The sequence below is a fragment of the Myotis nattereri genome (genome assembly GCF_964212035.1).
Source record: "Myotis nattereri genome assembly, contig: HAP1_SCAFFOLD_164, whole genome shotgun sequence".
In the NCBI taxonomy this organism is placed as follows: Eukaryota; Metazoa; Chordata; class Mammalia; order Chiroptera; family Vespertilionidae; genus Myotis; species Myotis nattereri.
In genome coordinates this window covers 12,866-83,996 of record NW_027669626.1, presented here as the reverse complement: position 1 = coordinate 83,996, position 71,131 = coordinate 12,866, and the positions used below count along the sequence as shown (strand labels likewise).

At 49.9% G+C, this 71,131-nt stretch overlaps 1 protein-coding gene and 1 long non-coding RNA gene across 4 annotated transcripts; one reads left to right on the top strand and one right to left on the bottom strand.

Annotated features, from left to right (window-relative positions):
- Window positions 1–13,420: 13,420 nt before the first annotated feature.
- On the bottom strand, window positions 13,421–41,128 carry LOC308512570 (uncharacterized protein). Of its 3 annotated transcripts, none has more exons than XM_081115499.1 (10): window positions 40,918–41,128; window positions 38,224–38,489; window positions 37,019–37,177; window positions 28,811–28,950; window positions 27,853–28,029; window positions 26,592–26,683; window positions 21,839–21,912; window positions 21,457–21,561; window positions 14,887–14,968; window positions 13,750–14,063 (listed from the first exon to the last, which is right to left on the bottom strand). In XM_081115499.1, the coding sequence occupies exons 6-10, from the start codon at window positions 26,671–26,673 to the stop codon at window positions 14,056–14,058; spliced, it is 351 nt and encodes a 116-aa protein (XP_080971625.1). In that variant the 5' UTR covers window positions 26,674–26,683; window positions 27,853–28,029; window positions 28,811–28,950; window positions 37,019–37,177; window positions 38,224–38,489; window positions 40,918–41,128; the 3' UTR covers window positions 13,750–14,055. The 3 variants fall into 3 exon arrangements, 2 of the variants coding, with proteins under 2 accessions (XP_080971624.1, XP_080971625.1); XR_013995477.1 differs by lacking the exon at window positions 13,750–14,063 and adding an exon at window positions 24,324–24,448 and having other exon boundaries at window positions 14,601–14,968; XM_081115498.1 differs by lacking the exons at window positions 27,853–28,029; window positions 28,811–28,950 and adding an exon at window positions 24,324–24,448 and having other exon boundaries at window positions 13,421–14,063; window positions 40,918–41,123.
- Window positions 41,129–42,216: 1,088 nt separating this feature from the next.
- LOC308512569 lies at window positions 42,217–44,864 on the top strand. The gene is made up of 3 exons (XR_013995476.1): window positions 42,217–43,155; window positions 43,786–44,066; window positions 44,164–44,864. It is a non-coding gene; the product is annotated as an uncharacterized lncRNA (long non-coding RNA).
- Window positions 44,865–71,131: the final 26,267 nt, after the last annotated feature.

Sequence of the window (71,131 nt, the reverse complement as noted above, 5' to 3'; positions counted from 1 at the left end):
GTGGCTAGGTTACCTCTATGACCTGTCTTACCATTCTGACCTCTGTTACTATTGTGACCTACTGACGGTGATATACCATAGGGCTAGATGGGGGCTCCTGAGCAAAGTGACTCCCCAGAAGGCTTAGGAAAGGGCTCCCCAACATATTTAAACTGAGACATGGCTGTTGAGACAGAGCTGGCCCCATGGAGACCTGGGGAAGCCACCCCAAAAGGAGAGGCAGTGCCCCAGGGCAAGGACAGCCAGGCTGGCTGGGAACAGCAGAGGGGGGGGGGCATAGAGGGCCCTAGTGTGGGTTGAAAATGCTGTCACAGCAGGAAGGCTTTTAGGCACGAGAATAGGGGGATCTGATTTATATTTTTTAAAGATCACTCGGTGATTTGACATTTGAAATGATATTTGACATGTGTCCTGAGAGCCCGGGAGGATTTGGGCAGATGAAGACGGTGAGATGTGCTTCAGGTGCAGACAGTGGACACGGCCTGGAGGCAGGACAGATGGACACTGGGGACCAGAGCACATGCCTCTCAGAGCCTGTGAGTAATGGGACAGGGCAGGGAACCAGAAGATCCTGCATGGATGGGGCAGGGCAGGGGGAAGGGGTCCTTCCATGGAGAGGACAGGGTAGGGGAGGCAGTAAACCCTCCATGGAGGGGGCAGGGCAGGGAGGACAGGGGACCCTCCATGGAGGGGAGAGGGGAGGGAGGAGAGGGGACCCTCCATGGAGGGGAGCGGGCAGGGAGGAGGAGGGACCCTCCATGGAGGGGACAGGTAGGAAGGAGTGGGGGCCCTCCATGGAGGGGTGGGCAGGGAGGAGAGGGGACTCTCCATGGAGGGTACAGGTCAGGGACAAAAGGGCACCCTCCATGAAGGGTGCAGGGCAGTGGGGACAGGGCACCCTCCTTTGAGGGAACATGCAGGGAGGAAAAGGACCCTCCATTGAGGGGACAGGCAGGGAGGAGAGGGGACCCTCCATGGAGGGGAGAAGGCAAGGAGGAGAGCAGACACTCTATGGAGGGGAGAAGGCAGGGAGGAGAGGGGACCCTCCATGGGGGGACAGCCAGGGAGGAGAGCGGACCCTCAATGGTGGGGACAGGCAGTGAGGAGATAGGACCCTCCATGGAGGGGAGAAGGCAAGGAGGAGAGCAGGCACTCCATGGAGGGGAGAAGGCAGGGAGGAGAGGGGACCCTCAATGGAGGGGACAGGCAGGGAGGAGTGGGACCCTCCATGGAGGGGTGGGCCGGGAGGAGAAGGGACTCTCCATGGAGGGTACAGGGCAGGGAAAAAAGGGGACCCTCCATGAAGGGTGCAGGGCAGTGGTGACAGGGCACCCTCCTTTGAGGGAACATGCAGGGAGGAAAGGGACCCTCCATGGAGGGGTGGGCCGGGAGGAGAAGGGACTCTCCATGGAGGGTACAGGGCAAGGACAAAAGGGGACCCTCCATGGAGGGTGCAGGGCAATGGTGACAGGGAACCCTCCATGGAAGGGACAGTTATGGAGGAGATAGGACCCTCCATGGAGGAGAAGGGCAGGGAGCAGAGGGGACCCTCCATGGAGGGGAACGGCAGGGAAGAGATGGGACCCTCCGTGGAGGGGGCAGGGTAGGGAGCAGATGGGACCCTCCATGGAGGGGAAGGGAAGGGAGGAGAGGGGACCCTCCATGGAGGGGAGAAGGCAGGGAGGAGAGGGGACCCTCCATGGGGGGACAGCCAGGGAGGAGAGCGGACCCTCAATGGAGGGGACAGGCTGGGAGGAGATAGGACCCTCCATGGAGGGGAGAAGGCAGGGAGGAGAGCAGACACACCATGGAGGGGAGAAAGCAGGGAGGAGAGGGGACCCTCAATGGAGGGGACAGGCAGGGAGGAATGGGACCCTCCATGGAGGGGTGGGCCGGGAGGAGAAGGGACTCTCCATGGAGGGTACAGGGCAGGGACAAAAGGGGACCCTCCATGGAGGGTGCAGGGCAGTGGTTACAGGGAACCCTCCATGGAAGGGACAGTTATGGAGGAGATGGGACCCTTCATGGAGGGGAAGGGCAGGGAGGAGAGGGGACTCTCCATGGAGCGGAAGGGCAGGAAGGAAGGGTGACCCTTTATGGAGGGGAAGGGCAGGGAAGAGATGGGACCCTCCATAGAGGGGGCAGGGTAGGGAGCAGATGGGACCCTCCATGGAGTGGAAGCGAAGGGAGTAGAGGGGACCCTCCATGGAGGGGCAGGACAGGGAGGAGATTGTACCTTCCATGGAGGGGGTAGGGCAGGGAGCAGAGGGGACCCTCCATGGAGGGGAAGGGCAGGGAGGAGAGTGGACCCTCCATGGAGGGGCAGGACAGAGAGGAGATTGTACCCTCCATGGAGGGGTCAGGGTAGGGAGCAGAGGGGACCCTCAGTGGAGGGGAAGGGCAGGGAGGAGAGGCGACCATCCATGGAGGGAGCAGGGTAGGGAGCAGATGGGACCCCCCATGGAGGGGAAGGGCAGGGAGGAGGTGGGATCCTTCATGGGAGGAAAGGGCAGGGATTAGATGGGACCCTCCAAGGAGGGGGCAGGGTAGGGAGCAGAGGGGACCCTCCATGCATGGGAAGGGCAGGGAGGACGTGGGAACCCTTCATGGAGGGGACCCTTCATGGAGGTAAGGGCAGGGAGGAGATGGGACCCTTCCTGGAGGGGACAAGACAGGGAGGAGATCGGAACATCCATGGAGGAGATGGGTCATGGAGGAGAAGGTACCCTCCATGGAGGGGGGAGTGTAGGGTTATTGGAACCCTCCATGGAGGGGACAGGTAAGGAGGAGTCAGGACCCTCCACGGAGGCCACAGTTCAGGGAGGAGAAGGATCCCTCAGTGGAGGGTACAGGCCAGGGAGGAGAGGGCAGGGACGGGGACAGAGAACCCTACAGGGATGGGCTAGACAGGGAGGAGAGGGGACCCTCAATAAAGGGGACAGATCAGGGAGGAGAAGGATATTTCCAGGGAGAGGAAGGGCAGGGAAGAGATGGGAACCTCCATGGAGGCGATGGGTCAAGAAGGAGAAGGTATCCTCCATGGAGGGGGGAGTGTAGGGGACAGGGAAGGGAGAAGAGGGGACCCTCAATTTAAGTGGCTCTGCGGGAAGGACAAGGGAACCTCCATGGAGTGGGAAGGGAGAGGAGGAGAGGGGACCCTCCATGGAGGGGGCAGGGCAGTGGGGACGGGAAACAGGGAACCCCAAACAATGGGCTGGGCAGGGAGGAGAGGGGACACTGCATGAAGGAGGGAGGGCAGAGGAAGTGGGGACCCTCCGTGGAGGAGACAGGGCAGTGGGCAAGGAACCCTCCATTGAGGCTACAGGACAGGTGGGGCAGGGGACCCTCCATGGAGGGGTAGGGCAGGGAGGAGAGGAGACACTCCATTGAGGGAAGAAGACTGAGAGGAGAGGTGACCCTCCATGGAGGGGGCTGGGCAGGGAGGACAAGGGACCCTCCATGGAGGGGAGACGACAGGGAGGAGAAGGGACCTTCCATGGAGGGAGAGAATAAAGAGTAGAGGGGACAATGCATGGATGTTTCAGGTAAAGAGGAGAGGAGACTTACCATGGAGGTAACACGGCAGGGAGGAGAGGACCCTCCATGGAAGGCAAGGATAGTGGGAATGGGAACTCTATGTGGAGGGGGAAGTGAAGGGGGTATAGGGAACAGGGAACTCTCCATTGATAGGGTAGGGCAGTGCGGACTTGGAACACGGGACCCTCTATGATTGGCCAGTCAGAGAGTAGAGGGGAATCTTCATGGAGGGGGGAGGGCTGGGAAAGTGGGGATCCTCCATGGAGTTGACTGGGCAGGGAGGAGAGGGGACACTCCAGGGAGAGGGCAGGGCAGTGGGGACAGGGAAACCTCCATGGAGGCTTCAGGACAGGTGAGGGAGGGAACCCTCCATGGATGGGGCATGCCAGGGGTGTAGAGAACCTCACTTTGAGGAGGATGGGCAGGGAGGATAAGGTTTCCTTCATGGAAGGGGCAGGGCAGGGTGACAGAGAACCTCACTTTGAGGGGGCAAGCAGTGGGGAAAGGTAACCCCGGTTTGAGGGAGAAGGGCAGGGAGGAGACAGAATCCTACATAGAGGGACAGGTCATGCAGGAGAGGGAACAGGGATATCTCCATGGAGGGGAGAGGCTGGGGGCATAGAGAACCCTACTTTGAGACAGCAAGGATTTCAGCACAGGTCCTTAGATAGATGGCAGGGCAGGGGAGAGAGGACATCCTCTCGCGAGGTAGCAGGGCAGGGAGGACAAAGGACCCCACATAGTCTGAGCAGGATAGTGAGGTTAGGGCACCATCCATGGAGGGGCCAGGGAAGGGAGGACAGGGGAGTAGAGATAGGTAACAGGGGAAACACACCCCTCCATGGAGAGTCCCCTGTTCCCCCATGGTGGGGCCCTTGTCCCCCAGCCCTGCCCCTTCACAGCATTCCCTGTCCTCCCTGTCCATTGGTCCCTCCCCTGGTCCCCTGCCCCCACTGCCCTGCCTTCCCATGGAGGGCCTGCTGTCTCCGCTGCTCTGACCACTCTGTGGTTGGTCACCTTATCCCTCTGCCTTCTCCTTCCATGCCAGAGTCTTCTGTTTCCCTGCCCTGACCCCTCACTCACAGGCATCTGAGGGGCATATGCTCTGGCCTCTCCAGTGTTCATCTCTCCTGCCTTTAGGCTGAGTGTCCACTCTCTGTACCTGAAGTACATTCTCACCTTCTTCATCTGTCTAAGTCCTACCTGTGCTCTCAAGACACATCTCAAATATCATTTCAAATGTCAAATCACAAACAGGGGAAGGGGGGTGGGGGTGGGAGGTTAGGAGTGGGAAGTGGGGGATGGGAGTGGGAGTTGGGGGTGGGGAGTTGGGGGGTGGGTATGGTAGGTGGGGGTGGTGGGAGGGGAGTGGGGGCTAGGGCGTGTGGACTGGGGAATGGGGGGTCAAGAATCAGGGGGGTGGTGTGCGGTGTGAGGTGTGGGTTGTGGGGTGTGGGTAGGGGTGTGGGTAAGAGTTTGAGGTAGGGGTGAGCGGTAGTGGTGGGGGATGGGAGCTGGCAGGTGGGTGGTATGGGGTCGCAGGAGGGGGCTGTGGGTTGGGGGTGTGGTGAGTCCGGTGGGGGCTGGGTGTGGTTGTCGGGTGGCAGGTGGTGGTGGCCTGTGCGGAGTAGGGGGTAGGGTTGGTGGGTGACAGGTGGGGGAGGGAGAAGAGGGAATAGGGGGGATAAATGGTGATGGAAGGAGACTTGACTTGAAGGCAGTGAACACACAATGCAATCTACTGATGATGCAATATAGAATTGCACACCTGACCTATGCAATTTCATTAATGAATGTCACCCAAATACGGTTGATTAAAAGTAAATGAAAGGTGGGTCTTTTGAGGTTGATTAGGTTATGAGGGTGGAGCCCTCATGAATACGATTAATACCCTTTTCAAAGATATCCCATGCTAGACTTATCAGGAGATGACTTTATATGTTATATAAATGTCTAACCACTATTTTGTACACTTGAAACTAATATTGAATGTCATCCCTAATTGAAACTAAATTAAAGTAGTAAAACAATTTTGAATAAAAATGAAAATGCGAATCAGAGTGATCTTTAAAAAATGTAAATCAGATCATTATACTCTGTGCCTAAAAGCCTTAAGCGCTCCAACAGTGGTCAGCTCTACAGACAGCATCATGCCTGTGAGGGTGTTACACTCCTGGGAGAGGAATGCCCTGTTTTCTTCCTCCAGTAGCTCCCTTCATGGCTCTGGTGATGTGTGGCACTGGTGCAGGGCAGAACTGTGCTTCCTTGAGAGTGAGCTAAGCATCACTTTGGCTGCTTATTTGTAGTGTGGGAGCCAACACAGAAAAAATAAATTTAAGCCTTAAAGGTTCTCACAGCATTTCAACCCACCAAATGGACCTCTATCCTCCCTTCCCTACACTCCAGCCAGCCTGGCTCACCCAGCCTGGAGGAAAGAAGGCAGGGACAGTGCTGCCTGGGAAGCCAGTGAGCATGCATGTGGTCAGAAGTCTGGAGAGAGCTTCAGTTCTCTTAGGACAGAAATGGAGGGATGAATCTGCTGAAATCAGCCACCCATAAGGGGACTCAACTTTTCACTACATGATGACTGGATTACACCTGCATGATCCCACCATGCTCTCGCTCCCCTGTGGCATCCCAGGGGATCCATGGATCATCTACAACAGAAAGCAGCTCTCTGGCCTTTGAAAATCCACAGACCCTCTGCAAAGCCCTTAAGCTCACACGGCTGATCTCAGACTACAGATTCCAGACATCTTCAATCCTGGGAAGCAGCCTCTTTTGATTTTTCATTCTCCTCCTACAAACAATGCCAGGTCTGTGTCTTCTGTACACTGCTCAAAGATGTGTGAGGACCCAGCGGGTGGCAGCTGGACGTGGTATACCCTGGGACATTTGCTGAGTGGCCTCAGACCCAACACTGACACTGAGCTTGAACCTGCATCCATCTGGTGAACACCACTCACCTCTACCTGGGGACTCCCTGAGAACCTACCTCATGCAACTTGAGTGCTTCCAGAGACTCTTTCATTAGCGGAGAATAACAGGCACTCGGCACATGGAAGCAGACAGGGAGGCAGAACATGGTGTGCTCTGGGACTTTTGCTGACCTGTCCCCGGGATCAGTGCTAGTAAAAGCCAGCTTTGGTGCCCTGCCAGGGCCTTCCTGAGCTTACTGGGCCTCAGGAGTGCCTGTCACAAATTGTGAATTGCTTTGTAGATGCAAATAGATTGCCCTGGGCCAGTCACATCAAGCATCTGACATTGTTCAGCAACAGAGTCGCTCCCAGGAAGCCTCAGGACCAACAAGCCCAGTGGCCAGCTTCAGAGCACATCAGAGAAGGATACAATTAGCCTCAGAAGTGGCAGATCCAAAGAGAGATCTAGGCAGGCACCAGACCCCGCTGAGATGAATTGCACTCCACGTGGTCAACACCTGTCAGCAGCTTATACACTATACTATAGGCAGGGTACACTGTGGTCGCAGCCAACTAGCCTGAGCATCGACTTAGTACATGCATGGGCCAACAGCCATCAAGAACCAACTGCCACAGGAAGGTTCACATAACACACACGGGACATCCCTGGAGCACTCAACTCAGATGATCAAGAAGAAATCGCCACTGGGTTCCACAGGACTCCTACTACACGAAGCCACACTATCAAGACCTGGATTTTAATACAAAGAAAGAAACACACAGAGGCAGCCAAAATGCAAAGAAACATGCCCCAAATTTAAGAACAGGGGACACATCCAGAAAAAATGCTAAACAAAGTGAGGCAAGCAATATTCCAGATACCGCATATATATATACATAAAATGGTTGTAAGGATGTTAATTGAAGTTAGGTGAAAAATGGATGAAATCAGTAGGAACTTGAAAACTGATAGTAGGCATGAAAAAGTATATTTAAGCCATATAAAAGATCCAGTCAGAAATAAAGAGTAAAATCTTTGAAATGAAGAATACACTAGAGAAAATAAGTAATTTGATTAAGGAGAGAATCAAATGAGTGATTTGGAAGACAAAGTCACAGAAGACAAAACAGCAAAAAGAAAAAAGAACTTTTAAAAATGAGGACTGTTTAGGGGACTTTTGGGACAACATGAAACATTAACAACGTCCACATTATAGGCGTACAAGGAGAAAAGAAAGATTAAGGGACTACACCATATTAAAAGAAACAATGACCGAACAGTTCCCTCACCTGGTGAAGGAAGAGACACACAAGTCCAGGAAGCAGAGAGTCCCAAACAAGATGAACCCAAAAAGGCTTGACACCAGGACACATCATCATGAAAATGACAAAGATTAAAGACAGGACATCTTAAAAGCAACCAAAGAAAGACGGTCAGTTACCTCCAAGGGAGCTCCCATAAGATTGTCAGCTTATTTCTCTACAGAAACATACCAGGCCAGTAGGGATTGGCACAAACTATTCAAAATAATGACAAGCTAGGACCTTCAACCAAGACTACTTTACCCAGCAAGGCTGTCATTTAAAATTGATGGAGAAATAAAGAGCTTCCTAGACAAGAAACAGCAAAACAAGTGTGTTACCACCAAACCATTAGTATCAGAACTATCAAGAAGGAATAAAAGGGAAACAGAGTTAAAAGAATAAAACATATCTACGAATAATCACTTTAAATGTAAGTGGCTTGACTGCTGCAGTTAAAAGACATGGTAGCTGAATTGATAAGAAATTAATAACCATATATACGCAGTCAACAAGAGATCTATCTCAGAATGAAAGATATACAGACAAAAAGCAAGGGGATGGCAAAAGGTATTTCATGCAAAAACAAATGAAAAATAAGCCGGGGAGGTAAACCTATAGCTGACAAAACAGACTTTAAAACAAAGGCTATATTGAGCAATAAGAATGGACACCACAGAATGATAAAGAGAGCAATCCAACAAGAGGATATAACCCTTGCAAACATGTATTTCCTCAACATAAGAGCAAGTAAATGTGTAAATCAAATCCTGATGTACATAAATGGAGAGTTCAACAATAATACAGACGCAGTAGGGGATGTTTACATCCCATTGGAATCAATGGCTGGATCTTCCGCACAGAAAATCAAGAAGCAAAGAGTGGCCTGGTGCTGGACTCTGCAGCAGCAGCAGGAGCACATACCCTAAAGCTGGAATGATACAGATGAGATTAGGCTGGCCCCTGCGCAAGGGTGACACTCAAATCAGTGAAGCATTCCCTTCCCCCTAGCGTGGGACATGCTCTCCTGGCTCCCCTAGGCTCCCCTGGCTCCCCTGGGCTGGGGCCCCTGCGGGTGGGGGTGGACGGAGATGGGCGGGGGCTGGGGGGGGAGGGAGACGGGCGGGGGCTGGGGGGGGAGGGAGAGGTGGGGGGGAGACTTGGGCACCTTCTCACCCTTGTGCAGGGCGGCCTCACACCTAGTCTTTAAATTAAAAAAAAAAAGAGTGGAAAGAAATAACACAATAGATCAAATGGATTTAATTGGTATCTTCAGAGCATTTCACCCTGAAGCAGTAGAATATACATTCATTTTAAGTGGACGTGCAACATTATCTGGATAGACCACATGTTAGGGCACAAAAACAGTCTCAGTAAATTTAAGAAGATTGAAATCATATCAAGAATCTTTTCTGGTCATAACTGTATAAAACTAGAAGTCAATTAGACAAAACTGATGTACAAGTGATCTATTACTGAATTGTACACACCTAAAACCACCCTGCCCCAATAAATTTATTAACAGAGAAATAAAAACAATGACAAGCAAAAATAAATAAATAAATACATAAAAATTTGGGGATACATGGTGGTGAGAATTGCATGTCAATATACTTGATGTATACTTAAATGTGGTTAAAACTCTAAATGTTATATTTATTTTACCACAATAAAAATTAGTAATTATAGGATTAAAAAGAAAACAGAAAAAGAAAAAGAAAAACCTGTAAAACACAGAAAGTCTTGGAGGCTAATTGACATGTTACTAAACAATGAATAGATAACAATGAGATCAAGGAAATAATGAAATAATACCTTGAAACACATGCAAATGAGAGCACAACAATCCTCACTCTATGGAGCACAGCATAAGCAGTCCTAAGAGGGAAATTCCTAACATTACAGGTCTACCTCAAGAAACAAGAAAAATCTGAAATACATCATCTAACTTGACACTTAGAGGAACTAGTGCAAAAGAAAAACAAAGACACCATAAAGTGAGAAGAATAAAGAAAATAATAAAGATCAGAGCAGAAATAAACAAAGCAGCAAAAAACAAATGCAGGTGCTGGACTGGATGGTTTCACAGTGCATTTCATCAAACAGTCAGAGAAGAACTAGCACCTGTTCTCCTCAAACTCATCCAAAACACTCAAGACAAGGGAAGACTCCCAAGCTCATTTTATGAGTTCAGCATTCTCCTAATCCCAAACCAGAATAAGACTTTACAAAGAAAAAAATTATAGGCCAATATCCCTGATGAATATAGATGCTAAAATCCTCAACAAAATATTGGCAAACTGGATCCAGTAATACATTAAAAAGATTACACACCATAATGAAGTGGGATTTATTCCAGGGATGCAAGCTTTGTACAGTATCTACACATAAAAAACATGATACATCGTAAACAAAATAAATAAAAATCACATGGTTATAACAATAGATGCAGAAAGAGCATCAAAACACAACACCTATTCATTATAACAACTCTCAGCGAAATGTGAATAGAGGGAATTCCCCTGAACATAATAAAGATTATGAAGAAGAAAGAAAGAAAAAAAGAAAGAAGAAAGTGAAAGAAAGGAAGGAAGACAGGAAGAAGTTGAAGAAGATACAAATTAATAAAAGCATATATGGTGTTCAAAGATAGGAAGAATTAACAACATTCAAATGTCCAGTGACGTATTCCAGAGAGCTACAACAAATATCACAAAAATCTATATGGAAGTACAAAAACAACAACAACAACAACAACAACAAAAAACCCAACACACACACACACACACAAAAAAAAAAAAAAAAAACAACAAAAAACACACACACAAAATAAAACCAAACCAATAGCCAGAGTAATCTTGAGAAAGAAGAACAAAGTGGGAGGAATCATGCTACCTGATAACAAACTATACTACGAGGCCATAGTAATAAATATAGTATGGTACTGGCATAAAACGCACATAAAGATCATCGGAACAGAATAAAAAGTCCAGAAATAAACCCATACACTTATGGTCAATTACTATTTGACAAAGGACACAAGACTATACAATGTGGTAAAGATAGTCCACTCAATAAATGCAATTGGGAAAATTGGACACATAAGTAGAAAAATAAATGAATGCTGACTACCTTCTTACACCATATTGAAGAAAAAATGCAGAATGGATTAAGACTTGAAAGTGAGATTTGAAACCGTAAAAATTCTAGAAGAAAATAAAGGCAATAAGTTTTCATAGAAATATTTTTTATTCTGATATATCTATTTGGGCACCAGAAGCATAAGAAAAACTAAACAAATGGGACTACATCAATCTAAAAAGTTGTTGCACAGCAAAGGAAACCATCAACCCACTGAATGGGAGAACATATTTGCCAATGATACATCTGATAAGGGTTTAATATCCAAAATTTATGAAGAACTTAAAAAACTCAGCATCATCACAAAATAAAACAATCCAATTTAAAAATGAGCAAATAACCTAAACAGACACTTCTCCAGCGAAGATCTGTAGATGATTATTACACAAATAAAAAGATGCTGAGCATCACTAATCATTACAGAAATGGAAATTAAAATCATAGCGAGGTATCACCTCACCTCTGTCAGAATGGCTATCACCAATAAATCAATAAACATCAAGTGCTGGTGAATATGTGGAGAAAAGAGAACTCTCGTGTATTCTTGGTGGGAATGCAGATTGGTGCAACCACTGTGGAAAGCAGTATGAAGTTCCTTCAAAAATTAAAAATAGAACTGCTTTATGACCTAACATTTCCATTTCTGAGAATATCTCTGCAGAAACCTGAAACACAGATCGGAAAGGATATATGCAATGCTATGTTCACGGCAGCATTATTGACAATAGCGAAGATTTCATAGCAGCCCAAGTGCCCAGCAGCAGATAAATGGAGAAAACGCTATGGTACATTAACACAATGGAATACTACTCACCTACACACACACAATAGAAAATGAAGGAAATTTTACCTTTTGCAACAGCATGGATGGAACCGGTGAGTATTATGCTAAGTGAAGTGAAGTAAGCCAGTCAGAGAAATACAGGTTCCTTATAGTTTCACTTATATGTGGAATCTAATGAACAAAATAAACTACAATCAAAATAGAAAAAGGCTCATAGATACAGAAAACTGACTGAATACTGTCAGAGGGGAGGAGGTTGGGGGACTAGGGGAAAAGTGAAGGGATTAAGCAAAGAAAAGACCTATAGACACAGACAACAGTTTGGTGATTATCAGAGAGAGAGGGGTGTGTGTAGAAGAGGGTTTAGGAAGGATAAATTGTGATTGAAGGAGACCTGACTTGGGTCGGGGGGAGGGCGGTGAGACACATAATTCAACATACAGATGATGTATTACCGAACTGTATACCTGAAAGCTACATGATTTCATTACCAATCTCACCCCAATATATTCAATTTAGAAAAATAGGCCATTGTGGCACATGCTACAACCTGGATGGACCCTGAAGACATGATGCTCAATGAAATAAGCCAGTCACAAAAGGACAAATAGTGTGTGATCCCACTCACATGAGGTCCCTAGAGCCATCAGAGTCATAGAGGTAAGATGGAGGGCACCAGTAATGGGGGAGTGGATGCAGAGTTGCTGTTTAGTGGGGACAGAGCTTCAGTTGGAGAAGATGAGAACAGTGATGGAGCCAATGGTGGTAAGGGCAGCACAACAATATGATTGTTAAGTTGTGTTAAGGACCACTTACCACCACTGGACTGTGCCCTGAAAAATACTTAAAATGGTAAATTTCATTGTGTATATATTACTGTGATAACAATATACCAAAAAAAAAATAAAAATAGAAGGCACTGTCCTGGGTGTGGGAGAATCGGGTAGAGCTGTTTTCTATGGGCTCTACATGGCTGGTTGGGTCACTGTCAATATCCTGGTTGTGAGATTTTAATAAGATATTATTGAGGGAAACCGGGTCAGATTACATGGGCCACCTCTGTCTTATCTCTTATAAATAATGGGAATCTACAATTGTAATTTTAAAAGGTTAAAAAATAAAAGGGGCGACAACCAGATTTGGTTGTCTTGCCCCAGAGAATCTGGTCCAGCAGGTCCCATTGGGGTCAGGGCTGAGTATAAGGAATTGCCCACAGGAACTGGTGGTCAGTGGGATTGAGGGCCACCATCCAGACCAGTCACCTACACAGCTAAGTTCTCATCCCATCATGAAGCTTCCACAGCTTTTAATACAGCTGCTGTGTCTCAGCCACCTCTAATGCAATCACTGGGGGGAACAGCTCCTTCACTGTGCCACCTGGTTTCTTAAAGGAGCTTCAAACCTTTTAACCATCTCACAAAACACAACGCAGGTAGTGCAATCCTCCCACAGTGACCCTCTGCTTCATTAAACCACATCCACCAAGTGACAAGGATGGGCCTTTTGTGCCATTCCAGGAACACTGGGCCAGGGTCCTGTCGACAGAGCAGATTCACTTCTCGGTGTCAAGGTTGGGACCAGGGTACAGGGCCCAGGGTGACACTTCCCAAGGACAAGGATGAAGGAAGGCAGCATTGTCGTTGGAAGCACGTGCCTTTTAATCATCTGCAGATCTCAACTGTAGAAAAGATACCTATGCTCTGTTAAAGGTCTGGAAAGATAAATAATTTTTTTCTTTGTACTCAACAGAGTGGTGCTCAAAATTAAGGTAAAAATAATACCCTGTCTTCATATGCTCTCTCCTTCCATAGATGGCTCCAATTTTCCTGTCAACTTGAATGCAAGATGGAAGAAGTAATGCTGGTGGATGAAATCAACACATCCCTATTTTAAGGGGTGAAATGAAGATGAGAGACGGAGTGTCACTCATTAAGGTTTCATACTTTACTCTATGGTCAAGTAGGGAGTTTGTAATTGTCCATCCAAACCTGTATCATTAGGGTAATAATGTAGGGCTGTCATGAAGGCCTTTTCAGTGTCTGTACCCCATAAAATCTTGCTCTTTTTGGTCCATGATGTGGGCCAGGGAGCCACCAATGCTCATCCTCTCCCACAGTGACTGAGGGCTCCAGGGCTCCCCTGGCTTGTGGATTTAGCTGGCAATGAGCACAGCTCAATCGTGTGGAGGTGGGACAGACGAGTGGAGTCAGGATGGACTTGGAGCAGCCACTCATGGCTGTCCTTGCCTCTGGCCAGAGCTGATTCACATGGTGAGAGAGGCTCAGAAATGCAGAACAGCACAAACTCCTTGCTACTTGGCACCCAGGGCAGCACACTCACCCTCTTGTTCCTTTACCTGTGCAGCCAGCCAACTCAGTCACCTTCAGGGAGAACATCCAGAAAGAATAATAAAACAAAAGTACCTCATGCCAATCCACATAGCACTTCAAAGTACTAAGAGTAAAAAACTCACTGTCCATGCATTTCTACAGAAAGGCTACTTTCTGTCCAGACCCATACTCTTGCTCTTTTTTCTTCTTCTCCAAAGAAGAAAACACATCATTCTGGAGCCACCGAGATGGAGCAGACCAATGGCCAGCTGTCCACCCAATGATGACAACCGTGGTCTCAGAGAGAATACTATCTGCAGACTCCAGAGAGAGCAGCAGTGGGCTGAGTGGGGAGCGAACTGAGAACTTGACCAGTGACCAGCACGGTGGTGAGCTGATTTGTCTTGAAGACAGTGAGTCTTAGCACTGCTCTGTGCGCAGGACGGGAATGACTCAGAGAGGACTGGACCAGGGGCCTGTTGGAGCCAGAGTGGCGGCTGCCCTGGACCCTTCCCCCTTCTCTCCTGGCCAGGCCCTGGACTCCAAAGCATTGTGGCGACTCCTGATTATTTTTCTTCTTTTTCTCTTGCCAGTTTTCCCTGATAACCATCCTGTTATATGAAGCTGCCACACAGCTCATGGGTGGAGAGGAGTGTAAGGTTCTGAGAGAACCAGAGCTTCTAGCAGAAGGACCAGGAAGGTGGCTGAAATCCAGGGAGAGAGGAGCTGTGGGTGAGCTGGACCCGCACAGAGCACACCCTGGAGGCCAGCATAGGCTCTGCGCATGCTGATGCTGAGGTCACCCCCAGAGCTGCTGAGACACAAGTGACTCTGAACTTCATATGCTCCACAGCCTTACACAGGGGCCTCTCACCTCTGACACTCCGTGGTGGGAAGACAGACTGTGGAACCCGTCCAGCAGGGGCAGCACATCCATCACCAGCCTCATGTGAAGTCTGGAAGGAGAAAGGATCTGCATGTGAATAGGCACAGGGCTCAAGTGCAAGGGGCCAGGGAAGTAGAGCCCCAGCCTGCAGACCCACCACACCCTGCACTTTAGTTCCAAGTACAAGCTCTTTTTTGCAATAGTAACAATTGTAGATTTGACTTTGAAGAAAAAATAACCCAAATTACATTAGAGATTTCAATTTTGGTTTGTCACATCTTCAGTACATGTTAGCTGAACTCACTGTGGTAGTCATTTCACAATGTAGGCAAATCAAACCATCCTTTTGTCTGCCTTCAACTTATACAGTGGTGTATATTGATTATTTCTCAATAAAGCTGGGAAAAATAAACAGTGCCTTCATAAACGGGGAAAAAGTGGTTATAGATGCAGTGGAATGAAAACACCATAACTAAGAGAAAACAAATCAGGATACACACATAACAAATAGTATCATCTTGCCCTGGTGGCGTGCTCACTGGTTGAGCCTTGATCTATGAACCAGGAGGTCATACATGGAGTCCCTGTCAGAGTACGTGGGGCTCCATCCTTAGTAGGGGGCATGTAGGATGCAGGTGATGAATGATTCGTTCTCATCATTCATATTACTACTACCTCTCTCTCTCCCTCTCCTTTCCTCTCTGAAGTCAATACAACATATATTAATATAAATGAATTAATAGTATCACCTCAAAAAGGTATCTAGATATATAAATGTACGAAAGACAAAAGGAAATACTTTGAAATGTTGACAGTGGTTAACCTTGGATAGTGGAAAGAAGTGATTTCCTTTACTTTATACTATTCTTTTTAAAATTCTAATGATCCTATATTATTTTGATAATGAAAAAAATCTTCTAAAACACATTTAAGTAACTTTTTTTGGTGTAAAATGCATTTTGCATCCATGTTCAGTGACCATCCACTTATCTTTGAGAAGCTTAAAAAGTGCTTTGCGTTGTGAAATATCCTTTAAAATGCATTCTTGCACTCCAACAGCTCCTGAATGAGAACACTGGGCTTTGGAGATGCTGGGTCTGCTTGGAAAAAATAATGGGCAGGGGTTGGAGGCACGGTAGGGGATGGGGCGGGTCAGCAACCCTGAAGAGAGGCTCCTAGGTAGGATGCCTCAGGGTCCACAGCTCAGGCTGTATTTGAAGAATTCCTCATTGGAAGGCTGATATCTACAGTAAAGTTTCAGATTTGATAAACTTCAGACATGAGCCACAGTAACTTTTTTAAAAACGGTTTTTGCCGTTCTTATTGCAAATCCATATATATAAAAGGCTAATGTGCTAAGGATTCCACCACCTGACCACTCGCTATGAAGAGCACTGACCACCAGGGGCAGACGTTCAATACTGGAGCTGCTGTGACCTGAACTGGCCCTTTACAGAGGCAGGGCACTGCGCACCCAGAGTCCACAAGCAACACTCCGCTTTTCCCAAGTGGGACACAGGCCCGGCCACGAACCCATGGCACAAAGCCCACAGGCCAGCCCAGCACAGAAATGGTGGCTGTGGGCACCAGGTAATGATGTCACATAGTAATGCCAGGCTTCCTCTCCCTAGCGACTAGCCTCCTTGGAGTTTCTTCACCCACTTGCTTTATAGCCAGGTGCAAACATTTTACACTTTAACCAAATGTCTTTGAAGTGTTTTCATGTGCCTCATCTCATTTGATCCTCACTGAAGTCCCGGAATAGGTAGAGAGGAGACTCGGTAGAATCCTGTTTTCATTTCATTAGCCAGAAAATGAAGATTTAGAATGTTTTAAAAATTGACCCAACTGAAAAGAAGCAAGAAATGGTAGAGCCTGAACATGACTTCAGGTTTTCTCACTGCAGGGAATATAGTCAAACGGGGTTATAGTTAAATATTTCTCCCTTTGTTATCTCTGCATGATGCACAATAATAATCTGCTTTCATTTTGGTATTTATGCTGTTTTGCTGTCAATATCCTGAAAAAGAAATTGGGGCACTTCACCAAGCTGGAAAAAGTTTACCTAATCAGAAAGCAGGTCTAAGTAAGCAAATATCTATATATCTATATCTATAACTATATCTATATCTATATCTATATCTATATCTATATCTACATCTATATCTATCTATCTATCTATCTATCTATCTATCTATCTATCTATCTCTCTGGCGCCAGTTGCATGTGTTTCCATCTGTCATTGTTGATCGTGAATTTGGTATACACTTCTATTATTGAGAAAGGGCAAATAGTGATCTTACAATATTTCTTCTAATTAATTTCCTTTCAATGTGCACCAATTCATGCACTGGGACTCTAGTAATTAAATAATACTATCAAGACGCCTAAGAGAAACATATGTATACAGAAAAGATTTTTAAAGAATTCAGATCTCCTAAGTCACAGCTCTATGGTTCTAACCTCAACTGGGTCTACAGAGGCTGACAGGAAAAATAGAATGAGCACTTGCCCTGGGTTCTCATTTGATCTCTGCTATTAATAGCTTGTGGTCTTGGGGATTTCACTTACCCTTTCTGGGTCTCCTAGCTGCATCTATAGGATGAGGGTAAAATTAGACCTCTTAAATAAGGTTTCTACAAACGCTTCAAAAAATAATTGTAGGTTCAGATTTCTACAATGTTCCTAAATATCTCAGCAATAATAAACTTTTCCTTGTTTTAAACTTTGTGGTACAAAACTTCACAAAAATGTAAACACAGTTTTATAATACTACTCATTTTAAAAATATACAACCTCTATAAACCTTATCCTATAACATTTTGGTAGATACTATTAAACATTTCTTAGTAACTGTACTATAACCCAAATTAGTAAATTTAGCATTATCTTTTTAAAACATCAATTGCATATTCTTTGTATTGGTGTGAAAAGGCTCAGAAAATACAGATGTGTTGAGCACCATATGTCACTTTTATTAAAATTCAACAAGTAACTTCCCAGGTATGGAAAACTTCAGCTGAAGCCAATTTTGGGGGTGTAAAAATCAACTCCTGTAAACATCAAATTAAAATGTGGCTGTATTTTCTGCCTTAAAAATTAAAAAAACATAAGAATTGTTATTTAACTCACTCAAATGGTTTGTGAAGCTGAAATACTTCCATGTAGGGTCTGCCCCAACCTGACATTAGTTTAGTGCAAGGACTGAGAGCCACATGTCACCTATTCTCCCCAGTGAGGAAGGGAGCTGTGTGTGAATCATTCCTACCACTAAGCCCCTCGGACAGCCAGCTGCTAGGCAGCAAGGAAACCAGCCTCAGCTCACAGGTGGGAGAAGTGCTGCCATCTCTCTCAGAATACTTCCAAATTCATCCTGAGAAGGACAGGCCCTACCAGCCAAGACCCAGTCAGGCCACTGCTGGGCTCTAAGTAAAGACTGACAATTGTCTCTACCTCTTATTTCTTCTGAGACCAAACCAACCAACCTCCCACCCACCCACCCAACCACCCACCCAACCAACCAACCACAATTTAATCATAATCCTTGCACTGAAGCCACTGCTAAATAAACACCAAGTTGTATATGGGCTCACGTGGTGACTACCCTCCTAGACACATATTCCTAGGCCTGGAATAAGCTCTGCCCATGCCCATTCCCTTCCCTCAGCTCGATTCTCCAACCTCCCCTGCTCACACCCCCCCACACATACACCCTATTTGACCAGGTAGTTAACTTTCTGGGGACTACAGATCCGTCTTGTCCCCTGGCTTGAGACACAAGCCCCAGAGAAGCAGGACCCCTCACTGCCTGGCTTAATAGACAGGGGGCCCTGCTGGGGTCTGGCGGGAACTCTGTCCCCAGCTGCCTCCTGTCAGCTCAGCAGCCAACACTCCTCCAGGTCCAGGGAGCACATGCAACCTGCCCCACAATGACAGGGGACCAGCCCCGCACAGGGAAGGAGCCCACACGGGGGCTACTGGTCTCTCACTGGGGCTCTTGGTCCCAGGTGGCGACTTGATCGAGCCTCTCCACTCTCCTGGTTTCTCCCAGGAACCAGGGGCTGGCCAAGTCCCACCCTTTGGGAAAGTGACTCCTTGGCTGCCCCCACAGAGCAAGGCCCAGGGGAACCCCAATCCTCCAAGCGTTTTAAATACCTGACAAGCCCAAGTTCACCCTTGGAATGAGCCCTTCCCGACCACAACAGCCACTACCCCATGGGACACTCCAAGTCCCAGCACCTGGGACAGCCATGGGAAAACTATGGCCCGCGGGCTGGATTTGGCCCTTTCGAAATAATAAAACTAAAAAAAAAAAAAAAAAAGACCGCACCCTATTATTTAATGATGTTTACTTTGAATTTACATTAGTTCACACAAACACTCTATCCATGCTTATCTTACAGCCTGCCAACAACCCATTGTGGCCCTCAAGTCAAAAAGTTTACCCATGCCTCTTCTAGAGACAACTTCCTTTCCAGCTCACTTGAGTGGAGAAGGTCAGGAGACCAGGATGTCTCTCTGTTGCTTCCCGTTCTTCCGACACTCTGCGAAGAAGAAAGTCCAGGGCAAGAGATGTTTCTGTTGCTGGGGAAACAGGCGCAAGCGCCACCACTGATACCCCTCGCCCTCTGGCACGAGGCACACACAGGTAACCAAGGGCAGGCCCTTTCAGCTCACACTTGTGCGCCAACTGGGGGTCATACCTGGGGAGCCCACACCTCTTACCCCTCATCCCAGGTGTGTGTGTGTGTGTGTGTTTGTGTGTGTGTGTGTGTGTGTCCGGGATGGTGAGGTGAAGAAAGCGGGGGATGAGGGATGCTCAACCTGGGCTAAGGAGCAGGTTGGTAAGTGTCAGAAGCCTGGAGGGTGTTGGAGGGTGTGTCATGTTCACTGCCCAGGTCATGGCTCACAGGAAGGGAAGCCGAGTGCTGGGGTCAGAGCTCTGCTACCCACTTATTAAATCGCAGGGGTGCTCAAGGGGTCATCAACTTCACTCCCTGCCTGGAGGTCTTTGCAGATGCCCTTCTCTGCCTGATCTGGGGAGCAGAATGGGTGGTGGGCATCTTCCCCACTGGTAATGCCCGGGCCCCTCATGCCTCCTGGCCCGGTAGCGGGCTCTGTCTTTGCAGAGCTCCAACAAGGGCACGTCGAGGAGCTGGCTGACAGGTTCACTTATGCCCTCAACGGGTACAAAGGACAAGTGCGTCAGGACAGGAAAACCATCCAGTGCCAAACTGAGGTGAGAGCTGGCCCACACCTAGGACTCTGAGGTGACTGGGGTGGGACCAGAAGTCAGACTCAAATCTGGGGCCTCAAGTTCTCACAGGCCCACTCCCAAAGTGATCTGCACCTTCAATCCTCCTGACCAGCTCCCTGGTAGGGGAGAAAAGCAGTCTTTCTTCCTGTGCTTCTTGGGATCAGAGAGAAAGCATCTGTTGCTCTCTTTGCCTCATGCTCCTTTCAACTGATGAAATCCCTGCCCAAAGTATCCTGTGGACCAGCCCCAGCCCGACTGTCCTTGCAGACCTTCTCCAAGCTATACACATCATCCCACTTGATAGTGCTGTGTATTGAAAAAAAAGGGGAGGGGGAAGCGGGGGTGGGGGTTAGGGGTGTAGGAAGGGATAAAGGCCTTGAATACTTTTCTCTGCAACCTATCACCTCACAGAGGACGACAAACCATTGCAGTGCGGCCAGCTCAGGAGCTGTGGCCTGACCCAACTCCATATCATCCCAACAAGGACAGAGTTTTCCTCAGTCATTCAGGCTTTCACTGTGGCTACACCTTGACACAAATCAATTGTTGCAAGCTCAGCAGGGCTGCCAGAAACATCCTCACTGTCCTCATAGGCTAGGTCTGCCATGACACAGGACCACAGATTGGGTGGAAGGTTCCTGATGCCTCCTGGCTCAGTACCCACTCTGTCTTTGCAGAGCTCCAAGGAGGACATCATTGAGGTGCTGGCCCATGGACCCGACTACACCACCTACGGGGTCAGGGTGCAGGTGCATCAGGCTGACGACACAGACCAGTGCCTGTCTGAGGTGAGAGCTGGCCTCGAGGGTCTCTACACCCAAAACCCCAACACAACCTGGCAGTGCCCAGAACCCACACTCCAATCTGGGGACTCCACAGATACCCTCCCAGGACTCTCCCTAGTGTCCCACTGCCCCAAGACAAAGAAATGAGGACCCCCCGCCCCCGTCCAGCTACATGGGACGGTAAAGACAAGCTCCTCACATATTTGTAGCAATATCAGAGAGAGAAATGTCGTGTGAACTGTGTCCTGTCCCTCATCTTGCCATGGCCACGGTACCAGCTTTCCCAGGGGGAATCACCCCCACGTCTCCACGCTGGCCTTCTGCAGAGCCCAACGGTTCCTGGACGAGCTTCTATCTCGGTGAGCATACACTCGTGACTCTGCCCACTGCTAGCTGTGAGGCATGAAAATGTCACCACATCTTCCCGAGTCTCAGGATGCTCCTCTGAAAAGTGGGTTGCTGGGGGGGGGGGAACCTCATAGCACTGCTGTGGGGACAAGCCATGGCAGGTCTCACCTTCTCCCTGGCTCTGCAGACAGGGTAGCTGGATGTGCGGCAGTTGTTGTTGGCAATTCTTTCACTCTGTCCCACGGAAAGAACTCTGACACACCCATCAGCGGCCTGTGGCATCAGAGGTTGGAAAAGCACATGCAAAGCAACCTGTTAAGCAGTGTGAGATTTCACCTAGCCGGTCCTGGTCCTTGGTGTAACCACACTGGGGATTTCTGGGGAGAGCAGGGGCCCAGGCCCACTCAGATGTATGGCATGCTCCTGGTTGGAGTTTCTTTACTCGACAATGTGCACGCACTTTTGGAGACACTTAGCCTGACTCAAGGAATGAAGCAGACACAATCCCTGGGCCTCAGTTCTGGGCATTGGGTCCAGCAGTCACGCTCACCATCATTTGCAGCTCGTGTCCACCATCCACCAGGGCTGATGCCATCAGAGTGATTTTTCCATCTGGATGCACACCTGTTTAGAATGACCGGGCTGACACATCACAGGACCAAGTCATAAAGTGAGTGGTCTCCGGGTCCAGAAGGAGGGCCCTCAGAGTCAGCATCGTGGGGACTGTGGTGGGTGGGGGATGGAGAGTGCCTGGCAGAACCCTAATCTTATACATCATCTGATTCCCAAGAAAGGCCTGGGCTCTGGAGTCTTCTATTCCAGGAGGATAGGAGTCAAAGACGACAGTGGGTGGGGTCCCGGGCCTTGTAGACCCAGAGGGGACGCTGTGCTGATTGGTCCCTCACAGTCCCCTCCCCCCCACAGACCCACCCCGCTCTGCCTGCCCCTCTCCATATCCATCTCCCCTGACCACAGTGGCCAGGCTCAGAACAGGCCTGTGGTGAGCAGGGTGCTCACAAGCCTGTCTCAGTCCTCAGTCCAGATGCCCAGGGCCTGGAGGGTGGGGGTGGGCAGTGCACTGGACCTTTAGGTGAGCTGCCAGTGGGAAGAAGAGTCTCACACAGACTCCGTGTTAAACCTGCTGGATCCCACAACTGCTACAACCATGACAGCCACACAAGGGCCGGGGTTACCATGGTGCTCTCCCATGGGTGGTCATGGGAGACCTGCACAGAAGCTCATATCTAAACAAGTGTACCATGGGAGGGCAGACTGGAAGGAAAGAGCAGGACTCAGAATCTGCTGCCCACCTGCCTCTCCCCAGGGCCTTTGCTGCGATGGTGGGGACCTGGCTGGACCACGTCCAGGGTTTGGGGCAGCCCCTTCCTTCCGCCTGCTTCAAGGTAGAGCAGGCCTTGGTGCCCGTCAATTCCCCTGCCCAAACCTGGTGGGCCACACCCAAAATCTATGGTTGGCGCTGCAGCACCTTGAGCCCACCGAGGCAACTCAACAAGGTGAGGCGGAATGATCATCTGGGCAGATCATCGGGGGAGGGCAGGCTCATGGGCTGGAGTTCCCTTAAAGGCGGTGGCATCTTTCCTGTCTGCACTAAGTCACAGGAAAGCCAGGAGTGTGAGTCAATGTGTCTCTTTCTCCTGCTCCAGGTCCACGCCCAGAGCTCCAGAGCTCTCCGGAGGCAGAGGAAGGGCCTGCTCAGGGGCCAGAGCCTGGTCCAACGAGAGGCCCTGCCCTGGCCAGGCCTGGCTCGAGGCAGTACCTGAAGCCATTATGGAGCCAGCTACTGGCTGCGCTGGAAGCCTTCCCTCGTGCTGTCAGAAGAGTTCTAGGCGATTATCTTAAATAATTCAGAGGAATACATCCCAACTGTACATTTATAATAGTAAATAAGGATAATTTCTAAAAGTACCTACCTATTTATGTAGACTATTTCCCATTAAGTTAAATACTCCTTTTGAATAAATAAGGTTGTTTATTAAAAACACGTGTAGACCATGTCTTCTCACGTACATATACATAATTCCATACACACACACACACACACACACGTACACACACACACGTACACATATATGCTGACATGGAAGGTGCTCACTGTATAATACAGTTTTAAAATAAGTTTTGAAACATTTAATTTCCTCTGATAACTACGTATACACTGATAAAATGGGGAAATAAAATCTGGAAATATATACACCAGAATGTTCACACTGGTGAACTGTCAGCAGTGAAACTACCAGAAGTGACAGTTTCTTCTCATTTTGCTTCATGTATAGGTTCTGGTTGACACAAGGATCATACCTCCAATATATAGACATAGACAGTAGAGAGAGAAAGGGAGAGGCAGAGAACACAGATGAGAGGTGCACCAGCCGCCTCGTGCCCACCCCGACATGGAACTGACCGCAAAACCCTGCCACATGCCCTCCCTGGGAACTGATCCGGAAACCTTTCAGTGCAAGGGGAGATGCCCATCCAATGAGCCCCATCAGCCGGGGCTAGACTCAGTATATATTTTTAAAAAATACACTTTGATTGATTTCAGGGAGGGAGAAAGGGCGAGACAGGAACGTAAACCATGAGAGAGAAGCATGGATCGGTTTCCTCCTTCACGACCCCTATCGGTGATCCAGGCTGCAACCGGGCCTGTGCCCTGACCCGGAATCAAACCAACTGTGCACTCCTGCCTGCTTCACAGGCGGACGCTCGACCACCGTGCAGCACTGGCCAGACTCAATCATATCTTTCTAAACTTTCCCAAGTGCCAATTTGTATCTTGAAATGGTCTCAGGAAAGGAAAAATTACTTAATGGGGGGCATTCTACTTCCCTCGCTGTTTAGATGCATTTGCTATTTGGCCAGAAACAACCAGTAGACTAGCTCTCAACCATACTTAAAATCACTAGGGATAGCAAGAGCATTGCTTTGGTTGCAACAGGAGTAACTCAAAACAACTCCCTCCACTAAACACTTCCTGAATCATTTCCCTTCCTCCCTGAGCCCAGAATTTAACTCACCAGTCAAACTCAGCTTAGGGAGAGGAAATGGTTCCACTGGAACAGGACGGTATGGAAACAAGGTACACAGCCCTGGTTCTACCCGAGGGGCCATAGTTCACTGACACCACCACCACGGGAACAATCTATAATTAAAATGAAAACCACCATGTCAGAAAATTCTAAGCAGAAAAGGACAAAGGAATGCCACTGGTGAGTATTTCAAAAGGAGGCACGCTGTGCAAGAGGGATCCATTCAGTGCTGTGGCCCACTCATCCAAAGCTCATCGTTCTCATGTGAGCAGTACTCTTGCTCTGAGGGGAGACACATTTCCTTTCTTTCATTTCATATTTGCTTTCAAGGAAAACCAGCTAGCTGGTCAATACACCAAGCCAACACTCCTCAGGTATCCAACAGGAGAAACCTAAATGTCTCAGTGAATTTTAAGTTTTACTAAATTTGAATTAAAAAAAGTTTCATTTTAAATTGATATGTGGCTGCCCGACTGGCGTGGCTCAGTGCTTGATCGTGGACCCCGGAACCAAGAGATCCCCGTTTCATTCCCAGTCAGGGCCCATACTGGGGTTGCGCGCTAGGGGCTATGAGACGGATGATGCTCTCTCATCATTGATGTTTCTCTCTCCCCTTCCCCAGCCTCCTCACCGCCCCCACCTCCACCCCCCTGCTCTCTCTGTTCCCCTTCCCTTCCTCTCTCTGAGATCAATGAAAACATATATGTTTAACCAGTTCTATGTGGATAATATGGACCCTATGAGACAGTGTACTTCAAAACACTAGGCAACTGTTGTGAAACAGTCATCGCTGAATCTCGGGACACCTGTCCTCCACAAGTCCACACAGAAGAAATGTACGGGGCCCTCAGTGATCACAGTAGAAACAGGAAGCTCTCCATCTGACACGTCCCCACTGCCCTTCCCCTCACCACCTCCTCCTGGGCTGAGGCACCTCCTTCGGGAGCACTTTGACACTAAACTGCCCCATGTCCCTTGCAATTTGGCCCGTTCTGCCCAAGGGTTCACGCAAGAGTCTCATAGTTGATTTCTGAGACACTAAGTTCCTCCCTGATATAAAGCACAACAGCGAGGAGAGGATTTTTTTCCTCTCGTTGATGCTGGGAGCTTACCCTGACATCACTGAGCAGCTGAATTCAATATTGGATCCACCTACCTGTGGACTTGTTCTTTTGTGAGAAAGACAAGTCCCTACTGTTAGCTGCATCACTATTCTGCTGCTTATAATTCTCAGCTTCCACACTGAATGAGATCCTTAAAACTCCTGAGGGTGGACAAGGTTGTAGCATTTCATGGTATTGCAAACCAACAACAACACCAAACACGAAAACAAAAACAAAAAACAATGGGAGCAGAGAGCAAGACAGGGGAAAGATGGGAGATGCCGGAAAGTACACCAGCCTTCCACCGACTCCAGAGGGAGACGTCGGGATACAGGGCATGGCACAGCTCTAAGCTGGGCTGGCAGAGTGTGATGCCAATGAGGATCTCAAAGTGTGACCACAGAAAAGGGGTGAGGGAGAGACAAGACTGCAATAGGAGCTAAGGTCGGATCATGGTCGGCCTGGACAGACACGCTAAGTATTTGGGACTCATTTCTAAAGGCCATAGGAGACCACTGGCAGTTTTCAGAAGAGACATGATCATATTGACATTTTCAAAAGATCCTTCGGTCTGCCCGTAGAGAATGCTTAGGGACCTGGCGATACTAGAGGTTGACAGGTCACAGAGCACACATGGGATCAGGAGGCCCCGAAGTCAATGGGGCTTAGTACTCTTGCTGCTAACCTTGATGGCTTCACACTAGAATCGTTGTATCAGGAATGTCAAGGTGGAAATCTATCCCACTCAAGGCACTTGACAGCTTATGTCTAGAAGTTACAATAAAGTAGCACGATATGCCGTATCTTTTCTCAGATCAAAACACTCTCAGAACAAAGTGGAGAACATACCAAAACCAAGACTTGCTAAAGTGGTAAGGAAAAGGGTGTGGACTCAGCTTCCAGACAGAACAACAGGTCAGTGGCACAGACAGAGACACGCACACACACACAGAATGCGAGAGAGAGGCTGAGAGGAAGGAAGGGACCTCAAGAACGAGAGTACAAGACAAGTGACAGGACCTGACACCCCATCAGCTGGCCTGTACTTGATGTTGTTTAGAAGCGAGTTTATAACATAGAGTCCAAACATAATCGAAATACAAGCAAATGTCACCATACTGTTCACAAAACCTTTAATGACACAGTTGCTTACCTTGATCAAGTGTGCATACTTCTTCAGTTGTTCTGAAAAGCATTGTGTAATCTTTGCAGTAATGATCTAAGTAAAACTCCATTTTTAAGTCCCTACAACAACAAGAACATATAAAATACAAATAACTAGGAAGGTATTCCAATATTTACCCCCAACAGTTAGCAATCATCAATAGAACTTTCCCATTTAAAAACACTTATGAGAAAAAAGATAATCAAATCCAGAGCCCCTTTATTCTATTTCTGGACTTTCCTGTGCCCAGTATTGTAAGTGCAACCTCAACTACTTTTGCTAGACAGATGTTGTGCAGGTGAAACTACTGTAAAAACACTGTGATCTCGGTTCTCTTCCATTACCTATTGGCTGTTGATCTTGAACAAACCATCTCTAGAGCCTCAATATTTTCTTCCAGAAAATGGGGAAATACCAGTTAATTCACTGTGAAGTTTTAAAACTAAATAAAATATGTAAAAAATACCAGAGCCCATGATTAGGGTTGGAAATCATTTCATTATAAAACAGTTTTCACGATAGTAATGATTTGTCCTAAGAGAAATAAAAAAAAAATTAAAAGTGCCATGTCTCAGAATACAACTTCTTTATCTCAAGGAAGATCACAAAAATTAGAAAACGTTCTGTAATATTAACTCAGATGTTGGTATTTTTATTCCATTCAATTTTATTTATTATCAACGGTCACAATACCCAAGTGTGTGACCTTTAGAATTCAGTGTTAAACAGAGTGCTGGCCAGGCTGTGAGAGTGCAGTGTTAGCACCATTTAAACGTAGATCCACCAGGAACCTGACAGACACCGAAGGCAACAGCACAAGTGCAGCAGAGAGCCCACAGCGAACCAAGCGTCAGGGTCTTGGAAACACACTGACAGGTTTTCTCATCACTAATGGGGGTCATGGTTCCCTGGCCTGGTTGACAATTTATGTAGCTAAACTGCAGTTCTCTGAACTGTAAGCACTACTAGAATGTAGGTATTGTTACAGCATAGCAGGTATTGTTATAGACCTTCCACCACAGTGCAGGCAGTCAGCCTGTCAACATGAAATGCTCTTCGGGTCACCCCCAGTGTTTACCATGTTTCCTGACTTCCTACTGATCTTAGGACAAAGATGACTCACAAGCCCTTACATAGCCAGTATCTTCAAACAATTCTAGGTTTTGCAAACAATGCTCTGGGTTCTTAAGGCCAACGTCTGAGTCACCTGAGCACTCCTGGAAGTTTTCACTCTACACACAGTATTTACCTTGCCAACTGAACAAGGGGCGTCAACAAGTGAATGAATTCCTTCTCCCATCAGAGTATTCCATTTAGGCTCCTCAGAGACCCAGTGAAGTAGGAAAAAGATTGCAGGTATGTGAGAGAAGTGTAGAAGAATCCAGACTAAGATTCTGTGACAAGTCTTCATCCTTCATCTGAGAAACTTTCCAAAAGATTCAGACATAAAGATCTGTTCAAAAGGTGAGACTCAACCTTCTGGTGGTGGTCTGAATTCAGTAAATAATCCCAATCCCGAGAAGAAGAAACAGATATTGATTTTTTAAATCATGCCTCCTTGTAATTAGGGGGGTGGGAGTGATCAAGGAGGGGTCGATGAGGGGAGAAGGAGACATATGTAATACTTTAAACCAGTGTTAAACTCAACCTTCCTAATGCCGCGACCCTTTAATATAGTTCCTCATGTTATGTTGACCCCCACTTTCACTGTTACAAATTAAATATAATTAAAGCATAGTGATTAATCCCAAAAACAATATGTAATTATATATGTGTTTTCCCATGGTATTAGGCGACCCCTGTGAAAGGGTCATTCGACCCCTAAAGGGCTCACGACCCACAGGTTGAGAACCGCTGCTTTAAACAATAAAAAAATTCAATTAAAGCAATTCAAGTTCCATTTTCATATTCAGTTGATCTAAGAATATGAAAAAAAAATCACAATGCTGGCCCAGCAGGTGTGGCTCAGTGGTTGAGCATCAATCCATGAACCAAGAGGTCATGGTTCAATTCCTGACCAGGGCACATGCCCAGGTTTCTGGTTTTATTCCCAGGAGGGAGTGTGCAGGAGGCAGCCAACTGATGATTCTCTCTCATCAAGGATATTTCTATCTCTCTCCCTCTCCCTTCCTGTCCCTGAAATCAATTAAAACATTTTAAAAATTAAGTAATCACAATGCTGGAAAATGAAAGGAATATCAAAACACCTAAATGACTTTAGTGATCTTCTAAATCCTCTGTTGTCATTTCCAGTCTCCAAAGCACTTTCTCCACGAGATTTGAGGCTCTTTGTTGTCATTTCCACAGTCTCCACAGCACCTTCTACGGAAAGAGATGTGGACTCTTCCTTTAATGAATAATATAAAAATGCTTAGACAAAACCACCATTATTCATTTGGTTTTGAACAACAAAAAAAGAGGTATACATTTGGAATCAAAAAGTTCAATAAAATTCCAAAAAGAAACTTATTGTAGGCTTTTTCAGACTTACCCTGTGATATGATAAATGCCTAAAATTAAAACAAAATGCTTATCTAAGAATTGCATCTAAATAATAGCCTATTAACAAATCATATCTAAATAAGAATTGTGGTGAGCTAGAAGGGGACAATAAAAAAGGGGGGACATATATAATACTTTCAAAAGGAAAGATTTTAAAAATAAATAAATAAATAATAATGACATATAGCTATATACTACCTTCTCACCAGCTCAACACATGCACCATGGGAACTAAAAAAGGTAAAATAAAATTAAACAAATGAATGATAAATATTATAAGATAAAGTATGTGTGTAAATAAATTTTAAGAAAAGAGTAGACAAAAATTTTAAAATCAACTAGCTAGAAGCCTTGCCACAAAAGTGACCTCAAACCGTGGCTCAACCTGTATTGACCTTATGTCCTTTATAAAACTAAAGATTACCAGAAGAGCTATTCATAACCTACAGGTTTCTTAATGATCTTATCATTCTTAGACAGTCAGAAAAATATCTTTAGAAAAACTAAACTTTCCCTTTCATCTTGCAAAACATAAACTAGGAAATGCCATTCAACTTTCACTAGCATGCCTAACAATCACTTACTTGAAATTATTTAATGGTATTTTATGGGTTTTTTAATTGTGGTTAAATATACATAATGTAAAATTTACCATTTTAACCATTTCGTGGTGTACAAATTCAGTACCATTAAATACATTCATTCATAAAGTTGTGTAACCTCAATGCTATCCATTTCCAGAACTTTTCCATTATCCCAAACAGAAACTGCCAATTCAACAACTCCCCCTTTCTCCCTCCCTCAGCTTCTATTATATTTTCTGTCCTTATGAATTTACCTATTCAAAGCAAAGTACCCCATGAAGGTGGAATTATACAGTATTTATGTTATGTTGGGTATAACATCCTCAAGGTTCATCCATGTGGTAGCACATCTCAGAATTTCCTTCATTTTAAAGGCTAAATATTTCATTGTAGGCATATACCACATATTGTATATCCAGTCATCTCTCCATACACACTGGGGTTGTTTCCAATTTCAACTATTGTGAATAATGCTGCTATGAACACTGGTGTTCGACTGAGTCCCCACTTTCAAATCTTTTCCTTTTATTTCAACATTTTTTTTTATTAAGGAATTACATATGTCATTATCCCCCCATTGCCCCGACCCTACTCCCATTCATGACCTCACTCCCCTGGGTCTGTGTCCATTGGTTATGCTTATATGCATGTATACAAGTCCTTTGGTTGACCTCGATCCCTTACTCCCACCCTCCCCTACCTTCCCTCTGAGGTTTGAGCATCTGATCGATGCTTTTGTCTTTTGTGTATATATAATCAAAAGGGGGATTGTTGGATCATATGGTGATTCTAGGTTTAACTCCCCCCCCCTAATTTATCTTGAAATTTATTGTTGAAATTATTATAGATGTCCCTTTCTATCCCCCATTCATCCCCTCCACCCTGCCTAGGTTTAATATTTTGAGAAACAGCAAATGGTTTCCCACAGTGGCATTTTTTACTTTTCCACCAGTAATCACAGGGTTCCAGTTTCAACATCCTCACTTATTTTTTTCATTGTTTAATAAATCAGTCATCTCAGTAGGTATGACATGGTATCGCACTGTGGTTTTGATTTGCATTTGCCTAATGATTAAACATGCTGAGCACTGTTTCATGTGCTCATTGGCCATTTACATATCTTTAGAGAAATGTCCGTTCAAGCCCTCTGTCCAGTTTTAAATTGAATTGTCTGATCTGTGGTTGTTGAATTTAGGAAACACCGGCATTAGAGCTGCACTCCCACCTGAAATGTCCCAAATCTACGCTGTACCTATTATTGACTCAGCTTCCTTTTATGAAATCCCATCCTCCCAGTCTCTAAAAGCAGATAGTATTTTATTTTATTTTTATTTTTTAAATCTATATTGTTGAAAGTATTACATAGGTCCTCCTTTCCCCGCATTAATCTCTTCCGGGCCACTCCCATCCCCACCCCACCCCAACAGTATTTTCATACTCTCCCTTACTCCTGATGTCTCAGGACTTACACATTCCCTCAGCTCTGTCTCTCATTTCTGTCTTCTCTCTTCAGAGCCAATCTTTTTCCCCTGAACTATCATAGAACAGTATCCTTGACAACAGTCTCTCTACTCTCCAGCCAATCCTACACATCCTACACATTGCCACCAAAGTCCTATCTTCTCAAAATACAGAACTGAAGATGTACTTTCCATTTTAACATCCTTGACAGGCTCCTTCTGTGTACAGTTTAAATTTCAAGTTCCCAGGTACAAACAAGGCCCTTCAGTTTGGATCCACTCAGCACCTGCAAGCATCTCTCCACACCCAAACCTTGTGTACATCCATTCTGAACTTAAAAACATCATGTTTTTCCATAAATAGTTTGGCTGATTCGCTCTGCCTAGAATGCCCTTCTTTTACCAACTTCCAGTTCAATCAGCAACTTCTTTGAGAAATCCTTCCTTCAGAGCCAGTCCCCTGACTCTCACCACACTGTGGACACACAGGTATTATGTGGCATTTTAATTCATCTGCATACAGCATTTTAGTTATCTGTTTATTTGTTTAACTAAATCTGAGTCACATACACCTGGTATTGATTCCTAACCAAAATATAAAATATCTTCCCGCATATAGTAAGAAGACTAAAGAACAATATGTTTTCCAGACCAAAAGGACTGAAATTAAAAATCTTATCGTTCTATTTACAAGCAGTCTTAAGATAACGGAGACAAAAGAGACAATTCATCTAACTGCACATCCATGGAATCTAGTAAACATGCAATCATCCTTTGGAGAATTTAAGATGGAAACATAGAAGCAAAGAATGAGTTTGAGCCCGGCCAGCATGGCTCTGTGGTTAAGCATCGACCAATGAACCAGGAGGTCACAGTTTGATTCCAGGTCAGGGCATATGTTTGAGTTGCAGCCTCGATCCCCGGGAGGCAGCCAATCAATGATTCTCTCTCATCATTGATGTTTCTATCTCTCTCTCCCTCTCCCTTCCTCTCTGGAAAATAAAAATACATATTAAAAAAAAACCCTTGTTGGATATCATCATGCCACTTTCACAACTACACTAACCATATGGTTACGGGGGGGCAGGGGGGGCGGAAATATCATCAAAATGGTCACTGGGGCCCTTGCTGGTTTGGCTCAGTGGATAGAGCATTAGCCTGTAGACTGAAGGGTCCCAGGTTCGATTCCAGTCAAGGGCACATGCCCAGGTTCCGGGATCAATCCCCAGTAGGGGGCGTGCAGGAGGCAGCCGATCAATGATTCTCTCTCATCATTGATGTTTCTATCTTTCTATCTCTCTCCCTTCCTCTCTGAAATCAATAAAAATATATTTTTAAAAAAATGGTCACTGGCTTCAACACTCCTGGACAGAAATGCTTTTACACATGCCCTCAAGTTTAGGAATAATTCAGTTTATCGTTCCCAGTATATTGTTAGAAGGGTACAATGTTCATCAGGAAACAGTTAATGGGGGAAAACACAAAAAAGCAATGTCCAGGTACCAAGATTGCAGTGCTTACCACTAAGGAATTTAACATTAGTCAAAAAGTCTTGAAATCTCTTGTCAATAGCCCAATAATTAATTCAACTGCTATAGATATATTCTCCCCCACCCGAAAACTTTTTATTCTAAAAATATTCAGTAAGAAAAGTTGAAATAATACAGTGAACACCTGTTTCATCTAAATCTAACAGTTGTTAAGGCCTAGCCGGTTTGGGCCAGTGGATAGAGCATCGGCCTGCGGACTGGTCCTGGGTTTGATTCCAGTCCAGGTCACATACCCAGGTTGCGGGCTCAGTCCCCAGTAGTGGGCATGCAGGAGGCAGCCGATCAATGATTCTCTTCTTACCATTGATGTTACTGATGTTTCTCTCTCTCTCTCTCCCTCTCCCTTCCTCCCTAAAATCAATAAAAAATGTTTTAAAAATAAACAAATAAATCTAACAGTGGTTACCAATATGCCATATCTGCTTATGTGCATGTGAGGGATTTGACTGGGGGATGATGACTACCTGAAAATCCCCCACATCATGACTTCATCATGCATTTCCCCAAAATAAATATTCTCTCCTATACACCACAAAACCATCATCTTGCCTAAGAAAAAATTTTTCTAACATCACCTAATATTTAGTCCATTTGCAACTTTTTCAAATTTTCCCCAAAATGTTTTTTTAAGACAATTTTCTAGAACCAGGACTCAATCAAAGTTCATTCAAAATGGTGCAAAATATATTGCATTTGGTGATGTCCTTTAGTCTCTTTTAACCTACAATAGGCCCCACCTTTTTCCCCCTCCATGCCTCTTTTTTTTTTTTTTTGCTTTCTACTACTGTTCTTTTTTTTATTAATTAAACCTTTATTGTTCAGATTATTACTTTTGTTCCTCTTTTTTCCCAACATAACTCCCCTCTACCCTGTTCCCACCCCACCCACTTCCCTCACTCCCCATCCACTGTCCTCATCCAGAGGTGTGCGATTTTTGTCCAGTCTCTTCCCACATCCCCCTCACCCCTTTGCCCCCCAAGAATAGCCAGTCCACTCCCTTTCTATGCCCCTGATTCTATTATAATCACCAGTTCATTCTGGTCATCAGATTAGTCACTTGATTTTCAGATTCACTTGTTGATAGATGTGTATTTGGTGTTCAAAATTTGTATCTTTACCTTTTTCTTCTTCTTCCTCTTCTTAAAGGATACCTTTCAGCATTTCATATAATACTGGTTTGGTGGTGATGAACTCCTTTAGCTTTTCCTTATCTGTGAAGCTCTTTATCTGACCTTCAATTCTGAATGATAGCTTTGCTGGATAAAGTAATCTTGGTTGTAGGTTCTTGGCATTCATCACTTTGAATATTTCTTGCCACTCCCTTCTGGCCTGCAAAGTTTCTGTTGAGAAATCAGCTGACAGTCGTATGGGCACTCCCTTGTAGGTAACTGACTGTCTTTCTCTTGCCGCTTTTAAGATTCTCTCTTTGTATTTTATTCTTGGCATTTTAATTGTGATGTGTCTTGGTGTGGTCCTCTTTGGATTCCTTTTGTTTGGGCTTCTCTGCGCTTCCTGGACTTGTAAGTCTATTTCTTTCACCAGGTAGAGGAAGTTTTCTGTCATTATTTCTTCAAATAGGTTTTCAATATCTTGTTCTCTCTCTTCTTCTGGCACCCCTATAATTCGGATGTTGGTACGCTTGAAGGTGTCCCAGAGGCTCCTTACACTATCTTCGTATTTTTGGATTCTTTTTTCATTTTGCTTTTCTGGTTGGATTTTTTTGCTTCTTCATATTTCAAATCGTGGACTTGATTCTTGCAATCAAGGCTAGAGAGTCTGCTGTTGGGAGTCTGTATAATATTCTTTATTTCAGTCAGTGTATGCTTAATTTCTAGTTGGTCCTTTATCACAACCTCGAGGGTCTCATTAGATTTCTTATAGATCTCATTAAGTTTATCGGCAGTTTCTAGAAAATTCTTGAAAAACCTTAAAAGTGTGGTTTTGAACTCTATATCCAGTAGTTTGCTTTCCTCCATTTCTGTCATTTGTGTCCTTCTTCTTTGTCTCCGCATTTTTATGCTTCCCTGTGTTGATAAAGTGGTTTTCTGTGCTGAGTGTCCACTAGGGCCCAGTGGTTCAGCCTCCCCAATTACCTGAGGAGGAGACTCCTGGTGCACCCCCTTGTGGTCTTTGTGCACACTCTTGTTGTAGTTAAGCCTTGATTGTTGCAGTTATCACTGGGAGGAATTGACCTCCAGGCCAATTGGCTGTGAGTATCAGCTGTGTCTGCAGTGGGAGAACTTCTGTGCTGGACACACTCCTCTGGGGCAAGACTTGCTTCAATGGGGCTTTGGTGCTCACTGAGTCTGCCCCCTGAGTGTGTCCTTTATAGTTCCACGGAGCTGCAAACTGGATGGTTCCACTCTTACCTCTGGGTTTCCTGGCTCCTGGATCTCTAGGGAGGTGCTAATCTAGCCTTTGCCTGATGCTATACAGCAAAATCTTCCCTGCAGGGCTTAGGCGGGGCGGGTCCCACGGGATCAACAGGGTGGGGCTAGCAGTTATGGCTGCTCTCAGTCCAGCCCTCAGAGGCTCTGCTTCTCAATGTCCTGGTAATCGCTGCAAGCACCTCGGAGAGAAAGCTGCCCTCGAGTTCTGACCTATGCCAGACAGTCCCGCTTCTCCCGTATGAGTCTGGGTCCCTAGAGACTTGCCTGGAACCGGAGCTCAGAGCCTGAGACTACCTCCTGATTGAAAACGACAACCATGCCCTCAGCCGCCAGCCCGCTCCGCATGCACCTCCGCACCATAGTATTTTACTGCCATACTGCGTCTCCTCTGAGTCTCGGTATGCTTTTCTCTTTCCTTCTCCCTTCTAGTTGTACAATTTCCACTCAGCCAACCTTCCTGTGGTTCTGGATGGTGTCCATTCCGTCTTTTAGTTGTATTTTTGAAGTGGTTGTTCGAGGCAGTAAACTCCAGTGTTTACCTATGCTGCCATCTTGGTTTCTCTCCATGACTAACTCTTTAAGGAGACCAGAATGTAGACTATCCCATATTCTGGATTTGTCTAATTGTATCTCATAGTGGTTTTTTCTTTAAGTCTTTATTATAGAAAATTTCAAATATATACAAAGGAAACAGAGTAACATAATAAATCTCCAACAGCCAGCTTCAATAATTCTCAATTTCTGGTGGTTCTTGTTTCATCTATACCTCCACCCATTCCTCATCTCATTTTACAAACTGATCCTCTAGGCCCCATACTTCCTATAACTGGAAGTTAGGTCTACATATTCATATCAAATATTTGGGGGAAGAAAACTGAGTAGATGACATCATGTCTCCATGCCACATTACAGCTGTAGGTATAAAGGAGTCCTCTGTCCCCTATCAGTGATGGTAACCCACCAGGTTGTGGAGGTGGAGAACAACATGCAGCTTCAAAGTAGAGATGCATTTATTTCTTCACTTTGGGTGACACCTTGGTGCCATGCTAACACCTTTCACGCAATGGCATTACTATCCCATTTACAATCCTTGTCTGAATCAGAGGTTACACTGGAGTAAGAGGTTACACAGAATAGCGATTTTCAAATTCTACCAGTCCTTCTATATTTATTAGCTGGAATTCTACTTTAAATAAGGGTTTTCCTTTATTAACTGGAGATGAACTGCAAGGCTTCCTAAAAAGGCAGAGCAAATGCTTAATTCTGTCCCTTTAATTACTAATTTTTATTTGTTTCTATTCTTTTTTTTATAATCAGTTAGAAATACATGTAGTTTACATATAAATAAATATACATATAAATTTATATATAAATTTATGAAATATAAATACATATATAAATATATTTTCATTGACTTCAGAAAGGAAGAGGTAGATAGAAACATCAATGATGAGAAACTTTCATTAGCTGCCTCCTGCATGCCCCCTACTGGGGATCAAGCCAGCAACCCAAGCATGTGCAATGACAGCAAATTAGATTTTTTTTTCCTTTCCCGTACTCTCTATTTTCACTATGAACTTGATTTTTATTTATTCAACACTTTGCAACCAAATATAATCATGTGCTAATATATTCTTATACCCTTAAATTTAAGTCATGAATTTTCTCGGCAATAACTAATTAAATTACTCAAGTGTTTAAACATTACCATGAAATTGACAAAGAACAGTGCAAAAAAATGATGATATAGAAAATAACTGAAATGTTTATTTCCCTACCATTATCTTCACTACATGTTAAAACATATATCTAGCTACTGAGATCATTATATATTGTTTTTATTATTTCTGTTAAAATTAGGATAAAAGCATTGTTTAAAAAAAAAAACACTAAATAATCAATCAAATACTAAAATTCAAATCAACTCACCTGTTGAACAGGACTATCAACGGTAAAGGCCTTGTAAAGAGCCAATGCCTGGCTTTTACTCCCTTTGCTCCAGATCACCATATTTCCAGCCACATAGAGTTCCTCGTCATAATCCATTTCTCCAATTTCATTTCTGCCTCTCCTTAACTGCCAGCTTTCCTAAAAAATTTACATATGTAAGACATGTTTAAGCAGTTTTTATTTCTTTTGCAACATTATGGAGCAAGATTTATTAATTAAAATTGAACCGCAATTCAGATACAAGTCTCCTGCTCTGTCTGTGGAGTAAGGCTCAGTCCAAGCCCAACTCTTAGGTTTGGTGCCACCGATTAACAGAGGAGGGGGTGTGGGTGTATGTATCATACTGTATCTTACAGGATTTCAAAAATGGGAATTTACCTCAAGAATTCTCTATATTAAGTATTTTATTATTACGTTACCATTTTATGCTGCCAAAAACATAAATAAACAAAAATTAGACCTTACCTATATATCCAAAAATTAAACCAACATTCTTGGGAGACTAAAGACATATGAAGCATATGGGGGGTGAAGCAGAGGGGGCAGTGAAGTGCACATGGGACACTGGGGGAGCTTACCAACCATGCAGACTTCCCTGCTTCACAACTGCATATACATTCACTTTCCTGCCCTTGTGCCAACCATCAGAATGAACAGGGCAGAGAAAGGTTTGGATTCCTAACTACAGACTTCCGCTCCTGGAAATTTTGGTATCCCAAAAGGGATACAGAAATGGAATTAAGATGAGAATGACTGACTGTTTAACATGCACTTACTTCTCATTCCCCTATTTAAAAACTAGTACTGTATCTACTTATGTGGCATTTCCTTTCTCCTCTAGAAATATGTAAGTTTTGGGCAGCAGGGACCATTGCTAACTCGACTATCTAACCATCAAATAACATGAAATCTGGTCCCACGTACTAAATGAAGAAAAAGAGATTTAAATGGACCATAATCATAGTGACTCTCATTATAAATCCCTGAGTTATATGTCTAAACAGCCATGACACTGTAATACAATTAAGGTCATTATTTTTAGCTTTCATGAAAATTACCAAATCTTAACCAATACCCTAGAAGTAGCATCATACTCATTTCTCAGTTGCATCTGGGTAGCCTTAAATTACAAGTAGATCGAATCTCTCTACATTTCAAAAGCAAACTGAGAAACTTGGTAAAACCTTCTGTTTTTCGTGGATTGTAACCTCCTGCAGGGATCCCACCAAGCCAGCAGCACCATCAGACGACCACAACTCAGAGGCTGGCTGCAGTTGCCGAAGCTGAAGGTTCAAAGCATTAGGGTGCTGTCTGCAGTGGTCTCGACGGAAAGGAACAAATTCCTGCAAATCCCCAGCTGCAATCATTGTTGCCCTTTCTTCAGAGAAGTTCAACATGGCTTTCAGATATCAATATTATTTCTGTATGAATTCAAACACATTCTGGCCAGCTGCTGGGATCAAAACGAGAAGAAAATTATCAGAAGTTTACAGAAGAGCCATGAATCCTTAGATGAGTGTCATACAATCCTATCACATTGTAGGTGTACAAGTAATCATAACATCAAAGAGCATTCCAGATCTGATTCTTTCAGGGAATTAGTTACCATTTCATAGTTACCTCACACTATCAGTACATAATTAACATTACAGCTACATGTTAGCTGCTGACAAAATCAACTGTAGGAAATCACTGGGCTGAGAGATAAGCACTGATGTCTGACAATATTGATCCTACATTTCCTACTACTACTCACTAATTTCTCCACATTTCACATTTAAGGATTTAGACAAGTTTTACTTTATAGTAAATGGCTCTCAACATTTAAGGGCATTTCTGTTCAAATGCTGGAACAACATTTAAAAAGCACACCTGACAGATGACTGGCATATTGAAATGAAACAAACAAAAACAACATATCATTTCTAATGCATCAAAAGTTGAACCACTTGGTGCTTTAAGAAACTAGTAAATGTCATCATTAATTTTGAGGCTCAATCCACCTAAACATATAATTGCAAGCAATTCCAATTTCTGGTGCTAACCCAAAAGACCAAGGCATGAATAAAATTACTGGCAATGGAACAGTCGTGCTTGTTTGCAAACTTAACAGTTCAGCTTATTACTACAAAGAAGTGGATGAGCTGTGGGTGGTAAGAGCCCTCACCCCTTACTTCCAGAACATTTCTATGAACAGTAACTAACAGCCAGTCAAATTCGGCCACTGTAGAAGGTGGATGACAGTTCTGCCTCAGACAACTCTTATATGTAAAACGGTTTTGTGGCATAGCGGTTAAGCTGCAATCCTCAAATACAGGAATCAAAACAAACATTCATGTCAGCACTAGACAACCTTTAAAAACAGTGTTTGAAATGGCTTTCACATCACAAACAGTTTAATTTGACTTCGTTTCTCCTCTGAGATCTTTTTGGCACCAGCAGCTTTCTTGGCTGAAATATCTAAGCCTGTGGTTCCCATGCAGCTCCTCTAGGGTTGCAGTTATGTTTTCTGTGAATTAAGTGTTATTCCTGAGAGAACGGTTATGTCACATTCATGACACTTTTTCCTCCTTCTGATAAGTCAGTTTTGAGAACAGTTTAACTTGGGCCATGACTGAGATAGTGCCTGTGGGAGCCTCATCAGGGTACGCCAGATGTTCAAGGCCAATCTGAGCAGGAGAATCCTAACTGGGATGTTCAAGGCCAATCTAAGCAAGGACACAGAGATTGTACTGTACACACTGGGCAGGAGTACCTTACTATAACCCAAATACTGATGTCACTGTTGGGCAGGAAGCCTTTGTGTCTAAGTTAGTACAAACGTGTTCCTAACCAGCCGGTGGGTGGCTGCTTGGTATGGCTCCTGTTTGCTACTGTATTAGCAAGGGCTGCTTGGCGCAGCCACTGTGTGAAGCTACTTTGAAGAACTGTTTTGTCTGATGGCTCCTTGTTAGCAATGGCTACATGGCCTGCAAAAGAGACTCTCCTGCCCTAACCGGTTTGGCTCAGTGGATAGAGAACAGCCTGCGGACTGAAGGGTCCCAGTCCAGGGCATGTACCTTGGTTGCAGGCACATCCCCAGTAGGGAGTGTACAGGAGGCACCTGATCTATGTTTCTCTCTCATGATGTTTCTAACTATCCCTCTCCCTTCCTCTACGTAAAAAAAAATGAAAATATTTTTTTAAAAAGACTCTCCTATATGCCTCTGTCTCTCATGTCCTCTTTGTCTACTGCCCGGCATTCACGTGGGTACAGCCCCTGGCAGAGGACTGTGCACCCCACAGTGCCTTATAAAACTTACACCAAACACCACAAAATCCAGCCGGCCTTCCTATGTTCTAGTCAACAGGTTATCCAACATATTAACTCTGAGAGGAAGCCACAGAATCGGTAATTAAAGGATCGCCTGCACAGAACAATGACCACTTTGTGCTGATTAGTATATTTAGATCTTTGCAGCCCCAACTGTGTGTGCGGTTCCCCGGGCCCTATAACAGCTCCGCATGGAACTGATGCGCTCCCAGGGAGACTGCGGCCTGGCTTCCTGGGAACAGGGACCTGCCAAGAGCACCCGAGGCGGCTGGGGGGGAGGGGGGGACCCGAAGGCACAGGAGGCACCGGAGCCGGGTCTGGGCAGAAGGGCCGCGTCCGGGGCCTCAGGGTCAGCGAGACCCGCGGGCTGAGCCGGGGCCTCAGCAGCACCAGCCGCCTGGCGGCCCGCTCTGAGCTTCGGCCGCGGGGACACCGCGCTCAGCTGGGAAGGAGGCCTGGGAGGCGCGGGGAGGGGCGGCGCGGAGCCCAGGCCACGCCGCCCGGGGCGGTCGGGTGCGGGGTCAGGGACACACGGCGACCAGCAGTGCCGCCGGCCGGGACTCGCCTGAGTCACTCGGGACGTGCGAGGCGCGGGAGCCCGGCTGCGCCCCCGGGGCCACAGCAGAGTCGGTCACGGGGACTCCGCCGCCGCTGAGCGTTTCCTCCCCCTCCGCCCCCCGCTCCCGGGAACCGGCGAGCAGCAGCCCAGGACCGCGGGCGTCAGCTCCCGCTCTAAAAGCAAACGACGGACTCCGCTGAATTTCCCGTCCTGCTTCGCGCGGGGGCCCGGGGGCGGGGCCTTGAAGCACCGGGTCTCGCGGGAGGTGCCGCAGCCCGCGGTCCGGCTCTGCTCGCCTCGGGGGAGGATGCTGGGTCCGCCCGCCGGTACCGCCTTGTCCCCGGCGCCGAGTGGAGCCCGGAAGCAGGACCCGGTCAGCTGGAGGCTGAGCTGTGACTGGACCGTCCCGGCCTCTCCATCTGCGCCGAGTCCTGTCACTAGGAGCCTGAGATGCCTCCACCCGGAGCTGCCGCACTTCCAGGCCGGTTCTGCTCGCTCCCCGGTGGGACTGGGGCGGTGAGGGGCGCGCTGATTTCCCCTCTGCCAGTGCTCCTTCACCCTGTAGGGCCAGACCCTGTGAAAAGTGCAGGAAAGACACGGAGGTCCTCACAGAAACATGGCATGCCATTTCTGAGCTTCACAGACACACCCCCAGGTGACGCCTAGACCTGGATGAAGCATCCCTGGAGACCGGATACTGAAGGGAGGGGCCCTCCACGGAGGCAGCCTTGACCACTCAGATGCCTCTGCTGACCCAGCACCCAGGCCTGGCGTCCTGACCAAAGGCGCTGCTGGAGCTGGGGTGACGCTAGGCTGTGAACAGGCTGAGCAGGAGCGGAAACTTTGGTCCTGGCCATGTGGCCTGTGAGGGGCGGCCCTGGGAGGGGAGGGCTCTCCGAGAACCCTCCTGCCCTCACTAAGTCCTCTCCATCGTTCCTCTCTTCTCTGTAGGACACTCCCAGGTGCCCGATGACCTGCCAAGGTACCTGCTCAGAAACACCTTCATCTCCTGACCCCCGGGGGCCAGGCAGGCGCACCTGCCAGTAGCAAAGGGAGGATGCCCTCCAGCTCTGTGCCCGCAGAAGGACTGTCAGCCCCTGCGGGGGAAGCTGCTGAAGGCCGGGCGGTATGTGAAGCCCAACTGGAGACCTGCTGAGCCCGAGGCCCACCCAGTGCGCCCTGAGGCAGCCCTGCCTCCTCAGAGCCTTTCTCTGGGCAGAGCCAGGCCACCCCATTCCCCCCTTTCCCCCCCACCTCCCACACAGCTGCCCGCTGGTGCCTGTCCCTAAATAGGGCAGTCAGCCTAGCCTCAGCCCAGCTGCTTGGGACCTCAGGCCACAGGCCGGCAAACAGGAGTCACCTGAAGGCGGGGGTTCTGAGGACTCGAGGGCAGAAACAGCCAGCCACACCCTCTGCCCCAGCTCCTTCACCGCCAGGGTCCCCAGTGCCAACCACTGGACAGGAGGCGCTTCTCACTGGCTCCCCCAAAGGAGGAGAGGCTGGCTCCCCTGCAGCCTCCTCCACGGCCCCGCCATGGCCACGGGAGGTGGCGGCCACAGCAGCTCCAGCCCCAGCACCACACAGTGACTGCAGCCCCGGCTGCCAGGACGAGGCCTCAGCCCCGGACGTTCAGGGCACGTGGCCACCGTGGCCCCTGTCCTGGCAGTGTCAGCTTCTCAGAGCCCGACGGGTCCAGGGCAGGACCACAGGGAGGGGCTCCCTGCCAAGAGCCCACGCAAGTCACCCGACGTGGCTCCCACGCCAACGGGCCCCTGAGAACGTCAGTCATGGGAACAACTTAGAGAGCAGGCGGGTGTCGCCACAGCTGCGTGGGACCAGCAGGTGGAGCTCAGAAGATGAGCGTGGCCGTGGGTGACTGGTCTTTTGGACCCGCAGCCCCTGAGCCTTCAAACTCCTGACGCCCCTTCTGACCACCAGGGCCCCCTCTCCCATCGGCCGGAGGGGCCGGGAGCGACTTTGGAATGAAGAAGTGTTCCCGCCGCTGCTCCCATCTTTCGGTGAGTGACAAGGCTCTGCCGGACCCTAGGGTCACACTCCCACGATGGCTGCACACGTCTGACCCTTCAGAAACTGGTCTCTTTGAACAAATCCACGTTGGCCCGGGGATGCTCACAGTGCAGTCACAAACACACTCCCTGAGGCAGATGCTGTGCCCCTTACAACATGTGTCAGCAACCTGACCTCCATGAAAGCGTCCATGTGTGTGCTGCTGTGGGTGAGCAGGTACATGAAGGCACGCTCTCAGGGCTGGGCCCTGTGGTCCGGACTTGACTCCATCTCCAGAAGCCTGGGGCTCCCAGGAGAAGCCCAGACTGGCCTGACGACCAAGAACTCGCGGCCCTGGGTGGACCTTGGAGTCGGGCTCACTGATACGCCAGAGCATTGCCGAGCCAGGCCTGGGCCCCACACTCCTGAGCCCGGGGCCCGAGGCCTTCCAGGCAGGTGGCCTCAGGCTGTGCCTCTCTCCAGCTGGCTCCTGGGCCCCGGACCTGCCCCCGGGTTCACTTTTCTACCATCATGGGCTCTGCCCCGCCTGGCGCAGAGAAGCCCTGCCCGCCCCTCCCAGCAGAGGCCACAGTGTGCAGAGGGGAGCGTGTGCGAGAGGCGGGTACAGCCTGGTCGCTAACGTGGCTGTAGCCCCCGGTGTCCACCATCGAGGATGACACTTTGAGTCTTTGTTTCTGAGTCACTCCCCGGGATAGAAACCCAATTTACTATATTCCATACCCGTGTAGGCACTCATGGAATATATGTGTTTTGAGGTGTCCCCCAAATGGATGTACCACAGGCTGGCTGTCCACCAAATGTACACACACTTTAACAGCTGAGAACTCAATTTTCCCTCCTTTTCAGGGTTAGCGGATTTGATGTAATGGGTGAAGCCAGACTCAGCTTGGAACCAAGAAGATGTATCCTCTGGACTTTGTGATGGGGACACATCCAGGATGAAGTGTCTGGTCCCGAACGGGCCCCAGTCCAGGCATCCAGGGCCGCTGTGGACAGAGGATGCGCAGAAACACGGAACGCAGCGATTCTCGGTGTTTGCGGTTCCATTGCTTCAGCAGCAGCAGCGCCTGGACCACAACTGACGCAGCCATGGAGCCGCACACATCAAGAATCGTTCCTTCGGTTAGGTGTTTGTACGCATATCTCTCAATAACTGCCCTTGATTCCTCGACTGCTGGGTGTTGCGTCCCCTCAACTTTAATTTTTCTGTGTCCCCATAAAAAGTCCTGTGGAGACATGCTCTTCGTTCAAATCTTACCGTCTTCACTGATTTCTTCAAATCTGTTCAAACTGAAAAGAAGTGAAAATTAAGTGCGTTATCAGCTCTTAATGTGTCTACATTTTGGGGGGATACTACATGTACATTCAATGGAGAGAATTTTCCATCACTTGTCTGACCTCTTTGTACCTGTTTTGGGGGACAGCCTGTATTTACATTCAATGGGGACTCATTGTCCATTAGAAGCCTGACCTCTCTTTACCTTTTTGGGGGACAGCCCATATTTACATTCAATGGGGACTCATTGTCCATCAGCAGCCCAACCTCTCTTTACCTTTTTGGGGGACAGCCCATATTTACATCCAATGGGGACTCATTTTCCATCAGCAGCCCTACCTCTTTTTACCTTTTGGGGGGGACAGGCTATATTGACATCAGCTGGCATCAATCTTTCTCTTTAGGAGTCACACCTCTAGTGTGTATATGGCCAGTTTCCTGACACATGGTTTCCGGTTTCCTAAGGTGCTCTCCTGGGATGGGCTTGGCCTGGGGACCGGGGCTCTATAAAGAGGTTTTCCTTTGGCCTTAATGTGCTGACAAAGAACTGGGTGTGCAAATGTGTTCTGTCTCCGAGTGCTGTGACCTGTACTGATTAGCCATTGATTCTGGAATACAAAGATGGGTTTGTAATAAAATGAGTTGGAGTAGAATTGAGTCCTGGATTTCCTCACCGCTCATCACTGGCAGCGATGCCCGAGCTCCGGGCTCCCCGTGTATCCTCTTCCCAGGCCTTGGTGTATTTTAAGTCCCTCTAAGTGGAATCCCATTTTGATTTGGGATTTCTATCACAGCAGGAGCTCAGCTTAAAATGATCCTTGGGGCCGAAACCGGTTTGGCTCAGTGGATAGAGCGTCGGCCTGCGGACTGAAAGGTCCCAGGTTCGATTCCGGTCAAGGGCATATACCTGGGTTGCAGGCACATCCCCAGTGGGAGATGTGCAGGAGGCAGCTGATCGATGTTTCTCTCTCATCGATGTTTCTGACTCTCTATCTCTCTCCCTTCTTCTCTGTAAAAAATCAATAAAATATATTAAAAAAAAAATGATCCTTGGGTTTTCCAAGGCCACTCAACTAGGAAGAGGCCGAGGAGGGAGGAGGACGACAGGTGAAGATCCCCCCTGACCTGACCTCATGGCAGCCCGTCCAGCTGCCGCCTGCGTGTCCCTCCTCCCTCACCAGCCTCTTCTGTAAGGTGCTTCCTGTGGCCTCCTTTCCCCTTCTTTCCGAGGCCCTGCCCCTGGGGGAGCCGCCCCCTCTGCGAGCTGCCCTCCCCAAAGATGGGAGCCAAACTGAGCGGGTGGACCCCTGCAGGCCGCCTCCCCTCCGCCATTGGCTGTTGCAGGGTCTGAACCTGACCGGTTACCCCTGGGAGCTCTCAGCCTCTGTCCCCTGATTCTCTCCCCTCTGGGACAGCTCTTCAGGGCGCATACTGGCCGGTCCCTGGGTCCCCCCTCATCCTTTCCACAAACACTCATTGAAGCTCCCTGTGTGCTTGCTCCCCGGTTCCACCATGGAGGCAGCCCCCTCCCTGCCCCTCTGCAAGGCTGAGCCACCTGCTCCCCAGCACTGACTGCTCCTGAGCTTCAGGCCTGAGGTCGCTGCCTTAGACCCCCTGCCCAGGCTGCAGGCTTCTCCACTGTCCCTGACTCCTCTGGGCTCCCTGCTTAACCAAGGCCACCAGCTGTCAATCACAGAAGCCAAAACCTGGGGTGCGGGCTGGACCCCTCCTCTCTCCACTTCCCACAGGTGTTCGCTCTCCTGAACCTGGGTGTGGAATGGATCTGGAATGTGCCCGCCCTTCTTAGCTGACTGTTCTCATCCCAGGTCCCCCTGACAGCCCTGTCCCTGGGTCTTGGCAGGGCCTGGCCAACTGGTCTGCCTGCCTCCCACAACTTCTCAGCCCCTGACACCTCTGGCATCCACCCCGCTGACCTACCTTTGTGAACCTCCCTCCCTCAGCTTCCACACTAGCTACACCCATCCTTCTGCGGACTATGTGTTCCATGTGACTCACCGCGGGGTGTACCCCACCCGCTCTCATCCCCCTCCAGCCCCAGACAAGCTGGTCGTACCTACAGCTTTCACTGCCATCTTCCCAGAAGACTCCCAGCACCGCTAGGCCAGGCCTCTCCTGGGAACCGCCTGATCTGTTCCCAGCTTGTAGGTCCCAAAGACACCTCCACCCCACAATGCTCAGCACACCGTTCACGCTCCTCCCCCACCAAAGCCTCTCTGCTCCTCCTCTCATCCCCTCTGTCCCCTTGCCCCAGACCATGCTGGGCATCGCCCTCCCTTCCCCGTGTCCTATCCCTCACTCCCCCAGTTGCTCCCAACTCTGACTTCTCACTCACATACCACCCAACCCAGGGGGTGGTCCTCCCAGGGTTGTGCCATGGGGTCCTATGGCTGAGGGAGCACCCAAACGAGGCCCTCCTGAGCTCCAGGACCCCACCTCTCTGCACTGGCTGGGAGCTGTGTGCTCTGGGGGGTGGTAAACATCCACGTGACTGCTCAGGGCTGAGGTCTGCCTGCAGAGAGGGCGGGGTCACCTGTGGCACCAGAGGGGCTCCCCCTGGGGAGAGCAGGAAAGTGAGAAAATGGGAAAAGGTCAGACACACCTCGGGAAAGAAGCATCCAGCCACATGTTTATCAACCAACCAGAGGAAGAGGAGGGAGTGTGTTTATATGTCCACACACACATACACAAACACAGACACACATAGAGACACACACACATAAACACACACACACACACACACACACACACACACACGAGAATATAAACATGTAGATACACAGCCCATTGACTCCCTTCGAAAGCTCTTCTTGATTTTTGCCAAACAGGTGAATTTATAGCTACCCTATGCTTGCCCTCAACTGACGGATGAGTGTCATTCCAATGAGAATGTTGGGTGATGCTTGCTGTTATGTAAGCAAGTAAGACAAACTGGAGGTGCCTATGAGATGCTCACTCTTTTGTTCATGATGTGAGTGACTACTCAGTCAGGTAGTGCTTTTCTGAATGCCAGCCCAGTCCCTCAATTCTTATAATGTGTTGACACTGCAAGGCCTACAGAGGTCTTTTTAAAAACCAGAGAGACGATTTACGTGTCATAATATTCACCCAGGGCACACTTTCAGGTTTAATCTTCACTATTAACATTTTCTGCATCACTTTCTCAAGTCTAGAGACCACAGGCACAGAAGAAAACAAATCAAGTCGCGATTTGGTAACACTGGCCAATTCCTAGGGTGCAAATATTTTCACCAGAGGTGATTTCAGGCTGCTGACATGGTGTCCCGACCACGAACCTGGGGATAGATGTATGGTCCACCCTGCTCTATAATATCACCTCCACCCAGGTACGATAGGTCTGAATAACCCCAAGAGTATGGGTAACAGGGAAAAAATTCCAAGTAACCAGTTTTGGATTTTTGTGTTTTTTTAAATCTATTTTTATTGATTTCAGAAAGGAAGGGAGAGAGAGTGAGAGAAAAGAGAAACATCAATGATGAGAAAATCATATATTGGCTGCCTCCTGTACACCCCCCACTGGGGATCAAGCCTGCAATCCAGGCATGTGCCCTTGACTGGGAATTGAACCGTGACCTCCTGTTTCATTGGTTTCTGCTCACCACTGAGCCACGCCAACAAGGCCAAGGGGCAAGTTTTGAGTATTTATAACCTTTCTTTCTTATTATGTTTTTATTGATTTTAGAAAGAGGATTAGGGAGAGAAAGAGAGAGAGAGAGACATTGACCAGTTGCCTCTGCCAACACCCCTACCATGGACTGAACATGCAACCTGGGCCTGAACCCTGACTGGGAATGGAATCGGTGACCTTTGGGAGCACAGGACAATCAATGCCCAACCACCTGAGCGACACCGGCCAGGGTTACCACCTTTGCTTTTAATATAATTTATTGAATCCCAAGTTCATATGAGTTAATTGTTAGCCATGTCTGTGTGTATCACGTGGCCTCTGAAGCCCCTGGACACACCCATGGGCTCTCAGCAGCAGCACAGGCTGCTGCAGCTCAGCCAGGGCCACTGCCTGGTAGGGTGGGCTGAATGGCAGGGGCCTGCGAGGGTGAGAGTGAGCCCTCTGCCAGCGCGTGCACCGAAGAGGACCCGCAGGAGGAGCGGCAGGACCATGGTCACAAGGATGGGAGAAGAGACTGGGAGGCTCCCAGGGTCTGCCCGAATGTTCTCCCCAGGCTCAGGGGGGAAAACAGCTGGGTGTGGCTGGGTGGCTGGCTGGAGGGAGCTGAAGAAGAGGGTTGGGTGACCTTGCAGCCTAGGGTCCCCCGTATCCCTTCCCTTCTCACAGGGTCTCTCTATGCTGACCTTCCACCTACCAGATGGGCACAGATGAAAACCCAGGAAGGAGTCAATGATGGAGGGGGTGTGGCGAACAGGCGCTCACTCTCCATTTGAGTGTGAGCTGGCACAGGAGCAGCTTGGACATTTGCACTTACCTTTTCATTAAAATAGATTCATGCATTTTCCCTAAGCTAGTTCTAGGATGACAGCCTAGGAAACACTGCATGTCCTGCAAACACACACATACCCACTCTCTCTCTCTCTCCCTCCCTCTCTCTCTCTCGTGCACACATGCGTGCACACCAGCACCCTGTCCCAAGCTCTCACCTGTCAGCCTCCGTGTCATTCTTGAACTGTCTTATGTTTGCGACCAGGCCTTTCACCAGGAGCAGAGAAACAGAACTTCCTGTCCACCATCTGCCCTGAGTGCCTGCGGAGGGCGCTGGCATTCATTCACTGAGCAGCTCCTCTGTGCCAGAGCCCTTGTCAGCACTCCTTGGGAATAAATGGATTCACTTCATTTGGTTCCTGTGAAAGGGGGCGACTGACTCCCTCTTCCCAATTAGCACCAGAGAAACCATTGCATGAGAAAGAGTCATGGGCTCCAGGGTGTAAGACAGAAGGGAGACGCTGTAGAGACTTGGGTGGGGGTAGTGAGGGTGCTGAGTACAGGCAGCACTAGAGGAGGTGGGCTCAGACCTAAGAGGAGCTTTGTCACGCCTGCTCTTGAGTCTCCCTCGCACGGCCCTGCACCCTGGTCCTCAGGCCCTCTGGGCAGATATAAACCCAGGTCCACAGGTCAGGGTATAGGATGGGAGGTGCCCAGGGCATCAGGGATGAGCCAGCGCCCCAGGCACCCCTCCTCCTGCTCCTCAGCCCCAGCCTGGAGCCCCTTCCTCTCCTGTGGCTTCTCTCCAGGAGCCCAGGAGGCAGTGACCGGGCAGGTGGGCAGGGACCGGAGCTCTCCACGCTGCCTGTGAGACTCTCAGCCCCGGGATCAGGGAGAGGGCAAGGCTGGTCCTCCTGGTGCTGCAGGGAAAACCTCTCGCAGCTTCAGGTGGAGCCAGCTGTCCTCGGTTCCCGGGCTGGGAGCCCCATCCGCCCACCCATCTCTGCGTCCAAGTCATATGACCTTCTCTCTGCCAGCGAGTCTCATTTCCCTCCACCAGGACACCTGTCACTCAGTGAGGCCCACCCACCCCAGACCCTGAGACCCCTCTGACCTGGAGTCCACAGGCCAAGGCCGTTCTCAACAAGGCCACGGCCACTCTGTCCCATCCGCATGGACCGGGGGCACAGAACACACCACAGAAGAGGCCCCACACGGCACACGGAGGCACGAGGCCCGGGGTTGAGTGGCAACAGCAAGCTGAGTAGAAATTTCCCGTCAATTCTGGCCAATAGGCGCCCAGGCCAAGGGCACATTCCCTGTGGGCATGGTCTCCAAGTCCCTACGCCCACGTGTGCCTACGTGATGCCTGCGAGCAGCAGGGCCCCTCCATGGCGGGGCAGGCGGAGGCGTCTGCACTGGGACCTGCAGGGCTTTGCTGTGGGAGCTAGAGCAGCCCCTGCTGCCCCAGCTCAGAGCACAGAGCTCCCCCAGGAGGCACCTGGCTGCTGACACTTCCCTGTGCTGCCGCCTCCCGCCACGAGGTGGCGCACAACGGGCCCTCGCAGGTACCGCCCACTGCGCGGAAGTCCCGCCCCTCCCGGAAGTCAGCCTGGAGCCTGTGGAGCCAACAACTTGGAGGTGTGGGCACTGTCCGACCTGTGTGGCTGCTGGCAGCGCACGGCCAGGGCAGCCAGGAGGCTTCTGCAGGGAAGATGGCGAGTGGGGGCCGCGGGGCCCTGGGGCGCGGGCTGAGGACCGCCCTGCTCAGGCCCCAGGTCCTCTGGGCCGCGACCCCCGCTCTGCCCGCACCAGTGGCTCCAGGAGGGAGGCGCCTTCCTAGTCGGGGTTTGTGTCTGAGGAAGACGCCCCCTCACCGGCCAGGCCACCCTCCTCCCTGCAGAGGGCGCTGGACCCGGCCACGGCCCCGCCCTATGTGGCCCCGCTCAGGGCTCTGCTCCAGGGCTTCCCGGACCCGCAACCTCCTCAGCCACAGGGTTCGGCTCAGACAGAAGGTCCCGATGGGGAGTGAGAGCCACGGACCCCGACCTCCCGCTGCCGGTCCAGCGTCCACGGAACGCGGCCCAGGTGGTCACTGTGCACTTGGCGCTGCAGCCTTCCCCGCGGCAGGACGGACACCGGCCATGACGCGCTCAGGGACGGCCTTCCGCTCCAAGCCTGTGGCGACAGGGGCGTCCTCGTGGGGCCCAGAGTCTGTCCCAGGGTCTGTCCCGAGCCTGTGGGCCGCCCCCGAGCTGCCCTCGGCTCCTGGATCCATCAGACAGCAGGCCTGCAGAGCTGTGTGCACGTCCCCTCGGAATCACTGCAGGTGCTCCAGTAAGTCCAACACATGAATGCTATTGCTCGTTTGAAAACCTCTACTAAGCTCTATTTTATTTATTTTCATTTTTCATTTCTTTGGCATTTTCTTTCTCTTTTTCTTGAAAAACTATTTAAAATATGTTACATGCCGTAAACAAGATTTCAAGAAAAACAATTTGACCTATAACTAGAGGCCTGGTGCCCAGATTTGTGCACCAGTGGGGTCCCTTGTCCCTCTCACCATCCGGGACCCCTCAGGACATGTCCGAGCCCCGCAGGCCAGAGGAGGGACCCCCACGGGGGCCTCTAGTATGCATAAAAGGTTTTTACTATAAAACCCACAATCCCATCAGGCCTCGCTCTCTATCGGCCACTGGGGCTTACCGTTGCATCGGTGAGTGTGGTTGGGGAGCCGAACAGGTACGAAATGAAAGACTCTTTGCTTTTGCATCGGACTCGCTGGCTCCTTGCTGGGCCATTTGGGAACCTTGAAATCTGGGCACAACACCCACCATATCGTGTTCACGTGCAGGCTCCGTGAAATTCCGGTAAACTCCCCGATCTAAAAAAATTGTGATTGCATGTCCATGGGTTATTTAATTAACCTGAGTTCCTGCATCGCTGACAGCTCATGTGTCTTTAAACCAGCTGAGAGCTGCAGCTATTCCCGGGAAGCGAGTCATTGAAATGTCCTCTGAACGTGAGCAGTCCCTGCTCCTCTCTGTAAGCCCAGTTACCCTGGGACAGGCTCATGGGGGGATTTGTGTGGCCCATTCTGTCTTTCAAATTTCCTGGGTCATCGTGTTACCAGGATAGTTGATTTCAAAATCTTCCCACTAAAAGGCACAGAATAAGAAAAAGGAAGTGGCCGTTAACGTCGCAGCCTGGGGGTCACTGTTCCAACGTCACACAGCCAGGAACCCGTGAGAGTCCATTTTTAATCACCAGGCCCAGAACAAAGGACTGTGTGACACACAAAACTGCCAGAGAGTAGAACATTTCCAGGGAAACCGACGCTTCCCAGAGGCGGTGGTATCCTGTTAGATCAACAGGCGCCAATGGCAGGTGCCGGCTTAGGGGGCCCTGGGGTTCATGCCCTCAGCTGAGGTCAGGGTGCCACGAAGCTGCGTGTCCTCTTCTTCTTCCAGCCCTGGGTGGGGGGGGGGGGCGGAGGAGCGGAGGGGGGCCTTGCCCACGTCCACAGATGTTCTCTGCAGCATCGGTGGGCTGTGGTGTTATTTTATCCAACCAAACCTGTACAGAGGAAAAGGCCTGAACCAGCAGGTGCTGTGTTCCAGTCAGGGCGTCGTCACCACTCACCGCGTCCACGGGACAGAATAACTGATAACAAACACCATGCAGGCAGGGCTCCCCACGCGGCCCTCACCAAGCTAGGCATTCCGAGTATATTGTCCTTTTCTGTTCTTCGTGTCTCCATTCAGCAGTGAGAAAATTAAAGTTCAGAAAAATGGGAGTAATTCTCCCCAGGTCACACCCTAGCGATGCTATGGGAACCGAAGCTGCAGCCCCGCCTGCTCTGCGCCCAGTGTGTCTGAGCTCAGCCCCGTCCTTGAAAAGGCCGAACAGCTTATCTCAGGACCAAATGCGCTCTCCTCTATGAGAAGTCTTGGGAAAATCTCTTAAACGCCCTGCAAACAAAGTGTTGTTGTGAATGACGGTGTTTGTGCTCCAGGCCGCCCGTAGGAAGCTTTTCCTTGCAGCACCTACAGGCTGGCGGCCTCCTGGGCGGCCTGGTGTAATTATCTGCCTCCCTCGTCTTTCTCGGGACTGGCACCCCAAAAGGAGTGGCAGCGCTGGCCCGGATACTTCCCTCTGAGTTCTCTGCGGGCTCCAGAAAGCAGTGGTCAGAGCCCCCATAAGACACTGAGCCCCGGGGAAAACACAGTGCTCCTCCCGGGAGGCTGCCCACGAGTCGGGGAGGGGAGGACTCATGCTCAGGGACAGCCTCTTAGCTGAGGTCCCCTTCCCCAGGGGTGACCTAAGCATGTCTTTTCATTTTACACTGAACTATTTTTTTTTTTTAATTTAGGTCAGAGCCGAGGAGGGAGCCAGGGAGAGGTGGGGCTGGGGTGGGGGTTGGGGCGGAGCAGGAGGGGATTCCTGAACTGTTTTTTTGTTTCAGATGCATATTATATCATCTGAATACTATCTGTAATAAGAAAAGTGTAATATGCTCATTAGACCAGACGTCCTTCCCGACAACCTTCCGGACGACCTTCCTGATGAAGCCAGGGCTGTGAAGGAAGCCTGGGTCCCAGGTACCAGAGGGAAGCCAGTGCCCGCAGCCGGGGGAAGGAAGGCCTACTCTTGCACAGATTTTGTGCATTGGGCCTCTAGTTATATATAATAATTTGTAACATCCTAACCTTATTATTTCTATTTTTTATCTTTATGTTAATCCGCACCCGAGGATATTTTGTCCATTGATTTTAGAGAGAATGGAAGGGTAAGGGAAGAGGGAGAGAGAAACATCGATGTGAGAGAGACACAGAAATTGGTTGCCTCCCGGACATGCCCCAACCAGGGCTGGGGATCAGTTCTGTAACCCAGTGTACATGCTCTTGACCCGGAATGGAACCGAGACCCTTCTGTGCTCCGGCCGACGCTCTAACCACTGAGCTACACCCGCCAGGGCACTAGTCCTTTTTAAGTCCACTTACGTTACCCCTGTGCTCACACCTCCAGGCACACATTTGCCGGCTTTAATTTGCATGTGTGTGATGACCATCGGGGTCAATACCCTTAGTAAGTACATTTACCATTTCCGTGACATCTTCTGTGAAAGCCCCAGGGTTCTGGTTTCCGGGGTGCCTTCTGGGCCTCAGGAGAATCAGTCTTGGGATTCTATTGCCACATGGTCCTTGGCCCCTCAGGAGGGTGTCGGTGGAATGAAAGGGACACTGACAGGCATCCCCTGTGGCTACACGTTCTGTGAGCGGCGCCCCGAGTGCCAGAGCGGTCAGTGTCCTAACACCCCAAAGGGCCCGAAGGGGAAGGGCCGGGCGTGCGCGCTGCTCGATCCTCGTGCTCCGGGCCTGATCGCCTTCAAAGTCCACACCCAGGAGATTACACCAACTCCCTCGTCTTCCTGATAAAATACAAAGCCCATTCCTTTGCAGTTCAAGTGACGCTTTTGCTTAGCAAAGCCATTGGAAGGAGACTTCTTCAAGGCATGGACACAGCATTGCGCTGGTGGGACAGTGGCACCCCCAATATCTCACTGTAATCCCAGCTGACGTGGCCGCCTCATCAACTCAGTGTCATTCCCTGGGCAGTTCTGGACGCCATGCTGAGATTCCTGAGGCTGGGAGCCCGGGGAGGCCTGCTTTCTGTTAGTAACAGGGAGGTAAAAGGCAAACATTGTTTGTTTCTATCCTGTGACTTAACGTTTCATTTCCAGACACTCCGTTTAGGGAAGAAAAAAAAGGGTGCCCTGGCCGGTGGCTCAGTGGTTAGAGTGGCGGCCTGCGCCCTGCAGGGTGTCAGGTTCACTTCCCAGGCAAGGACACATCCTGGGGTTGCAGGTTCAATCCCCTGCCCTGGTCGGGTTCCATTTGGGAGGCAACCAATTCCTGTGTCTCTCTCACTGAGGTTCTCTCTCTCTCATCCCGCTCCCTCCTTCCCTTCCACTCTCTAAAAAAAATTCAATGGGAAAAATATCCCTGCGTGAGGATTCTTTTAAAAGGAGGGCGGGGGGAACTAGGCGCACTGCGCGACTGTGAGGCTGGGCCTCTTGTCCGCTCCAAAAGCCTCGCGAGGCTTGGGGCAGCGTTCTTTGTGAGGGCGTCACCAGGCCAGGCGCTGGGGTCCGGGTGCCGGGATGGCATCTGGAGCGGCTCGCTGGCTGGTATTGGCGCCTGTCCGCTACGGGGCTCCCTGGAGAGGACCCAGCTTGGCGAAAGATGGAGCTATCTCCGCTGGACGGGGCGGCTCAGGTCAGAGCCTGGTACCATCAAGGTCAGTCATCCTTACTGGCAGTGGTGCCATTTTGCCCAAACCGGTGAAAGTGAGTGTCTGCCTGGAGGCGGGGCAAAGGTGCCGAGGCCAATCGTAGTGGGAAATGTGTGCGGTCGACTTTGATTGATAGGAGCAATGGCCAATCGAATGGCGGCCTTAGACGGGAAGACGGATCCAAAAGTTTTGCGCAGACAAAGGTGCTGATGCCGGGAGGACTGAAGGTTGGGTTCCTTCAGCCTTGCCTCTGAGTCAGGCATCCTGTGACGTTTACAGTGATCATGGGATTCTAAATCTCGTCTCAAGTAAGTTCCTGCTCCCCGAAGGCCGGGCCGCCCGCGTGCAGCTCCTACACACACCGTGTCGCCTCCTCAGCCCCGTGCGTGGCCGCGCAGCACAGTCCAGACACTGCCCAGCATCGGGTTCTGGATGAAGGCGGAGAACACGGAAATTAGAACACCGAGCCAGCATACCCCAGCTGCCCCAAGAGCTGGCGCCTTCAGTGTCCCCTTCCAGAGGGGCAGCACGTGTCCCGGCTCCCCCAGCTCCGGCCTGTGGCAGGGGGAGGCTGGGAGGCCGGGAGGCGTGGCCGGACACAGCTCTCCCATCTCAGGGCTCACAGTGCAACTCGGAGAAAGTGCAGACAAAGTCTGTGGCTGTCCCCCCAACACCCCCCCAAATCATCACATCCCTGGGGTGTGACACACCCAGGAAGGCTGCGAACATCCTGGGCCTCCTGCCCATCCGCCAGGGCTCAGAGGTGGGCACGCCGCCCCCCTTCCACTGCTGCCCCGCCCTGCCCTCCCACCTCCAAGTTCCGGAGGCTCCGGTGGGTGGGGGGATCGTGAGTCTCTGGGACTCACACAAGAACAGACCCAGTTCTTGGCCACGCCACCCCCAAATCCTTTACTCCTGAGCCAAGTTACAGTCCCTTGACTCTCCAGGGGCCCTGGCACCCTGTGTGTGGTGGTGCCACTCGAAGAAAGGGAAGCCAGGAGTGAGGGGGTGTGGAGCCCTGGAGCCTGAGTTTGCAGGCATAAGGGGAGGCAGGCTGCTGTCCCTGGGGGTTCCTCTGCATGTGCCTCCAGGACGGGGCGGGGGGGGGCGGGGGGGGGGGCGGCTCTCTTGGTGGGTTTCATAGAAGGATGTTTGTTTCATTGCAGCATTGTTCCGATTCAAGAGGAATCATCTCTAAGGGGAAAGAACGCTGGAAGGGGAATTGAAACTAGGGAGCAGGGACTGTCTGGGAGGCGGGCGTGACCTTCCCAGAGTAACTCCTGTGTGGACCCTAACTCGGTGGTGCCAGGATGGGGAGCTGATTGTTCTGCACCAAGACCTCTCCACACAGGTAACACTGAAACAGGATGCTTAGCCAGCGACGGGGAGGGCGTGTGCATGCGAGTGAGTGAGTGTGTGTGTGTGTGTGTGTGAGAGAGAGAGTGTGTGTGTTCAGAGTGTGTGTGTGTGTGTGTGCGAGTGCAAGTGAGTGTGTGTGTGTGTGAGAGTGTGTATGTGAGAAAGATGTGTGTGTGAGAGAGTGTGTGTGTTGAGTGTGTGTGCGTGTGTGTGCGAGAGTGTGTGTGCGAGAGTGTGTGTGCGAGTGAGTGTGTGTGTGTGAGCTAGTGAGTGTGTGTGTGTGAGTGAGTGTGTCTGTGTGTGTGTGAGAGTGAGTGTGTACGAGTTTGTGTGTGAGAGTGTGAGAGTGTGTGTGTGTGTGCGCGCGAGTGTGTGAGTGTGTGTGTGTTTGAGTGTGTGTGTGAGAGAGAGTGTGTGAGAGTGAGTGTGTGTGTGTGTGAGTGTGTGAGAGTGAGTGTGTGTGTGTGTGTGTGTGTGTGTGTGTGCTGCAACAGAGAGAGAAACAGACCAACACAGGGACTCAGAGGAAGACACACAAAGAGACAGAGCGAGGGGCAGAGAGCGACGAGGAAGGACACACAGACAGAGGTCAGAGACAGAGACACAGAAACCGGGTTTCGGCTAAGCTGCTCGAAGCCCCACCACAACCACAGTGTGAGGACTGAGGTAGTCTGCCCGCCACGCTGCTGTCTCTGTTGGCATTGCTGTCCTTCACCTCAGGGAACGACAAGGGACCTGCCTCCTGATGGGCGTGTGGCGGAGTTGCCCTTGAGTCCCAGGCGGCTTTTCAGGGAGCCATCCGCACGCCCTTGGTCCTGCCGGTGGGTCCGCACGGGTCGCACCAGCTGGGAACCACGGAAGGCCTTGGGCTGCCCACCCCCAAAAACAGCCTCTTGAAGACATCCCACTTAAGCGCCTCCAGCCACAGACAGAAGCATCTGCTGTCTTTTATCCCAGTAACAAACAGCAGCACTGGGCGTGGGGCAGTACGTCAGCTCTCCAAGACCATTTTCCGCTCGGCAGCCACGGTCTCTGACATCGCAAGCGGCACTGGGGTCGAGGTGGACAGAGGGAAGCAGAGAAAACAGAGCGGAGAAGAAACCGAAAAACATATCTTCTCTTCCAGTATTTTCCGTAGTCCACTGCTCCCAGGTACCAGCTGTGTGATTCCAGCAAATTGTTTCAACTTTTCCCCATTAATTTCCTTGGGCAGCACCACCTGGGTGGCTGAGGGTTCAGTGGATCTACTGGACCTGTCCCCTCCTTCCTCTGTCCCTTCAGCCTCTGTCCCCTCCCTCCTCTGTCCCATCAGCCTCTGTCCCCTCCCTCCTCTGTTTCCTCCATCCTCTGTCCCATCAGTCTCTGTTACCTCCCTTCTCTGTCCCACCAACCTCAGTCCCATCAGCCTCTCTTTCATCAGTCTCTGTCCCATCAGCCTCTGTCCCATCAGCCTCTGTCCCCTCCCTCCACTGTCCCTTCAGCCTCTGACCCCTCCCTCCTCTGTCCCATCAGCCTCTGTCCCCTCCCTCCTCTGTCTCCTCCCTCCTCTGTGCTATCAGCCTCTGTCCCCTCTCTCCTCTTTCCCATCTGTACCTGTCCCATCAGCCTCTGTTTCATCAGGCTCTGTACACACCTTTCTCTGTACCATCAGCCTCTGTCCCCTCTCTTCTCTGTGCCATCAACCTCAGTCCCATCAGCCTCTGTCCCCTTCCTCCTCTGTCCCATCAGCATTTCTCCATTCAGTCTTTCTCCTCCCTCCTCTGTCCCTTCATACTCTGTCCCCTCTCTCCTCCTCTGTCCCATCAGCCTCTTTAATCTCCCTCGTCCACTGTACCATCTGCCTCTGTCTCCTCCCTCTTCTGTCCCATCAGCCTCTGTCCCATCAGCTGTGTACCCTCTCTTCCTCTGTCCCATCATCCTCTGTCCACTAACTCCTCTTTCCCATCAGCCGCTATCCCCTACCTCCTTCTCTGTCCTATCAACCTATGTCCCCTCCTCCTCTGTCCAGTCAGCCTTTGTTTCCTCCCTCCTCCTCTGTCCCATCAGCCTCTGTCCTCTCTCTCCAACTCTTTCCCATCTGCCTATGTCCCATCAGCCTCTCTCTCCTCCCCCCTCTTTCCCATCAGCCTCTGTCCACTCCCTCCTCTGTCCCATCAGCCTCTGTAATATCCCTCATCCTCTGTCCCATCAGCCTCTGTTTCATCAGCCTCTGTGCACACCTTTCTCTCCCATCAGCCTCTGTCCCCTTTCTCCTCTGCCCCATCAGCCTCTGTCCCCTCCCTCCTCTGTCCCAACAACCACTGTGTCCTCCCTCCTCTGTCTCTTCATCCTCTCTCACTCCCTCATCCTCTGTCCCATCAGCCTCTGTACCCTACCTTCCTCTGTCCCATCATCCTCTGTCCTATCAACCTCTGTCCCACTGGTTTCTATCCCAACAACCTCAATCCCATCAGGCTCTGTCCCATCAGACTCTTCCCCCTCCTTCCTCAGTCCCATCAGCCTCTGTTTTATCAGGCACTGTCCCTTCAGCCTCCGTCTCCATCCCCTCTGTCCCAGCAACCACAGTCCCCTCCGTCCTATGTCCCTTCAGCCTCTATGCCCTACCTCCTCCTCTGTCTCATCATCCTCTGTCCTACAAACCTCTGTCCCACTGGTTTCTATCCCAACAACCTCAATCCCATCAGGCTCTGACACATTAGCCTCTGTCCCCTCCTTCCTCTGTCCCATCAGCATCTGTTCCATCAGGCACTGTCCCTTTGCCTCCGTCTCCATCACTTCTGTCCCAGCAACCACTGTCCCCTCCGTCCTATGTCCCCTCAGCCTCTATGCCCTACCTCCTCCTCTGTCCCATCAGCCTCTGTCCCCGCCCTCCTCTGTCCCATCAGTCTCTGTCCCCTCCCTCCTCTGTTACCTCCATCATCTGTCCCATCAGCCTCTGTGACCTCCCTTCTATGTCCCAACAACCTCAGTCCCATCAGCCTCTGTCCCATCTCACATCTGTCTCATCAGCCTCTTTTTCATCACCTTCTGTCCCTTCAGCCTCTGTCCCCTCCCTCCTCTGTTCCTTCAGCCTCTGGGTCCTCCCTCCTCTATCCCATCAGCCTCAGTCCCCTCCCTCCACTGTCCCATCAGCCTCTGTCCCCTTCCTCCTATGTCCCATCAGCCTCTATTCCATCCCTCCACTGTCCCATCACCCTCTGTCCCCTTCCTCCTCTGTCCCATCAGCCTCGATTCACTCCCTCCACTGTCCCATCAACCTCTGTCCCCTCTCTCCACCTCTTTGCCATCAGCCTCTGTCATCTCCCTCCTCTGTCCCATCAGCCTATGTCCCATCAGCCTCTGTACCCTCCCTTCCTCTGTCCCATTATCCTCTGTCCACTCACTTATCTGTCCCATCAGGCTCTGTCCTATCAGCCTCTGTCCCACTGGTTTCTATCCCAACAGCCTCAATCCCATCAGCCTCTGTCCCATAGCTTCTGTCCCCTCACTCCTCCTCTGTCCCATCAGCTTCTGTCCCCTCCCTCCTCTGTCCCATAAGCCTCTGTTACCTCCCTCCTCTGTCCCATAAGCCTCTGTTACCTCCCTCCTCTGTCCCATAAGCCTCTGTTACCTCCCTCCTCTGTCCCATCAGCCTCAATCCCATTAGGCTCTGTTCCCTCCCTTCTCTGTCCCATCAGACTCTGTCCTACCAGCCTCTGTCCCCTCCCTCCTCTGTCCCACCAGCCTCTTTCCTCCAACCTCTGTGCCATCAGCCTCTGTCCCCTCCCTTCTCTGTCCCATCAGCCTCTGTCCCCTCCCTCCTCTTTCCCATCAGCCTCTGTTCCCTCCCTCCACTGTCCCATCAGCCACTGTCCCCTTCCTCCTCCTCTGTCCAATCAGCCTCTGTCCTTTCCCTTCTCGATCTCATCAGCCTCTGTCCCATCCCTTATCTGCCCCCTCTCTCCTTTGTCCCTTCCCACCTCTCTCCCCTCCCTCCTCTGCCCCACCAGCCTCTTTCCCCTCCCTCCTCGGTCCCAACAACCACTGTGTCCTCCCTCCTCTGTCTCTTCATCCTCTCTCCCTCCCTTATTTTTTGTCCTATCAGCCTCTGTCCAGTCCATCCTCTGTTCCATCAGTCGCTGTCCCATCCCTCCTCCTCTGTCCCATCAGCCTCTGTTCCCTCCGGCCTGCCCTTTCCCATCAGACTCTGTCCCCTACCTCCTCTGACCCTTCAGCCTCTGTCTGCTCCTTCCTCTGTCCCATAAGCCTCTGTCACCTCTGTCGTTTCTCCCATCAGCCTCTGTCTCCTCCCTCCTCTGTCCCATCAGCCTCTGTTTCATCAGCCTCTGTGCACACCTTTCTCTCCCATCAGCCTCTGTTCCCTTTCTCCTCTGTTATATCCGCCACGGTCCACTTCCTCCTCTGCCCCATCATCCTCTGTCCACTCCCTCCTCTGTACCATCAGCCTCTATCCCCTACCTCCTTCTCTGATCCATCAGCCTCTGTCCAGTCCCTACTCTGTCCCATCTGCCTCTGTCCCCTCCCTCCTCATCTGTCCCATCAGCCTCTGTCCCCTCCTTTCTCTGTCCCATCAGCCTCTGTCCCCTCCCTCCTCTTTCCCATCATCCTCTGTCCATTCAGCCTCTTTCTCCTCCCTCCTCTAACCCATCAGCCTCTGTCCCCTCCATCCTCCTTCCCATCATCCTCTGTCCCATCAGCCTCTGTACCCTCCCTTCCTCTGTCCCATCATCCTCTGTCCTACCAACCTCTGTCCCACTGGTTTCTATCCCGACAGCCTCAATCCCATCAGTCTCTGGCCCATGAGCCTCGTCCCCTCCCTGCTCTGTCCCACCAGCCTCTGTATCCTCCCTCCTCTGTAAAAGCAGCCACTGTTGCCTCCGTCATCTGTCCCATCAGCCTCTCTCCCCTACTTCCTCCTCTGTCCCATCACCCTCTGTCCCCTCCCTCCTCTTTCCCATCAGTCTCTGCCCCCTCCCTCCTCTGTCCCATCACCCTCTGTCTCCTCCCTCTTCTGCCCCATCAGCCTCTGTCTCCTCCCTCCTCTGTCCCGTCAGCCTCTATCCCAGGGTTGTGCATACCTTTTTACTCCATAGAAACAATGGGTTCTTAAACTGGTTGGAGGAGAGATCAAAAGCATGGATGGAGTGTTTGTGTGAACTAATATAAATTCAAAGTAAACATCATTACATCAAAGGGAACGGTCTTTTTTTTCAATAGTGTTATTCATTTCAAAGGGGCCATATCCAGCCCGCAGGCTGTAGTTTGACTACAGTTGCTCCATCACCTACTTCCTCCTCTGTCCATCAGCCTCTGTCCCCTCCCTCCTATGTCCCATCAGCCTATGTCCCATTAGCCTCTGTACCCTCCCTTCCTCTGTCCCATCATCCACTGTCCACACCCTCCTCTGTCTCATCAGCCTCTATCTCCTACATCCTCCTCTGACCCATCAACCTCTCTCCCCTCCCTCCTCTGTCCCATCAGCCTATGTCTCCTCCCTCCTCCTCTGTACCCTCTCTTCCTCTGTCCCATCATCCGCTCTCAACTCCCTCCTCTGTCCCATCAGCCTCTATCCCCTACCTCCTTCTCTGATCCATCTCCTTCTGTCCCCTCCCTCCTCGTCTGTCCCATCAGCCTCTGTCCCCTCCCTCCTCTGTCCCATCAGCCTCTGTCCCCTCCCTCCTCTTTCCCATCATCCTCTGTCCATTCAGCCTCTTTCTCCTCCCTCCTTTAACCCATCAGCCTCTGTACCCTCCCTTCCTCTGTCCCATCATCCTCTGTCCTACCAACCTCTGTCCCACTGGTTTCTATCCCAACAGCCTCAATCCCATCAGCCTCTGGCCCGTGAGCCTCTGTCCCCTCCCTCCTCTGTCCATCAGCCACTGTTCCATCAGCCACTGTCCCATCAGCCTCTGTCCCCTCCCTTCCCTGTCCCATCAGTATCTGCCCCCTCCCTTCTGTGTCCCATCAGCCTCTGTCCCATGAACCTCTGTAACCTCACTTCCTCTGTCCCATCATCATCTGTCCACTCCCTCCTCTGTCCCATCAGCCTCTATCCCCTACCTCCTTCTCTGATCCATCAGCCTCTGTCCAATCCCTACTCTGTCCCATCTGCCTCTGTCCCCACCTTCCTCATCTGTCCCATCAGCCTCTGTCCCCTCCCTTCTCTGTCCCATCAGTCTCTGTCCCCTCCCTCCTCTTTCCCATCATCCTCTGTCCATTCAGCCTCTTTCTCCTCCCTCCTCTAACCCATCAGCCTCTGTCCCCTCCATCCTCCTTCCCATCATCCTCTGTCCCATCAGCCTCTGTACCCTCCCTTCCTCTGTCCCATCATCATCTGTCCTACCAACCTCTGTCCCACTGGTTTCTATCCCAACAGCCTCTGTATCCTCCCTCCTCTGTAAAAGCAGCCACTGTACCCTTCGTCGTCTGTCCCATCAGCCTCTCTCCCCTACCCCCTCCTCTGTCCCATCAGCCTCTGTCCCCTCCCTCCTATCTCCCATCAGCCTCTGTCCCTCTCTTCTCTGTGCCATCAACCTCAGTCCCATCAGCCTCTGTCCCCTTCCTCCTCTGTCCCATCAGCATTTCTCCATTCAGTCTTTCTCCTCCCTCCTCTGTCCCTTCATACTCTGTCCCCTCTCTCCTCCTCTGTCCCATCAGCCTCTTTAATCTCCCTCGTCCTCTGTACCATCTGCCTCTGTCTCCTCCCTCTTCTGTCCCATCAGCCTCTGTCCCATCAGCTGTGTACCCTCTCTTCCTCTGTCCCATCATCCTCTGTCCACTAACTCCTCTTTCCCATCAGCCGCTATCCCCTACCTCCTTCTCTGTCCTATCAACCTATGTCCCCTCCTCCTCTGTCCAGTCAGCCTTTGTCTCCTCCCTCCTCCTCTGTCCCATCAGCCTCTGTCCTCTCTCTCCAACTCTTTCCCATCTGCCTATGTCCCATCAGCCTCTCTCTCCTCCCCCCTCTTTCCCATCAGCCTCTGTTCCCTCCCTCCTCTGTCCCATCAGCCTCTGTCCATTCAGTCTCTTTCTCCTCCATCCTCTATCACATCAGCCGCTGTCCACTCCCTCCTCTGTCCCATCAGGCTCTGGTCCTTACTCCTCCTCTGTCCCATCAGCATCTGTCACTTCCCTCTGTCCCATCAGCCCCTGTCCTATCCTTCCTCCTCTGTCCCATCAGTCTCTGTCCCCTTCCTCCTCTGTCCGGTCAGCCTCTATCTCCTCCCTCCTCTGTCCCATAAACCTCTGTCCATTCAGCTCTGTCTCCTCCCTCCTCTGTCCCATCAGCATCTCTCTCATCCCTCCTCTGTACCCTCCCTCCATTCTCAGCTCCATCTTCTGTCGAACAGCCTCTGTCCCATCAGCCTCTGTCCCCTCTCTCCTCTGTCCCGTCAGCATCTGTCCCATCAGCCTCTGTTTCATCAGCCTCTGTGCACACCTTTCTCTCCCATCAGCCTCTGTCCCCTCTCGCCTCTATGAAATCAGCCTCAGTCCCATCAGCCTCTGTCTCCTTTCTCCTCTGTCCCATCAGCCACTGGTCCCTCCCTCCTCTGTTCCATAAGCCTCTGTCCCTTCCCGCCTCTCTCCCATCAGCCACTCTCCCCTTCCTCTTCTGTCCCATCCGCCTATGTCTCCTCTATCCTCTGTCCCATCAGCCTCTGTCACTTCCCTCCTCTGTCCCAGCAGTCTCTGTCCCATCCTTCTTCCAATGTCACATCAGTCTCTGTCCCCTTGCTCCTCTATCCCGTCAGCCTCTATCTCCTCCCTCCTCTGCCCCATCAGTCCTTTTCCTGGGGAGAAATGCCTGGTGCGTTGGCCAATGCCCTGGGTAGCTGTGCCAGCCCAGCGTGTCTGCATCTAACGTGTAGGTAGAAAAGATGAGAGAAAGAGGGGTACAGAGAGTAGGATGGAGATAACACGGGGCCGGGGGCTGCATGAAGGGGGGAGGAAGAGGCGTCCGTGGTGAGCGGAGGCATCTCAGAAGGAGGCTATGATGCCCCAGTTCCCTCAGCCACTGCGCTCACCGCATGGGGAGAACACTTGGGGAGGGAGATCTCGCTTTCCCTCCTGTGCTCTGCACTTAGAATGGCTTGGAGAACAGAGAGGGGCTCATCCCCTGACACAGCTGTGTGTCTGCACCACGTGACACGGTGAAGGTCACTTGGTCCCAAACAGCTTACACTTTCTCCGTATTCGCCCTGTACTCACGCTGATGTACTAGCCTGCCCCAGGTTCAGTGCTTTATAATGGTGCGCATAAACCTGCAGTTCGCATGGGGCCACAGGCTGGGTCATCTCTCCTCCTGGGCATCCGCTGGGCAGCGCGGAGGCCAGGCCTGACACGCCTGGCGGTCAGCTGAGACCTGGCTGGGCCTGTGGCTGAAACACACTGTGCAACCTCCACCTGGGGCCGGACTCCCTGGTGACAAGGTGGCGGCTGGATCCCAAGGGTGAGTTTCCCGCCTGTGCCTCAGCCCGGCACAGAGGCCCTCGCACTTCCTACTCAGGGGCGCCGCCAGAAAGCTGCCTGGTTCCAAGGAAATGAGTTCCATTGAGATGAGGAACGCCAGGTTTTCATAAAGCATTTGGGACCACAAATAATGCACGTTCATGTGTGCGGGCCAAGGCTTGGCTGGGCCTTCTCTCTGCCATGTACGCTTTGAGGACGGGCCTATTCAATATGCACTGTTAACTAAACCACACTCTGTCCTGAAGTTCAGGCGTGGGCCTGCTGGAAGGTCACATTCAGTGAGGACGGCCGTGTTCACGTGCGGAGGGCAGTCCTCCTCCCTCCGCTTCCCACGAGCTCACATGTGAGAGCTACTCAGAGTTCACGGGTCAGGTCCGTGGGGCCCGTGTTTAAATGGTCTGATTTCTCACTGCCTATCACCAAACTGTCTACCGTTTCCCCTCGAATATCCCTGCTGGCTGCTTTCCCAACCCTCCTTGGAAGAGATGCCTGAATAGAAAAGAGCAAATTGGTTGCTGGCTGCCTCTAAGAGACAGAAATCAAGTGGTTTAAGCACGCATAGCCGGAACAGACAGGAAGCGTGGCTGCCCGTCTGTGCCAACGCTGGTGAGTGACAGCAAGTGTGGCCTGGGAACCTGTGAGCATTCGCAGTGAAGCCGGTCATTGAACGGGGAGGCCCTGCGGATCGAGCACCATCCTTTCATTAGGTGCTTCTTCCACTGAAATGTTAACAGGCCGCCGGCTGCCTGTGGTTTAGTTCATTGCCGAACATTGCAAACTTGAGGAGACATTAGTTAAGAAGCTCAACTTATTCTAAGACTTGACCGAGCTATTTAAGCTCTTGAGAGAAATCCACACACAATAGGCATCTCATTCGAAAGTACTGGAGAGAACAGGGCGTGGACACACCTCCATGGAGTGGAATGGGGTGAGACACGTAGCCGAGGGGCAGGGTGTGACAGAGGGCCAGACCCCAAGCCTGTTCACACTCCTCCAGCAGGGCTGGTCGCTGGACCCGCTCTCTTCAGGCTGATGAATGTGCAGGGTGTCAGGTGAAACCTACAGGAAGTAAACAGATGCACTCATCAAAATGCAGGCGGCCTGCCTCCAGGCGCCAGCTCCGGGGCCCTCGGGCACAGCCCCGGGGACTGACTCCCTCGGCCATCCCACTGCACATCCCACTGCAGATCGCCTGGTTTCTGAATCACAGGTGCTTCAGACTACAGACCATCTAACTTTCGAGAAAACTTGAACAAATGAATTGGATCCCTGGCTCTTCTCCCTCCCTGGCCCCGTCATCATCAGTAGCAGTGACATCAGAGCAGTGACCCTTCTGGACTCACGTCAGGACCCAGGGGCTGGCTGGGCTGTTACATTCATCTCCTCGTTTAACACTCGTGACATGCCCGGCCAGTGTGGTTCAGAGGTTGAGCATCAATCTACAAACCAGGAGGTAATGGTTCAATTCCCGATCAGGGCACATGCCTGGGTTGTGGACTCCGTCCCCAGTAGGGGGTGTGCAGGAAGCAGCCAATCAATGATTGTCTCTCATCACAGATGTTTCTTTTTTTAAAATATATTTGATTGATTTTTTACAGAGAGGATGGGAGAGAGAGAGAGAGAGTTAGAAACATCAATGAGAGAGAAACATCGATCAGCTGCCTCCTGCACACCTCCTACTGGGGATGTGCCCGCAACCAAGGTACATGCCCTTGACTGGAATCAAACCTGGAACCTCTCAGTCCGCAGGCCTACGCTCTATCCACTGAGCCAAACTGGTTTCGGCTCATCATTGATGTTTCTATCTCTCTCCCTCCCCCTTCCTCTCTGAACTAACCACACACACACACACACACACACACACACACACACACACACACACATTAAAGAACAAAACAAAACTTGGCAATAACCCAAGCGGACTGACCCCAAATTCCAGAGAAGGAAGCGGAGGCTCAGAAAGGTTTAGTGAGTCCCCAAGACCACACAGCTTGGGAGCGAGGTCGTTGGGACCCCAGCCTGCGTCTGGGTCCAAGGCCACCCCTCTCATCCTCAGAATGGCTCTGGGTGCTTTCCCCTGAGAGCTTGCTACATACAGGTGTTTATCATGTCGACAGACATCCGCCCTTACACACCAGGGCCTGGAGGGACAGGGCAGAAGCTACGGAGAGCGCGAGCAGGTGTGGGGGCACCGTGAGGGACCCTCTCCTCCTCTCTGTCCTGGCTTCATTGAGATAGAATTCCACCCCCTGGGATTCACCCATTGAGACTGTACAGCTCAGTGTCTGTAGTGTGTTCCCAGAGGTGGGCAGCCTCACCCCATTCATTCAGTGTCAGAACTTTTCATCTTCCCCCAACACTCTGTGTCCTTCAGCTCAACATTGCATGTCTTGTCCTGTAATTTTTCAAAAAATGTTTATGTCCTCAAATGTGTCACTGTCATGTTATTGCTTCAGAATTGTGAGTCATCCTTACAAAACCTTTCCCCATACAAAATCCATGAGGAAATCGCCTTGTTTATGAAAATTCTCTGAAACCATAAAATCGCACAAATGGTCGGTTTGCTAACGTTCCTTGGAAACTTGCACCACTCCTCCCCCCACACCCCCGCAGCCCTCCCAGGGCCCCTCCAGCAGGAGCTCCCTGGGCAGTGGGCTGGTGTAGACACGGGGTGCACTGATGGAAGACACGACGCTTCCCCTATTATATAAAAAAAATCTCCCTGACTTTATTGAGGACGTATGTGTGGGACCATGTATGTGGAAGTGCCTCTGTGTGTTGGGTGTGGGATCCATCACATATGTTTCAGTATGAGTCAACCCCACAGTCTCCATGGCAGGACTTCTGTACCCAAGTCCTTCACAGGCAGAGCTTCTGAACCCACAGACACAGACAGCGCTGACTAACCAGCCCCAATGTTGGCCAGGCGAAGGGTTCATGCCAGCGAGGACCCTGCCCTCAGGAATTAAACCGTGGCCTGGCCAGCCTGGCTCCGTGGTTGAGCCTCGACCCATGAACCAGGAGGTCATGGTTTGATTCCTAGTCACGGCATATGCTCAGGTTAGGGCTTGATCCCCTGTAAGGGGTGTACAGGAGACACCTGATCAATGATTCTCTCTCATCCTTGACATTTCTATCCTTCTCTCCCTCCTGCTTCCTCTCTCTGAAATCAGTAAAAACATTTTTAAAAAGATTAGTACTGTGCAATTTAAAATATATATTAAAATAATAATCCAAATCTTTCAATGTTATATGAGTTTAAGGTGGTACTGACCCTAACCAACCATCCATTGGTGACTAAACTGTATTCGACATATCCATCCATCCATCTATTCTTCTATAGTGGAACGTTGCCTCTCAAACATCTCCATCTCAAACAATATGCTTTTCACCCACACCCTTTCATGCTGTTCCCTGTATGATTAGTCACGCGTCTCTCAGGCAACAAACAAGGGAGAGAATGCGTGAGTGTGTGTCAGTTTATTGCTAAACCTCACGTTGCTAACATCTCAGGAAATGGTGCTGCGAAAATTTTCCTGTTTTTTGCTTTTGTTGCTGCTCATTATTATTACACTCGAGGCCCAGTGCACAAAAGTTTGTGCACTTGCGGGGGTCCCTCAGCCCAGCCTATGCACTCTTGCAGTCTGGGACACCTTGGAGGATGTCCACCTGCTGGCTTAGGCCCACTCCCTGGGGGATTGGGCCCGAGCTGGCAGTCAGACATCCCTCTGGCAGCCCGGCAGCCCTCGGGGGATGTCCACTTGCCAGCGGAGAGCAGGCCTAAGCTGCAGTCGGACATCCTTAGCACTACAGAGGAGGCGAGAGAGGCTCCCACCACCACTGCTGTGCTGGTAGCCATCAGCCTGGCTTGTGGCTGAGCAGAGCTCCCCATGTGGGAGTGTCCTGACCACCAGAGGGCAGCTCCTGCATTGAGTGTCTGCCCCCCAGTGGTCAGTGTGTGTCATAGTGAACAGTGATTCCCAGTCGTTCTGCTGTTAGGGTCAGTTTGCATATTACCCTTTTATTATTGAGGATAGAGGCCTGGTGCATGGGTGGGGGCTGGCTGGTTTGCCCTGAAGGGTGTCCCAGATCAGGGTGGGGGTCCTGCTGGGGTGCCTGGCCAGCCTGAGTGAGGGGCTGATGGCTGTTTGCAGGCTGGTCACACCCCCTTTAGGGTGGGTGTCCCCACGGGGTGCCTGGCCAGCCTAGTGGAGGGGCTGATGGCCGTTTCTAGGCTGGCCAAGCCCGCCAGCAACAGAAGCTCCCGGCATCTCCTTTTTTTCTTTTTCTTTTTTATTCTGGGATTTATTTACCTTCTATAATTGAAACTTTGTTGCTTTGAGTGGAGCTCAGAGCTGGCCGCAGGAAGCGTGCCTTCCTCCATCATTGGAGCAACCAAGCCTCCTGTTTGCTCCAGCGCCATGGCTGCCGGCCGCCATCTTGGTTGGGTTAATTTGCACATAGTCGCTCTGATTGGCTTGTGGGCATAGCTTAAGGTGTAGCAAAGGTATGGTCAATTTGCATGTTTGTCTTTTATTAGTGTAGATTTTCTTTTTTTACTGTACATTTCGTTTTCTTTTTGTCAAATCCTCATTTCTATTTCATGTCCTTTTTGTTTTTAAGGTCTTTATTTATAGGTAAAACTGTATATTAGACATGTGTTGTATAGGAGAAACATTCAAACAGGAGGTCACTTAGAGGTCTGCAAGGCATTAATTCAATTTACCTTATTTCTAAAGGAAAGCAGGATTCAGGTCTAGAACAGCCTTCCAGAACGAAACAGGTCGCGAACGGAGGTTCCACTCACTGTATTCATTATCCAGTTAATCTGTATGAGCATCTACAATGTGTCAGACACTCTGCTATGACGGTGAGGGTCTTTTATATGTTTATATTATCCACCATGAGGAAGATTCTGAAAACATGTATTATTGGACACTGAAATGCTAATTTTTAAAATGTTTTTAGCCTGAAGGGTTAGGAGCCAGGAAAGCAGTCCTAGGCTTTTCTCTTCGAAAGGCGCCTTTTGTCTGGAAGCTTTCAACCCTCTGCCCAGCTCAGGAAGAGGAACGAGTAAACTTCCATTCACGACCTGGCCGGTTTTGCTCAGTGGATAGAGTGTCGGCTGTGGACTCAGGTGTGCCGGGTTCGATTCCGGTCAAGGGCATGTACCTTGGTTGTGGGCACATTCCCAGTACGGGGTGTGTGGGAGGCAGCTGATCGATATTTCTCTCTCATCCATGTTTCTAACTCTCTATCCCGCTCCCTTCCTCTCAGCAGAAAAATCAATAAAATATATTTTTAAAAAACTTCCATTCACTAATGTACTCTGCAAAAGTCAGCATGATGTATGCTGCTTGCTTCTTGCTCAGATACTCAAAGTCAGAAGGGACTGTGTGATTGCTTTGGGATGGAGTTAAGTCCAGATCATTGTATTTGTCCTTAGTCATTTTTTACCAGTCCGTCTCTTCCCTGACATGATTCATACGGAGCCTGGACTGGATTCTTTAAAACAAATGAGTAAATGAAGAGAAAGACAGAAACATGGGGCGAGAGCATGAACTAACACCAAAATAAATGAATGCATCCTCTCTCTCTCTCTCTCTCTCTCTCTCTCTCTCTCTCTCTCTCTCTCTTTCTCTCTCTCTCTCTCTCTCATGCATGAACACACCCCTGAGGATTTCAGTCCATTAAATGACAATGAACCAGGTGTTGGGCTGAGAGCAGTGCCGCCTGCGCCACCCCCCATCCCCCGCCCAGGCGGTTCTGAATATTTTTAAAAATCGGTTCATAGATTCCTCCCCAGGCTCACTCCCGGGGAATATTTGCTATTGGCGCTCAGCATGAGGACCTGAGTCCACCTCACACGCCTGGGGGCCCTGGTCCCGATGAGAGGGCTCCTGGAGAGCCTGACGCGGTGTGTGTGTGCGTGGGGGGGAGTGAGGCTCAATGCAGAACAAAGTACAGCACTTAACTCTCCATTCCTTCCCACCATTTTGCTCTCTGTCATGTTTTCCAGGGACCCTCAGAGCCTAGACCCCCGGGGGTGAGCTACGCGAAGCTGCAGTATGCAGGCTGGGGCCCCAAAGGCCAGCAGCTGGTAAGCAAGCGCTTTTGCGGCCGCGTGCTCCTGGGATGGAGGTGACGCCTTGTAGCCTGAACATATCTCACCCTGGTCCGCGTGCCTGAGTGGCATGTGGATAGCACAGCAGGGTTTCTGCGCGTGGACAACGTTGGTTTCTTTCCTGATAGAGGATCCTCTTAAAACTGGAATCGGCCCTGGACGTGGTCTCAGTGGTTAGAGTGTCGGCCCACCAACCGAAGGGTCTCAGTGTCGATTCCTGGTCAAGGGCACGTTC

Coding starts and splice junctions, on each gene's coding strand:
- LOC308512570 (XM_081115498.1), bottom strand. CDS start 24,417: ATGGCCCCTCGGGTAGAACCAGGGCTGTGTACCTTGTTTCCATACCGT. Junction 21,913..24,323: donor CCCTAAGCTGAGTTTGACTG/GTGAGTTAAATT, acceptor CATTCTAAACAG/GTGTGCATCCAGATGGAAAA. Junction 14,969..21,456: donor TCTGCAGAGCCAGGGAGAAG/GTGAGACCTGCC, acceptor TTCTCCTTCCAG/ACTTCACATGAGGCTGGTGA.